Source organism: Mus caroli, unplaced genomic scaffold (assembly GCF_978045245.1).
Source record: "Mus caroli unplaced genomic scaffold, Mus_caroli_1 scaffold_13, whole genome shotgun sequence".
NCBI lineage: Eukaryota > Metazoa > Chordata > Mammalia > Rodentia > Muridae > Mus > Mus caroli.
The window spans coordinates 7,133,690-7,205,258 of record NW_028227268.1 but is presented as its reverse complement, the minus strand read 5'-3'; the positions used below and the strand labels follow the sequence as shown (position 1 = coordinate 7,205,258).

Genomic DNA, 71,569 nt, shown 5'->3' with positions numbered 1-71,569 from the left:
TCTAACATGGTATTTGCAACCATCCATAACTCCAGTTCCAGGGGATCCAATAACCTTTTTCTAGATTCTATAGGTACCAAGCACACACATGGTATGTACACTTACATACATACAGGTAGAACACCCATACATATATAATAAACCAAAAGAATAAAATCCTTTTTGTGAATGGTCTCAGCTTATGGCTTCTTAAGAGTGTGAATACTCCTTTCTGCTGGCTGCTTGCTGTCGAAATGGGCAAGTTCACAAAACCGGGGAAAGTGGTGCCGGTCCTGGCTAGATGTTACTCAGGATGCAAAGCTGTCATCATGAGGAACATTGATGATGGACACACATCAGATGGTACTTATAGACATGCCCTGGTGACTAGAATTGACCACTAAAAGTGACAGCTGCCATGGGCAAAAAGAAGATCGCCAAGAGAACCAAGATCAAGTCCTTTGTGAAAGTTTACAGCTACAATCAGCCCATACCCACGAGGGACTCTGTGAATATCCTCTCAGATGAAACTTGTCAACAAGGGTGCCTTCAGAGGCTCAGCTGTGAAACACAAGGCCTGGGGAGGCCAAGGTCAAATTTGAGGACCAATAAAAGACAGGGAAGAACAAATGTTTTTTCCAAAAGCTTCACTTTTAGGTGTGTTTTTGTTTCCATTGTTAAAAAACTAAAAAAAACAAAACAGACCCCCCCAAACCAAAAAACCCATCCCCACCAAACCCCACAAAACAACAAACAAACAAAACTTCCCAAAACTAACCAACCAAACAATCAAAGAGTGTGAATGTGAGCAGGTGATCCTGGAGGTACAGACAGAGTGTGTAGATGTACGGACTGTGTGTAGATGTGCAGCCTTTGAGTATACTAGTGAGCATTGCTCTGCATGTGTGCAAGACATGGCAGAGCTCACTCCTGGCCTGCTTGGTGTCTAGGAAAGCCCGGCGTTGAGGTTTAGAGTGCAGGCAGCTAACTGGGGGCCTGGATCTCAGACGCAAGCCCAGTGGTACAGGCACCCGCAATTGTCCCTCGTTTTACCATTTTGCAGTTGCAAACTCACATTTAGCTAGTGTCCCTTCAGTGACCTGTCCACACCCTTTGCATGGGTGTGGCAGCTGCTCTAAGCCTGTAAGTCCTCTCCCCAAGCCATGCCCTCTCCCCGGAGTGTATGTTCTGCTTGCTGCAAGGGCTGTAAAGATCTGCTTCCTTCTGAGGTATGGAAGGAGTGGGCTCAGGAGGGCTTTCTGTAGCTCCCTCAGTGGTACCAGCTCCTTCCCCTGAGCTCTTCTTTCTTGTGCTTCTTCCTGCATGTCTCACCTACAAGAGCATCTGGAATCTCCTTTAATGGTCACCTCCATTTCTCCTTTCCCTTCACGTCCCCAGGTCCTGACCCATGCCTGGCACAGTGTAGAGCCCAGGGTCCTTTTGCTGAATGAAGCTACAGAGCCACCCCACATTTCCCTGAAGGTGGCAGCTCTCCTTAAACCTGGGACAGAGCCCTCTATTGCCACTCTACACCTGCAGTCCCAAGCCCCCCAGGCCCTAGCTGAACATACCTGGAAAACTGAGAAGAAACAGAGCTGGGGACAGCCACATGGTCCTGCCTTCCCACTTTGCTGCACCCCTTGATGAACAGCCAGCAGCAAATCCAAATCTTAGCGGGATACCCAAAGCCCTGGAGATCTCAGCTGACTCGCTCTGTTTGTCCAGGTTGCCTCTGAGTGTCTTACTCATAAGCTTCCTTTTATAGTGTGGGTGTTTCCTGCTGTCAGTTACTCAGCACAAGAGGCATCAGTTAATGCCAGAGCTGGGTCACTCAGTAGGAACGAGGAGGCCAGGGAACTGTGCAGGGCAAGCAGAGGCAAAGGAGGGAAGTCCATAGACCAGTGGTGGGGAAGTCTGGACAATCTGGTCTTGGGTTAAGGGGTAGAGCACTCTGGATATTAGATCCAGAAAGGTTCTATGCTATAATGATGGACCCAGCAGCTGAGAGTCTCAGCTCAAGTGTTAGTGGGCTGTGCTCAGCACACCTGGCATTGGACATTTAATTCCCAGTAGATGATGTTCCTTGGGTAACTTTAGGAGATATGGCACTGCTGGAAGAAGTATGTCACATTGAGGTTTCAAAGCCTCCTGGCATTCCCAGTCCCCTCTCTCTGCACCCTACTTGCGCTCTCACCTGTTCTGTGTCTGCTGCCTGCCTGCTGTCAGGATTCCCTACCATGATCGAATCTAATCCCTTGGAAACAGAAGCCCAAATCAATCATCTCTTCTATAAATTGCCTTGATATGGCAGTTTTGTTCATTTTTCCAAAAATATTTTTATTGATGATTTGGGAATTTCACATCATAAACCCTGACCAAGCTTACTTCCCAGTCTTCTCAAGTCTGCCCCTCACTCTTGTGACCTTTCCTGCAAAATGAAGGAAGAGGAGGGGGATAAAGAGGAGGAGGAGAAGAAAGAAGAAGAAGAGGAAGCAGAGGAGAAAGAAGAAGGAGGAGGAGGAGGAGGAGGAGAAGGAGGAGGAGGAGGAGGAGGAGGGGGAGGAGGGGGAGGAGGAGAGGAAGAGACAGACAGAAAGTAAGTAAGAAAACAGCTTACACTCATTGGAACATGGTCACACTCCCAGTGGCCATCCCCTTAAAGAAAATGGAGTCCTTCCCTGTTTGTACCCCAGCTGAAGCCATCAATTGTGAGAACTACATTTCCACATCCTCATCACAGTTTTTAAGACTTCTTTTCAATGCCATTCTGTCTAGGCTGTTACTTTTTTGAGGGGTGTGGTAGAGGTAGGAGTTGTCACAGAATCTTTCTACATCACACTTTCTCAATTATGAGTCTTCAGCCATTGATACCACTGAAAGAGTAGCTTTCTTGCCCTTCACAGTCAATGGAAGCAGGGATCATGGACTTCCACATGGCTTCTGGCAATGGCATGGACCACAGGCATCCACACAGTCTCCAGTGGCAGTACAGACCACAGACATCAACATAACCCTCTGCCACAGCATTGGGTATGGACACCATCATAGCCCTGCCAGCAGCACAGGCCAAGGGCATCAACGTGGCCACAGGTATCAGCATGGCCCACCAATATCAACATGTCCTCAGGTAACAGCACAGACCATGGACCACAGACATCAACACAACCACCAGCTATAGCAGGACCATGGATCTAGACCTGGCCCTCAGCAGTGGCAGACCCATGGATACTGTTGGGTTTCAGACCTGGGACATAGTCAGCTGAGGCGCATAGTTAATATACCAGAGTGGACCTGGCCCCCAAGTTCTCCTAGCATCCCTCAATCTCTGCCTGTTACAGGGCATGGGTGGCATGCCCCACCTTCTCTGTGAGCTTTTCATCCCAGGGGCTGGACTTCCTCTCCCCAGGAACTCTTCCCTATACAATCCAGACATTTTGGTCTCCCTCCTCTCCCTCTCTCTTCATTTCCTCTCTCCCTGTGTGCACACGCTCTTTCTCTCTACCCCCCCCCCCCCCGTCCCTCTGTCTCCCTTCCCATGGTGACTTTCTTGGGACCAGTGAACCTGCCTGAGAGCTGCACCCAACAAGCCTGCCTTTATTCTTTGATTTGGCTCATTTCATCGGTGGAGAATAACATCATCTGGTGCAGAGAAGTTGAGCTCCAGCCCCACCTGAAAATGGGGGACTGAGATTCTTCCCCTCATCTTTCTCTTCATCTGATGAGATCAATTCTGGACTCTGTGAGCAACCACCTTCCAGCAGCCTTGGAGCACTGGGTTCTCCTTCCAGGTCTCCAGACCCCCGGGATCCCCTGCCAAGGGCAAGCCAGAACAGAGTCTTTGGATTCAAAGATGTTTGACCTGAGGCTTCCTCATCCTGCCACACACACACACACACACACACACACACACACACACACACACACTTATGACCCCAGACTTATGTTCAGAGCACTGCATAGTTGAGCCTTTGGGTTCCAGGGAAGGCAGGGAAAATGGACACCTTTGTGGCTAAACCTCGACTGCCAGACACACCACCAGGCTTTATCTAAATTGGGTTTGTCTCAGACCTTGAACAGACTTCAGCCTAAACTCCACACATCCAGGCCTTTTTTTTTTTTTTTTTTTTTTAAGAAATCAGTCTTTTGTACCCCCTTCAAGAGTGGCTGGGTATATATGTCTTCAGATGCCGCCTATCCCCACCCCCATCACGTCCATGCAGTGGTAGCAGCAATGGTGGCAGTGACAGAACAGCCTTGGTCCTTTAAATCGCCTGTCACACCCACTTAACTACATCAGAGCCAGCAGGGTGGGGGACAATATATAAAACACATGGCTGGTCACCATCTTCACTATGGGATAAGTAAAGCGGACTCATAACTTCACCACCATCTTGATTAAGGGCAGCCATGTGACTGGCAGCCATCTTTGTTTTGGGAACGTCATCATCATCATCATCATCACCATCTTTTGTTTGTTTGTTTGTTTTTGTTTTTTGAGACAGGGCTTCTCTGTATAGCCCTGGCTGTTCTGGATCTCACTGTGTAGACCAGGCTGGCCTTGAACTCAGAAATCCACCTGCCTCTGCCTCCTGAGTGCTGGGATTAAGGGTATGCGCCATCACACCTGGCCATCACCACCATCTTAACTAAGGGCTGCCAAAAGCACTCAGTGCCTTGCTGACAGCCATATCTAACTTCTCTGTTTAAGCTTTAGCTCTTTGGATAAACTAAACCAACAGAAAACTACAATGGCCTATAATGGTGAAATATTTGTAGTATCAGCAAAATTGCCAGTCTCTCTATGAACCGCATCTATGATTAACATTTTTGTTTTAATTAATAGAGGGGTGGCCTTATCTAACCTCTTGTATATGTCTTCAAGGTTAAGCCCAGGACGAATAGCTAGAAACAAGCCAAGTTTGTCTATTCAGCTATATTTTACAAAGATAGATGGTACTTGGGACTTCAGAGACCTGCTGAATATGGAATTTGATATGCTTTAACTTACCTTGACAGATAGAGATTTCCAAATCCTAATAGTGACTCTCCCAAGGTCTCCACAGAAGATAAATGGGGCACCAGTGACTCCACCTGTATTGTGGTAATGCTAACCACTGGGCATAACTGCCCCCAATGCCTCACCGAGTGCCAGAACTCTGCCCAAATTGTGGACAGGCAAGACACTGGAAAACTGAATGCCTTACTTTGCCTAGACAAAGATAGGACAACCTCCCCAAGTTCCTGGTTCACAGAAAAGTCTATTTAGACCTGGCAACTGAAAACTGATGCTTGCCTGGGGCCTGTGTCCTCAACTAAGTCACCAACACAAGAGCCTAATAGGGTGGTCATCTGGGTAATGGGTAAGTACCTGTCACTCTCATTGATACATAGGTCATTTAGATTATCCTTCTCATGTCTCTGATGGGTTTGAAGATGAGACTAATTGAAGAATCAACTTTTTACCATTTTCTTTCTTTCTTTTTTTTTTTAAAGATTTATTTATTTGTTTATAATATGTAAGTACACTGAAGCTGTCTTCAGACACCCCAGAAGAAGGAATCAGATCTCGTTACGAATGGTTGTGAGCCACCATGTGGTTTCTGGGATTTAAACTCAGGACCTTTGGAAGAGTGTCCCGCGCTATTGTCTCGCCAGCAAGAATGCACACGGAACACCAGGATCCTTCTGCAGCAAAGCGTTTATTGCATCTTGAAGAGGAAGATGCAGAGCCCCAAAAGGGGGCTGCTTAAAAACATCCTAGCACGGCGCGTCCAAGCCTGGATGGTCGCTTACCCATGATCTCATTGGCATGCCCCGGGGTGGGCAAAGACTTGGTGCGAACACACTCTTGCACATGCGCACATAGCTTATTTCCTAAAAAGAGGTCGAGATGGCACAGCAGAAGCCAGCGCCATCTTGTGATGGCAAATGTTATTGTGGTTCTCCACATCTCCCCCTTTTAGTTTTACTAAAACGAGGCTGGTCTAGGCCTGTGCAATTATGTCCATCTGCTGTGGCTCCTGCTTTAGGTCGTTCCTCTAATGATAGGCCTTACCCGTCGTAGGGTAACCCTATCACCACCGGGCCCCGTGTCTTAGGTTGGTCTGTGCATGAGGAAAGTTGCCCGTCTCTGGATACCGCAGTACTGTGTGACAGTAACTGCTAAATGACCTAGGGTGAACTCTACAAAAGAGGCCAGCCAAAAATGAATTAGTGGGGGAATCATGATCACCCTATCGCGTGCAATGAGGAAACCTCAGCGATGTGCAAGGGCTGATCAAGGATCGTTGAGTCTCTCTCATCCCAGTGCAATGGATCCACAAATCCGTGGAGTGCAAGAGCAGAGAACTCAGATGCCGACTAATTCTTGAGCATAGATAACCAAATTTCAGGGGAGGCCCCTTGTTCAATGGCCACAAGTGCTTGAGTGATAACGACCTTGTCACGTTTCTGTTGAGATCTGAGCTTGCAGACCAACCATAGCATGAACACTAATCCACAGCACAGGGCTGCACCAAACAGACCCACCCTCGCCCATTCTTTGAAGTGAGAAAAAGCTGAAGAAATCCAGGAAAAGAGTCCCTCCATCAGCGACAGGTCCACTCGTGTTGAGTTGATAGCCAACACTGCTGCCCTCAAAGACTCGAGAGTCTCATCAAATCCTTCTGACCAGTTTCCTGCAAGATACAATGACAATTGCCTAGACAAATTAGCTGCTCGGGTAAAATTTTCATACTGTACGCTGGTAATGCAGAGTGCCCCCAGCTTTTTTTCACATCCCAGTTGGGCAAGTTGAAAAAGAATATCCAATCTTTCCTCTACCAGATCGAGGCGTTGGTTAACAACCATTAATCTGCCCTTCAACTGGGCACTAGCAGAAGTGTGAAGATTAACAACATCTGCCATCATGGTTGATAATTGATTTAGGGCTATGTCTGTTTGGACTGTGTTTGCCATGGCAATCCCAGCAGCTGTTGCTGCAATTGCACTAATGGAGATCGCCACCACAATGGCTGCAGTTATACCGAAGTCTCTCTTCCGCCTGAACAAGGACAGGGTAGAGGGGGTCTCCACGGGGACAGGAACCCACCTCGGGACTCTGGCAACCATGGCACGACTAGCCCATCTTGAATTCCAGCACTGTGACATCCAACAGGAATTATTGGAACAATCTTTAAATGAATCATTTGAAAGAATAAGCAAAAAGGGGGGATAAACACAGACTGGAGTTTAATAATTCCGATTTACAATGGTTCTATTGAATCCAACAAATATTTCAGTGGTATTTATGAATGATTGGCTGGACCCATCCTGTTTTAGCATGGTGCCAGTGGTGATACCAGTAAAAGATGCCTTTCTGGCCGTACCACCCTGGATAAAGGCCAAGGTGTTAAGATCTGTACAACTACCATTAATTCCACAAAGTAACCACTTACGGAAAGGATTCGTTCTACGGTCCTGTAGGAAGAGTCCCTGCTTCATAGCCAGTTCTTCCCCTGGATCTAGCATCATATTGGGGGAAAAGGAGAAGGTTCTATCCTGATCTGCCCAGCGAGTAATGGAGGATTGACAATCAGACCAGGGCGGGATAATTTCCTCATCATCCTCCCCACCGCAATGGGGGAATATTCTAGGTTGACGAGGATGCTCCCTGTCTGTAAAATTAGGTGAAAGGAAGGTACCATTAATCCAGATTGCTTCTTGCAAAAAAGTGTAATTATAATTTGTCCTATTTCCCCCTACACTCTCCTGTTGAATCTTCACCCAGCCTACACGTTTTCCATTAAACCACCCCAAGGCTCGGCTCATGAGCTGAATGCAGTCTCCTTTCTGGTCAAATTGAAAGCAAAGGGAACCCTGTTCAGGTAGAGAACGATTCTCTCCAAACGGTGCCCAGGTAGGATCATATGGTAGGTATGGCAGATCCAAACTTTTATTGGTTGTAAAAAATTTGGGGAAAACAACTGCATCATGACAGACAGGCATGGGCTTTGGGAAGGCAGACAAAATTGCCCATCTGTACTCTCCCAATATACTAGGAACCCAAATCCAAAGAGGCAGCACAAGGGCTAAAGGTAGTTTCCAAGGGATCCATCCGGGAGTCATTTTCAGGTGCCAGAATCCTTTGTGTCAGTCGTTCTGGTAGCCAGAATGGGTTGTCTTTCTCTTGCGGGAAAACACAAACAGCTCCCCTGGATCTTATTAAAATAGGATCCGGGCCTTTCCAGAGACCAGTCAAAACGTCTTTCTATTTTACCATCTCATTTGGCCTATCAGGCTCTGAACAGTGACGTTCGGCCGCAGTATGGCCTTGGGCATCAAGATTTAAAAAATTAAGGGTGAAGAGTGCCATGGAAACAGCTACTCTTGGTACTGAGGGTAGAGCCTCCTCGAATCCCCCTTTTGTTTAATTAAATAAGATTTGAGAGTGTGATGGGCACGTTCTACAATGCCCTGCCCTTGAGGATTATACGGGAGACCAGTCAGATGAGTCACATCCATCTGGCGGCAGAACTATTGAAATTTTTGAGAAGTATAAACTGGTCCATTGTCTGTCTTGAGGAGTTTGGGTTTACCCCAAGCACTCCACACCTCGAGGCAATGTTGAATTACATGCGAGGCCTTTTCTCCTGTTAGAGGTGTAGCAAACATGATGCCAGAGCATGTATCAATAGAAACATGTAGATACTGAAGTCTTCCAAAGGAAGGGATATGAGTAACATCCATTTGCCAGACCTGCAGCGGTCGGATTTCCTGTGGGTTAACTCCCACATGGGGTACAGGCAAAAATTGGCAACAATTTTGGCATTGAGTAACTATCTCACTAGCTTCTTTTCTAGTCAGAGCAAATTGGCGGCGTAAAGTTTCAGCCGTCACATGAAAGCGCTTATGAAATTCTTTTGCAGCTTCTGCCTGGGAAGACAGAGCAACAGTCATAACCTTAGTGGCTTTGTCCGCCAAATCATTTCCCAGAGACATAGGGCCAGGGAGGCCCGAATGTGCCCTGACATGAGTAATATAAACAGGGAACCGTCTATTTAATAAGGCAAATTGTATTTGTTGAAAAATGTTGGCAACTCCATTGGAGGATTTTATTATCCCAGCTGTCTCAAGGAGATTAACTGCATTAACTACATAAGAAGAATCAGACACAATATTAAGCGGCCCTGGGAAGGCCTCAAGAACCTCCAGTAAAACTAAATATTCCACAACTTGAGGTGAGGTTTCATTATATTGCTTAGATACTAACTTACCATTAGCCACATAAGCACCTATACCAGTTTTTGATCCATCAGTATACACCACAATCCCATCTATGAGTGGATCCTTAGCTGTTACTTGTGGAAACACTATAGCCTGACTCAGGGCAAACTGTAAGATTGGATGCTTTGGATAATGATTGTCAATCTGTCCTGAAAAGGAGGTGACTAAAATTGCCCAATCATTAGAAGTAGCTGCCAAGGTCTGAACTTGTGCAGCAGTATAAGGCACAATCAAGAAATTAGGGTTTTGTCCAAAATGAGTAATAGCTGCTTTTATTCCTTGAAGCGCAAGCTGTGCAACTGCATTAGGATACCAATCTATTATTTTGGCAGAGGATGCATTTGGATGTACCCATAATAAAGGTCCATTTTGCCACAAAACTGCTGTTGGTAATTGGGCTGTCTTAAAGACACATAAATCAAAAGGCTGTGACTCATCAATGCGTTGTAACTGAGCCTTTTGCAAAGCATTTTCTACTGCCTGTAAAGCTCAATTGGCAGCAGGAGTAAGGGCCCTAGGGGAGGAGATATGAGAGTCCCCTTCCAATATATCAAATAAAGGTTTTAACTCTGCAGATGAAAATTTCAAAAATGGTCTTAGCCAATTTATATCCCCTAACAGCTTTTGAAAATCATTTAGGGTATGTAAATGATCTCTGCAAATCTCTAATTTCTGAGGAACTATTTTTTCAGGATAAATGATTGATCCCAAAAATAAGCCAATTTCTGCAATCTGAACCTTTTCTGCAGCAACTTGTAATCCCCACTGCCCCAATGTTTTAATTAAAATTGGATATGAAATCTGTAGTATTGTTAAATCTTTATGGCACATGAGGACATCGTCAACTTGAGATAAGGTAAAGTTAGCACTGACTCCATAATTATGTACAGACTCGGCAAGTTCCTTTATCTGAATGTACTCCACGGGCACATGTACGCGTCCCCCTTCAGCACCCTCAAAGACCGGAAATGCCTGATGTAGTTTTTTCTGTTCCTTTCTAGAGAGGAAAGAATCAGAATAGAAATTCTCCACATAAGGTGGAGGAGCACTAGGACCAGAAAGCCGAGAGGTGGCCTGCCCTGTGCCCCCAGTAACTTTTAGTTTTTTCTCATATCTCTTCACTCGCCTTTCATCTGAATGGTATCTTTCTTCCTCATAGCGGGCTGCTTCTTCCTCTAAATCCTCCTCCTCTGAGGGACTGAGTCCAGTATCTGAATCTGAGCTATCAAGTCCCAGAGCCTCAAGTTCTTTTACTGGGTAAAGGCTCTTTCCTTTTGGTGGTTTCTCCTTTTATTTCATTTTCTCTCCCAGGGCGTCTTTTCCCCTATCTCTTGCTTCCTCGGATCCAAGGTCCGAGGAAGGGCCTTTTTTCTTAGGTGTACCCTTTTTCTTCATAGCTCCTACTCTCTCACCCCGCTCTGTTTCTGACATGCTGTCCTGAACCTCCTCCAACACTCCCTGTCCTGCCTTCACTGATGGGCGGCATCTCTCATCCTCTAGGCATGATTTTATGAGTTTCCAAAGCAGCATAGTCCCTGCCTTCAATTTCCCATGCTGTTGTTCTCTGACCAAATCCCCTCTTAACTTTTCCCATGAAGCAAGTGTCAGGGATCTGGAGCACGCGTACCATGGCGCTATGCGATCCACCTCCCTAACAAAGCAATCTAGAGTTTTTGCCGATACTTTCAAGTCGCATTGTTTTAAGAGAGACTGTAGCGCTGTGACTATTGATTGTGAAGCCCCCATACTGCTCCTTTATCTACAGGAGGAACTTATGTATCAGGAAAGCACCGTGGCTTATCTACATTCGTCTGACTGTGCCTGGCGGCGGTCGATAATTAACAATGCCACCGTTGAAAACAATATGAAATCAAAAGGAAAAGGATGAGCACCACAAGAACGATCACAAAGGCTTCAATTGCTCCCTCTAGTGGAAGAGAAAGGTCAAGACTGAACATGCCTCTCAGAGCTTACCTCGTCCTGCAGTTCTGAATCCTCTCTGCGAGTGGAGGGTCCCCTCAGCGCTGGCAATGGTGAGGCGTTCCTGGGTTTTTGGCGCCAAATGTCCCGCGCTATTGTCTTACCAGCAAGAACGCACACGGAACACCAGGATCCTTCTGCAGCAAAGCGTTTACTGCATCTTGAAGAGGAAGATGCAGAGCCCCAAAAGGGGGCTGCTTAAAAACACCCTAGCACGGCGCGTCCACACCTGGTTGGTCGCTTACCCATGATCTCATTGTCACGCCTCGGGGTGGGCAAAGACTTGGCGCAAACACACTCTTGCACATGCGCACACAGCTTATTTCCTGAAAAGAGGTCGAGCTGGCACAACGGAAGCCAGCACCATCTTGTGATGGCGAATGTTATTGTGGCTCTCCACAGAAGAGCAGTCAGAGCTCTTAAGCACTGAGGCATCTCACCAGCCCGCCATTTTCTTTATCTAAAGGAACTCACTTACTTTACAGTGATTGCTCCCTGTAATCAACCCCCTGTGTCCTCTGGTGAATAATTGGATGGGAAGGAGTGTGAAGTTTATGAAAAATCTGAGGGTATAGAAGCTTACGTGTGGGGGGTCTAAGAAAGTGTTTGGGTACTTAAAAAACGTAAATAGTGATAAGAAAATGATTAAACGTATATAAAAGGAACAAAAGGTGCTTCAGCTTTCTTCTCCCTGTCATCATCACCGGCCCCCAAAGGCACTGCCTTTGCGCCTGTGCCTGCTGTGTGCTGTCTGAAACATGGCAGCAAAGAATCCAGACTTGTCTTTCTCTGCTCAGTTTGCAATCTTTCTCGACAATATCGCCATCCCACTTTTAAAAGGCATCTTCCCATAAGACTTGCCTTTTTTTTCTTAGTCACTCCAGAGCTATTTTGGACTCTGCAGACTCCTTTTCTGCTGCTGCTTCATGGGTCTCCCAGGCTCCTCGGGGTTTCTGCGGTGCCAGCCATCATTGTTTTCTGTTGGGACAGTGTTTTATCACAGCAATAGAACACTAATACACCCCATGAAGATGAAAGAATTGGAAAGAAACCGATTTTTATTATAATTGAAATTCATACATATAAAGATGAAAAGAAAATTGTAAAATTTTAGAACATTGTTTTACACACACACACACCCCTAAATAAACACGTGAATAAACAAAGATCTACTTACCTGCAATGAATAACTTCAACTCTATTAAATGTATTAATCTATTAATCTATTAAAAGATAGCATTTAGGGCTCGAGTGATGGCTTCCTGGGTAAGAATTACTGTGAAAGCATGAGGCCTGGTCTGAGTGTGGATGCCTGATCCATAAAAGGTAGGCCAGACAATGTGCACGTGCACACACACATGCACACACACATACACACATACACACATGCACACACACATACACACATACGCACATGCACACACATATACAAACATGCATACACTCACATATACACATGCACACACACCATGCACATACACAGCACACACATATAACCCACCTCACACACACATACATAAACCACATATACACATACACACACATGCACACACACATACACACATGTACACACACATACGAACATGCATACACACACACATATACGCATGCACACATACCATACACATACACAGCACACACATATAACCCACCTCACACATACACACACACACACACACACACACACACACACACACACACACACATAAACCACATATACACATACACACTCCACATATACACACACACAACCACACATAAAATACCATTTAATAATAATCTTTTCCCTTTTTGTGTGGAACTGGGATCAAACCCAGGACTTTACACACAGTAGACAAGCAAACTACCATTGAGCCACATCTCCAGTCTAAGGACACCATTTAAAATACAAATACGGAGCTGGAGGGATGGTTCAGTGGTTAAGGGCACTTGCTGTTCTTCCAGAAGGCCCAAGTTCTAGTCCCATCACCCGCTGAGGTACACACAATTCAACTCTGTAGTTCTAGGGATTTCTGAAGCTCTGATTTCACACAGATGCACAATTAAAAACTAATAAAATGCAGGCTTAAGAGAGACAGCTCCATTCTCAGGTGCTCCAACATACCCAGGATCAGAGGATCAGAGGTGAGGCGGACACAACATCTGTCCCCAACACCGGGAATAACTGGGACCAGCTGGACCCAGGCACACAGGAACTCCACCAGACCAGTGGCCGGGTTCCTTCTGGTCTTTCTGGGCTGCTGCCCTGAGCAGACCTTGGGTGCAAACTCTTCAGCCAGCCCCACAACACCCAGAGGCAGCTCCACTCCCAGGCACTCTAACACGCCCAGGATTAGAGGATCCCAGCATCTCAGGAGCTTGGTCACACCAGGATCTCAAAGTCCCAAAGGCAGCTTGACTCCCAGGAGCTCAGACACACCTAGGATCTCAGGATCTCAGGATCCCAGAATCACTGGATCACAGAGACAGCTTGACTTGGAGGAGTTCTGACACAACCAGGATCACAGGAAGGACAGGCTCTAGTCAGACATAGCCAGGGCAGGTAGCACTAGAGATAACCAGATGGCGGGAGGCAAGTGTAAGAACATAAGCAACAGAAACCAAGGTTACTTGGCATCATCAGAACCCAATTCTCCCACCATAGCAAGTCCTGGATACACCATCACACCGGAAAAGCAAGATTCAGATCTAAAATCCCTTCTCATGATGATGATAGAGGACTTTAAGAAGGACATAAATAACTCCCTTAAAGAAATACAGGAGAACACAGGTAAACAGCTAGAAGCCCTTAAACAGGAAACACAAAAATCCCTTAAAGAGTTACAGGAAAACACAATCAAACAGGCGAAGGAAAGGAACAAAACCATCCAGGATCTAAAAATGGGAATAGAAACAATAAAGAAATCACAAAGGGAGACAACCCCAGAGTTAGAAAATCTAGAAAATAGATCAGGAGTTATAGATGCAAGCATCACCAACAGAATACAAGAGATAGAAGAGAGAATCTCAGGTGCAGAAGATACTATAGAAAATATTGACATAACAGTGAAAGAAAACACAAAAAGCAAAAAGCTCCTAACACAAAACATCCAGGAAATCCAGGGCACAATGAGAAGACCAAACCTAAGGATAATAGGTATAGAAGAGAGTGAAGATTCCCAACTTAAAGCGCCAGTAAATATCTTCAACAAAATTATAAAAGATAATATAGATAATATAATATAAAGATATATAGATAATATAATAATATATAGAAGATAGAACTTCCCTAAACTAAAGAAAGAGATGCCCATGACATACAAGAAGCCTACAGAATTCCAAATAGACTTGACCAGAAAAGAAATTCCTGCTGTCACATAATAATCAAAACACCAAATGCACTAAACCATGAAAGAATTTTAAAAGCAGTAAGGGAAAAAGGTCAAGTAGCATATATAGGCAGACTTATCAGAACAACACCAGACTTCTCACCAGAGGCTATGAAAGCTAGAAGATCCTGGTTTGATGTTATACAGACCCTAGAGAACACAAATGCCAGCCCAGGCTGCTATACCCAGCAAAACTCTCAATCATCATTGACAGAGAAAACAAGATATTCCATGACAAAACCAAATTTACACAACATCTTTCCACAAATCCAGCCCTACAAAGGATAATAGATGGAAAACACCAAAACAAGGAGTGAAATTACACCCTAGAAGAAGCAAGAAAGAAATCTTTCAACAAACCCACACAAACATAATTTCACCTCTAACAAGAAAATTAACAGGAAGTAACAATCACTTCTCCTTAATATCTCTTAATATGAAAATTAATATTACCAACATATCCTAATCAATTGAAATTCAAAAATATGAGGAATTAGAAATTTGTCAGCTGTCATCCTGAGGTCTCTCTAATTTGGTAATGGGAGAAATAGGTTCAATATGGTACAATCCATATACACTTTCTGCTTATTTGTATGTGACAGGGTCTTGCTGTGTGCCACATAATGGTCTTGAAATCATGCTTCTCCTATCTCAGCCTCTCTATTAGTAGGATTATTTACTTGGTGTGTTTACACTACACTGTGGTTTTCAGAACAGCTTACATATTTCAAAATTATTTATACAGCCAAAAGAAATGTAGACAATAAATTTGGGAGGTGGCTTGTAAGAGAACAGAAAAGAGTGAGACTGAAGGTTTTGCTAATATTTATAATTATCGTATTGATTTTGAAGAGTAGGACTTTATAAGTTACTCTTATTCTGAGATGAATGCTTTTCAAAATCATCACAGCCAAGGAACCAGAATCTTACTCTCACCTAATGTCTGTGCCATCCTCTGAGCAGAACCATTGAACATTGAAACAGTTGATGAATGACTTCTTGGTAGACCATCTTCATACATACAGCATTTCTTAAATGAATGTAACCTGCTGCCTGTGGGTTGAGAGTGACGACAATCACTCAAGTCAAATAGCATAGACTGTAGCAGGAAATCTGCATCCAAAATTGGTGCCTACAATTCATTCCTCGGTGCAGCATAACTGTCAACTCATAGTTTATCTACTATGGAGGTAAAATCCTTTGGCGATCTGAGGAACATTCAAGTACAGCCTTATTACAATGAACTCCAATGTCCAAAAACTGTTCTTATTTTGTGTTTGTACCACAGTAAGAACCAAGACTTAGAGCTCTACTAAAAACAAAGCAAACAAACAAAAAGACTTTATTGATGTTCACTAAAAAAACTAATAGTGATATATTATTTTAAAATATTGTATAGTTAATATATTTGGAGTTCTTTAAAACTTATATTGAGAAAAATGTATGTATTTTCAGTATTGCTGTAGACAAACATCTACATAAGACTGTTCAATTGATTATTGTTTTATATCAAACAACTTTTATAATACTCATTTTTATTGTTACAATATTTTATAAATTTTAAATAATATGATAAAAAATGAAAGATATTGCAGGTTTTGATGGGGGGTGCTCTCCAGGAGGAGTTGGGGTACAAAAGAGAAAGAAGAATGTGATGTGAGTCTATTTACTCAAAATATGTTTTTAAATGTTAACAAATTCAGATAAATTGAAATTATGTATCTTTTCTCATCATAATGCAATAAAACTTAAATCAAACAGAAAAAAATCTAAGTTAAATAGAAAAAAATGCAGGCTTAAGCTATAAATACATAATTAAATAAATATAAGGGGTTAGAGAGGTGGCTTATGAGTAAGAGTCACCTCTGACCTTCATGGACAACTGCATTCACATATGCATACCCACACACAGTCATACATATATACAGATAATTGAAAATAAAAGTCAGGAACTGGAGAGACAGGTCAGTGACAGAGTGCATACTGCTCTGTCAGAGGACCCAAGTGTGGTTCCAAACCCACAAGTGATGCTCACAACCACCTGTGACTTCAGCTCTGGGAGATCCATCACCCTATTCCGTTATCCAGGGGCACTTCACACACAAGTGCATGTATTTCTGTCACACACACACACACACACACACACACACACACACACACACACACGCGCGCGCGCGCGCGCGCGCGCGCGCGCGCGCGCGTGTGTGTGTGTGTGTGTGTGTGTGTGTGTGTATTGTGTGATGTGTTTGTGAGTGTGGAGATTCGGCACAGCTTGCACACGGGAGTCAGATGACAACTTCTGGGTGTTGTTTCTCTGCTTCCACCTAAGTCCTGGGCACAGACCTCAGGAGACCAGGATTTCACAGCCAAGGTGACCCATCTCACCAACCCTTAGAAGATGATTTCAAAGTTCCCGAATAGTTGGGTTACAGTCCATGCTCATAGATAAGGAAGTTACCCTAAGGATGCATTCGATTCTCTGTGCTGCCTGGCTTTTATGTCCACTTGGTCATAAAGTTAGAGTCATCTGAGGGAAGGAAACCTCAGTTGAGAAACATCTCCATGCCAGCAGAGTGGTACAGACCTTTGACACCAGCACTAGGGAGGCAGAGGCAAGTGGATCTCTGTGAGTTCTAGGACAGTCCCTAGGGACTACATAGAGACTCTATCAAAACAAACAAACAAACAAACAAACAAACAAACAAAGCAACCCCCCCCCAAACAATAACAAATAGAACTCCTCTATTAGATGGAACTGTAAAGAGCATTTTCTTAATTAGTGATTGATGGGGGAGGGACCAGCCCATTTCAGATTTGGGCTGGTGGTTCTGGGTTTTGTAAGCAAGCCACAAAGAACGAGCCAGTAAGTGACAGCCCTCCATGGCCTCTGCATCAGCTCCTGCCTTTGGGTTCTTGACCTGTCTGACTTACTGTTTTGACTCCTTTGATGCTGAGCTGAGATGTGGAAGGAGACAACCAAGTAAACCTTTTCTTTCCAGAGCTGCTTTTGGTCGTGGGGTCTCCTCACAGCCACAGAAATCCCGACTGACATATGTGCTCACACTCAAAGCCCCAGTGTGCACTTTTCAGAAAACTTCTCTATCTTTTTTAAAAAGCATTATGTTAATTTTTATATATGATTTTTTTCTGTCAGTCTACGCACAATATAAGTGCAGTGCTTACAGAGGCTAAAGTGAGGTGTTGATCCCTGACCTGGGTTGTGAGACACCTGGGGTGGGTGCTGAGATCTGAACTCAGCAGCTCTGCCTGATCAGCCACTGCTCTCCATTGAACCATCCTCTCTACAGCCCATACTTGATTTTCCTTTTAGGAACTTGATTGGCTCATCCTAAGATGTAAGCAGCAGAGGACCTGGCCAGTGCTGATGGACACTTACTGATAGCAGAGAAGAGAGCCGTGCACCAAGACCTGAGAGTACAGCTCTAGCTAGAAGACCGAAGTGCACCAGTGTGAACCATGCTGGCTCAGTGGGTGATGATGCTGCACAAGCCTGGTGCCCTGAATTCAGTGCTCAGAACTCACGTGAAGGTGGAAGGAGAGAACTGATTCCACGAAGGTCTGCACCGACTGTGGCATGCAAGCACACACATACACAAGTCACAACTATACTCAATAATGATAAAAAATGAAATGTAAGGAGTTAAACATAAAAGTGTTTACAATACAGGAAAACAATTTAATTTTTACGGTGTCACTTTCTCTTATTCCTGTTGCTATTATTAGTCTCCTCCTCTTCGTCTTCTTAGGTTGTTTGTGGTTATTTGAAGATATTTTTTATATTCATGTGCCTGAGTGTTTGTGTCTCCATGCATGCGATTGCACCTGGCAGTGCTCAGACAGAGCAGAGGAGGAAGTTGGATCCCCTAGAATGGAGTCAGAGACCACTGTGAGCTGCTGTGTGGTGCAAACCTGGATGAGCATCTTGTAACTGCTGAGCCTGCTCTCCAGATCCTACCTGATATTTGAGGCAGAGTCGAATGTAGTCTAAGATGACCTGGAATTTACTATGTAGCTGAGGATGAAACTCCAGATTCTCCTGCCTCTACCTCTCGTATGCTGGGATTGTGAGCATGTGCTTGTCTTGGTATAATTTCTTAGTTGAAAGGCAAAGGCATAAGTCACAAGAGAAATATTGACTAATTTGCTACAGTAAAATTAAAAGCCATTTATCAAAAGATATATCTCCTTTTGTATGACTATATGTTATCTCTATCTGTATCTATGGCTATAACTATTTGTATCTATCTGATTATATATATATATATATATATATATATATATATATATATATATATATATATATATATCAGTGGAAGTATTCAGTCAAGAGGGCTTGCTGTACAAGCTTGAGGGTCTGAGGTATCTCAGCAGAACTCACATAAGAAGCTGGTCTTGGTGATGTGTGTAATCCCAGCTTGTGTTTTATTTCATAACAAATGCAGTGTGGGGGAGGGGGAAGAGGAGGAGGAGGATGAGGGAAGGAGGGAGAAGAGAAGGAAAAAGAGGCTCTAAAGTGTTCAACCAAAGAAGAAAAAACGATGTTCCGGGGCACTTATATAGCCAATCAGAGGGCAGCACAACAGGATCCAGGTTAGAATGTCAACATATCAGTTGTGTGAATCTCAGAGACACAATGTTAAATGATAAAGGAGACTTAGAAATGAAGCATGTCACTGGGCATGGTAGCACAAGCCTATAATTCCAGAACTGGGGAGGCAGAGGCAGGAGGATCAGGGATTGGAAACTCTCCTTGGCTATATAGTGAGACACTGTTAATGAAATAAAAAGGAAGGAAGGAAGGAAGGAAGGAAGGAAGGAAGGAAGGAAGGAAGGAAGGAAGGAAGGAAGGGAGAAAAGGAAGAAACAGATAGGCAGACTGGAAGGCAGGCAGATAGGAGGGTACAGTGGCAGAATGCTTGCTCTATGTGCCAGGCTTTGGGGTTACTCTAGAACAGTGTTGGAAAAAAGTAACACTGGTGCTGGTGTGGTGGTGGAGGTGAATTTCTATGAGTTCAAATCCAATCTGGTCTATATAGTGAATTCTGGACCAGGCTTCCACAGTAAGACCCTATGTAGGAAAAAAAAGTATAACTCTGTTTATATAACAATCAGACATAGGAAAGCTAAGCAATACACCCTTGGCCAGCCCATGAGCATGCATGTAGCAAATCCTTAAGATAAGCAGATATAAAATCCTAGGTTCAAGTTGTCACTAAGGTGGCTGGGAGGCAGAAATTGTGCCATCAGACAGGGAGATCATCAGTATTGCCCATGATTTATAACTGAATCTGGAGGACACATTGTCATGAGTATTTCTCATGGAGAGTGTACATATTTATTGGACAAGCTGTCAAATTGTCTTCTAAAGTGTAGCTGCCTGTGGCTACACCAACTGGGTGCTTAAAGGGGAGGCTGGGGCTGAATGGAGAAAAGACAGTGAGAGAAATAGGAGACCAAGACAAAGATACTGATCAAGGCCCAAAGTTTACTTAAGAGTCTGAGCTGATAGAGGGGGAAGGCCCATCTCCCACCAAGCCAGGTTCTTAGTGCTTTGTCACCAGGCTGTCAGCACTTGGTTGCCATGCTGTTGTTTATTCAGGAATGTCTCAGGAAGTCAGGTTCAGGCTCTCAGCGGGTAGCAGCATCTTGGAGAAAAGCACAGAGGTGGCAGAACAATAGACCTATGTAGGTTGGAAGACTCCACGCTAGGTGGTCTCCTTTCACAATGGCAGAACAGGTCTGTGCCAGCCTGCTCAAGACTGGGGAAGGCTATAATTCCTCTTTAAATATATAATAAAAATAGGATGGACTGGGGCATAAAATTTACTTATGCTCTATGGTCCTATCTGGGCAGTATGGTGGCTGGTGGCCGGGCCTGTCTTGGGACTTCGGTCTCAATGGACTTATTCTTATCCGTCCTGGAGAACATGTGCAGCTTGTTTGTGTGTGTGTTTTTTTTTTTTTTTTTTTTTTTACACAAACACTGCTATATGGTGTTATGATGAACAAACCACGGCACATGCCTCTGTCTTAGATTGAAATAAGGCAGAGACCCAGTGGCCCATTGGCTGCCAGCCCTCATAGCACACCGTTTTTCCCAATCAGACCAAAGCCACAATATGTACTGAATGCATCTCTTCAATTGATGAATTTCTGCCACCTGTTTTGCTGAAGGCGAGCCTGCACTGAGGTAATTGACCTGCTTAGAATATAAAGCTGAAAGTTGAAAAGCAATAGGATTAAGGTTGGCTGTAGGGAACTCCAGGTACTCTATTCAGTTGCAAATTAGCAATGATCAATCCCAAGCTCTGGCCTCCTGCTGTGGGGGAGGTGGCATTGGGAATCAACAGAAAAACTGTTAATTCTCAGGAAAAAGGGGAGGCTGTGCTCCAAATTAACACTTCTGGCTAGATAAAGATTTTTAGCCATCATCAAAATTGGAATCATACTTACTAGAAGTTTCAGGATCTGTGTCCACTTGACAAACCAATCTTTTTCTTTTAATTAATTACATTAATTAATTATATGTAAGTACACTGTAGCTATCTTCAGACACTCCAGAAGAGGGCATCAGATTTCTTTTCGGATGGTTGTGAGCCACCATGTGGTTGCTGGGATTTGAACTCGGTACCTTCGGAAGAGCAGTCGGTGCTCTGAACAACTGAGCCATCTTGCCAGCCCCTTGACAAACCAATCTTTCACGCAGCCATCATACTCCATTTTCTTTTTGTGAAAAAAAAACAAAACAAAAACAAAAACAGAAAACCACAAACAGAACCTCTTCCCCATATTAAAACAGGGTCTGGACCTTTCCCCATATTAGTTAGGGGGTCCTGCCATTTAACCATGGCATATGAACTGGAAGTAACTGGATGCCAGTGGTGATCTGCTGCAGACTGACCTTTAAGGTCAGTTTGCAAAAAAATTTAAAACAAATAAGACAAAATCGAGATATGCTTTTGGTGATCTTGGGGAGGGGGGTATAATTGCTCCTGGTTCTTTGTTTGTGTTTGTTTTTGTTTTTCAAGACAGGGTTTCTCTGCAAAGCCCTGGCTGTCCTGGAACTCACTTTGTAGACCAGGCTGGCCTCGAACTCAGAAATCTGCCTGCCTCTGCCTCCCGAGTGCTGGGATTAAAGGTGTGTGCCACCACGCCTGGCCCCTGTTTTTTTTTTTTTTTTTGGTTTTTCGAGACAGGGTTTCTCTGTGTAGCCCTGGCTGTCCTGGCACTCACTTTGTAGACCAGGCTGGCCTCAAACTCAGAAATCCGCCTGCCTCTGCCTCCCAAGTGCTGGGATTAAAGGCGTGCCTTTAATCCCTGTTTTGTTTTTAAAAGCCATTTTTTCAGAGTGCGATGGATGAGCATGTTCAACAATTCCTTGTCCCACTGAGTTATAAGGGATTCCAGTTTTATGTTCAATACCAAGTTCCTTACAAAATGAAATGAAATTGTTGCCAGTATAGGATGGCCCGTTATCTGTCTTAATGACTTTAGGCAATCCCATAGCATTAAAGGCTTGTAAACAATGATCAATTGCATTTCTAGACGCTTCTTCCATATGTAGAGAAGTAAAAAGAAATCCTGAACAAGTGTCAATATAAACATGTATATATTTCAAATTTTCAAATTCTGCATAATGAATAATATCCATTTGCCAATATGATTAGGCATAAGGCCTCGTGGAGTAACCCCTATATGCGGAACTAGAGATAATGTAATACATTTAGGGCATTGTTTTACAATCATTCTTGCCTGCTCCTTAGTGATCTTGTGTCAGAGCCTTAAGGTATGGCTAGAGAAATGAAATTTATCATGATCACAGCTAGCCAATGCAACAGGGTCTGAAACTAAGGCTTCTCCTATTAGAGCTCTGTCAATTCAATCATTGCCTGCAGCTAAAGGTCCAGGAAGACCAGAATGAGCTTGTATATGACCAATATAAAATGGATTTTTTTCAAGCAAGAATGATGTTTTGCAATTGTGAAAACAGAGATCCTGCCAGCGTATTAAAATTAAATGTACCACAAGTTTCCATAAAAGAAATTGACTGTGCAACATATAAACTATCAGAAAGATATTAAAAGCATCATTCACAGACTGAAAAGCATTCAGTACCTCTGTCAGCTGTGCTGAGCTGAGAGCCCAGGAGTCTCTATGACTACCTGCTGATTATTCATAAGATATTCAGCTCACCCTTCAAGGAGCCGTCAGTAAAAATCAAAAGAGCATTAAACAAAGGCTGTAAAGATGTCATATTAGGAAATATCACCTTATGTACATTTAAAAATTTTTATTAACCTATCTTGAGGGTAATGATTATCTATAGTTCCTATAAATCCTATTTGAGCAAGCAACCAATCTGTACTGTGCTGCTTCAGCCAAGTATCTTGATCTACATTAAGAGGCTGAACAATGATATCTGGCTCTTTGCCAAAATAAGTTAGCACCTGCTTCCTTCCAAGTATAATCATCTGGGCTACTGCTACATAATATGGCAGGATATTACGTTTAGGAGATATCCTCAAATGTATCCACATTAGAGGAGCTCTTTGCCACAACAATCCTGTAGGCGTATGAGTCGTATTAAAAATTAACAGATGTAAAGACAAAGAGTAATCTTTATAAGTGACAAATTATTCTTCAATAGCTCTTACTACTTGTTGTAAAGCCAGCAATCCTTCTGAGGTTAAAGATCTGAAGGAGGTAGAATCAGGACTCCCTTTAAGAATATCAAATAAAAGTTTCAATTCCCCTGTAGTAAGCTTTAAATAGGAGCAAAGCCAATTTATATCACCTAACAGTTTTTGAAAATCATTTAAAGTTTTTAAGCTGTCCCTGTGAATAATTATTTTCTGGGGAAAAACAGCTTGATCTGTAAGTCTAAAAACCAAATAATTATAAGGATCCTGAGTCTGTACCTTCTCAGGAGCTATTTGCAGTCCTTTATAAGCTAAGGCCTGTTGTACATCTCTATAACATAAAAGTGAGTCCTGAGGATCTTTTCCCAGTAATAAGACATCATCCATGTAATGAACGATGTATATCATTGGTCATTATTGTCTTACAGGCTGAATGGCTTGCGCCACAACCTTTTGACATAACGTAGGACTATTTGCCATGCTCTGGGGGAAAACTGACCATTGATATCTTTTCATAGGTTCCTTACAATTAATAAGAAGAAACACTGAAAGCAAATGTATCACAATCCTCAGGGTGCAAAGGAATAGTAAAGAAACAATGTTTCAAACCTACCACAATTTTATAATATCCTTTAGGAATGGCTACTGGAGATGGAAGCACAGGTTGTAAAGCTCCCATGGGTCCCATGGTTTCATTAACCTTTCTTAGATCTTGTAACAATCTCCATTTACCAGACTTTTTTTCTTGATAACAAATATTGGAGTATTCCAAGGAGACTGAGATTCTATTAAATGCCCCTGCCTCTAATTGCTCCTGCACTAGCGAAGAGGCAGCTTCTATCTTTTCTTTAGGTAAAGACCATTGATCAACCCACACTGGAATATTATTAAGCCATTGAATTTTATCAGTATTGGATGCAGGCAAGATAGTGGCTATTGCGGAAAATACCCCAAGCCTCTTGTGTTAGAGTGAGGCTTAGGACCTTCAAAAGTCTTAATACCTGTCCTTTCTTTCCTAGCCCCCAACCAGGCAAAAATCCTTGTCTTAGCATCTGCTTGGTCACTGCCTCATTAGGACTGCACATTATAAGGCCCATCTGTGACAAAAGATCTCTTCCCCAGAGGGTAGCAGGCAAATTTGACATAATATACGGCTGAATTTGTTCTGAATTGCCCTCCTCATCTCTCCAGGTTATCAATTTAGAGCTTTGTCTTGGGTTATTGGCATAACCAATTCCTTGAAGGTGAGTAAGTGTATCAGACAAAGGCCAAGTTGAAGGCCAATCTTGTCCTCTAATAATTGTTACATCAGCTCCAGTATTTATTAGTCCTTCAAAGCTTTTCCCTTCAATTATCAATTTAAGATTAGGTCTCTGACTAGTGATTGGTTGAACCCAGTACACATCAGAGGAACCAAAGCCACTCTGTCCTCTCTCATTCTTAACAAATCTGGATGGTAGCAGATGCAAGGGAACTAAGATAAATTGAGCAATTCTTTGATTAGCAGTACAGTTATAATACCATGAGGGGAAGCATCAAGAATTTTAATTTCTCCCTCATAACCATTATCTATAACACCTGGATACATCTGCAGTCCTTTTACAATAGAACTGCTTCGTTCTAAAAGAAATCCCCAAGTTTCTGCAGGTAAAGGTCCAAAAACTCCTGTAGGCAGAGTTTGAACTCCCATTTTTGGGGTTAATACTTCATGGGTGGTGGAACTGAGGTCCAATCCTGCACTTCCTGGGGTTGCCCTGATAAGTTCAAAAACAGATTTCCTTGGCTGGGCAGCAGCTTCATAGCCCCATAAGCTGCTTGCTGTGGGTGTCTCGGGGCCTGAGGCTGGCCCCTCTTCTTGTTTCCTGACACAGAATGGCCCTGAATATCTGTCTTAGATTTACAGTCTCTGGCCCAGTGGTTACCCTTCTTGCATCGAGAATGAACTCCTGGAGCATAACCTGATTGCCCGTTCTTGGCACCTCTATTCCTAGGACAATCATTTTTAAAATGGCCCAAACTTCCACACTTAAAACATGGTTTATTCCCTTGTTTCTGTGCAAGCATTGCTTGCACAGTGGTTCCTTGCAAAGCAATGGCCAAGGCCAAGCCCTGATTATATGAAGGCCCAATCTCTGCACAAAGACAGATATACCCCACTAAGTCTGTCTGTCCTTTGTGTGGCCGAATAGTGGCTTGACATGCAGCGTTAGCATTCTCATAAGCCAATTGCGAAACAAAAGGATTTCCCGTTTGAGAATCTCCAGGAATTCTACTGGCTGCTTTCAATAGCCTATCCACAAAGTCCTGGAAAAGCTCACCAGGGCCCTGCCAAATACTGGCTACATTTCCATTGACATCTCCTACAGTCAGTAACAGATTCCAAGCATGGTGGACAGCCATTGCAACCTGCGCTTACACTCCAACAGGAAACCCAATCTGATTATCATTGCCTTCATATTGATCTTCTCCTAAAAGCATGTCAGTATCCCAATCTGGGTTTCCTGTCTGAGCACTCAAAGTGGCAGTTCTCTTACTGGCTTCTCGTCATTCAGAACTCCAAAGTAAGAAATCTCCTCCTGACAAAGTAGCCTTACATAGAGTCTTCCAATCTCCAGGGGTTAAATTTGACTCCATCACAGTATCCAATGATACTTGTGTAAAAGGAGCTGTAGGGCCATACTGTGCCATAGCTGTTTTTAACTCCTTTATCACCTTGAACTCCAAAGTCTGATATTGTCTGACTCTATTGTTCTGCTGGTCAATTATCTCAACTACAGGGAAAGCTAGCATATCAGATGTAGCCAGTCCTTTGCCACAAGCCTGACTCATAGCTCTCTCTAGTGGCGATTGGTACATCTCAGAATAGCTCTTCTACCCTGTATTTGTCACCTATTTTAGCTCCTGTAGCTCATTAGTCAATTTCTGCAACTTAATTTCAAACTATAATTTACTTTGTTGCATGTCCATTTGAGTAGCATCTCCTTTGGTAGAGGCTATAGCTGGATCAGAAGGTACTCAAAAGGCCACCTCCTCATCATATTTGGTGGCTCCTTGTTCAGAATGAGCTTCTTCATCTAGTGTTAGCTCACCATTAGTATCTCTATAACTTTCTAATTTAGGGTTGAGAAGGCCCTTTCTGAGAAAGTTCTCTTTAGCAGGTGTTCTTCCTGAGATTCTTCAAGCTCTCCCTGGGCACTGTCTGACACCTGTGAGGTCTCTTCATCAATAGCATCTTTTATGTGTGCCCAGAGGCAGAAGGTGAAGTTATCTGCCTGGGTGTTTCTCAGAGCTTCTCCAATTCTCTCTCCCAGGTTCTCTTATCTAAAGTTCTTTCTCCTCTGAACCATGGGCAGCAAGAATCTATCTGACCTGAAAAATCCTCTAACAATTGTTCTTCAAACCCTACTCCTCTCACCTGAAGCAGCTTTTGAAGGCTGGGGACAAATGCCTGTTTAGAAATTTCTGATCCCATTTTCTACTGTCAACCCCTAAGTGGAATCAGCGCTGGGTCAATGCTGTCCCAACTTAGCCTGTATCCTTTCACACCTACAGCAACAATTTCAAAAAGATGAAGTTTAAACCCAGTGCTAGCATGAATACAAAATGTTGCTTACTCTGCCGGATACCATCTTCTTACTTTTCTCTCTTCTTGTGGAGCTCCACCAAGACAGTGTTCCCTCAGTCGATCCTTCTGAATTCAGGTCCCTGTTCAGGCACCAACTGTATTTGCCTGCAACTACAGGAACTGGGTGCCTGAAGGGGAGGCTGGGGCTGAATGAAGAAAAGCCAGCGAGAGAAATACAAAGACCAAGACAAAGATACTGATCAAGGCCCAAAGTTTACTTAAGAGTCTGAGCTGATAGAGGGGGAAGGCCCATCCCCTACCACGCCAGGTTCTTGATGTTTTGTCTCCAGGTTATCAGCACTTGGTTGCCAGGCTGTTGCTTATTCAGGAATGTCTCAAGAAGTCAGGTTCAGGCTCTCAGTGGGTAGCAGCATCTTGGAGAAAAGTGCTGAGGTGGCAGAACAATAGACCTATGTAGGTTGGAAGACTCCACCCTAGGTGGTCTCCTTCACAGTGGAGGTCTGAACAGGTCTGAACCAGCATGCTCAAGGCTGGGGGAGGCTACACTAAAGATCTACATCTATACCTTTAATTGGTGCTATCTTTGGCCTTGGTTGGAGCTGCTTCCTTCTTCTGTGGTGTACATGACCATCAAGCCTAAAACACCTTCATCCCAACCCATGGCAGGGAGGGAGAAGAAAAATTTCCACAGCCAGATTTTGAGGAGGAGAGTGCCCTGAATTCTGTTTTCTGTGTGTGGCATTGTCTCTTGATCAAGAGTTCACGGCAGCTTTGTTTACCTGCACAAGACCAAGTCTGCAAGATCAGCTAGTGTTCCATCAGGCTGCACAGTTACCCGAGAGTTACAGAAAGAATAAAAGAAATGACCGGGGTGGGGGGAGGGGAGGAGACTTGAAGGGGAACAGGGAACACATGACTAAGGGGGTGGGAGGGTGGGGTCGAGGTGGATATGATACAGTGATGTTGTACACAAGTGTGAACTTACCAAGGAATAAGGAAAGGTATCCAATTAAAAATCTACTTAATTTTATTTAAAGAGATTTATTTATTTATTTATTTATTTATTTATTTATTTATTTATTTATTTATGTGAGTGTTTCATCTGAATGTACACCTGCATGCCAGAAGAGGGCATCAGGTCTTTTTACAGATGGTTGTGAGCCACCGTGGGGTTACTGGGAATTGAATATAGGACTTTTGGATGAGCAGCTGGTACCATTGAGCCATTTCTCTAGCCCGAAATTACTTAAATATATAGGTGTTTATTGGGTAAATTCTCTATGTGTTTAATACAGCACAAAGAATCTTCTAAAAGTCTCAGAGCATTCTCAAAAATACACATTTCCTGGCTCTTCTCGGCCACTAGAGGAGCTGTGTCTAGGGACATGGCCTTGATGTCAACAGACTTCACTGGTTCTCATAACAGGGCCAAGAGCTGCTTCCCCCAGAGGACCTCTGAGGCCTGTTCACCCAGAGTACTGCACCAAGCATGCTCAGGAACAGGGGCAACTTCAGAGACACCAGGATCCAGAAGTGGGGGCTGCTCAGAAGAGACCTGTAAGGGACAGAGTCACAGTAAGCTCACTTCCCAGAAGGTGACAATAATGCCCTGTGCTATGTGACTGCTTCTTAACCAGGTCTGTGTCCACAGAGATCTATGCAAGGACAAGAAGAAGGACGACCAGTGTGATTAATACAGAGCCAAAGAAGTAGTCTTGAACTGAGGGCCTGACCTGCTGTCTTGAGACTAAGCCCATGGGCCTCTCCCCCTATGGTCTATAACAGTGCAGGAATTTCCTCCCCAACCCATACTCAATTCTCTTCTAACTACTCAATTCTCTCCTCCCATCTCTTTTGGTGGCATTTATTTATTTATTTATTAAATTACTTACTTTTTAAAAAAATATATTATGTAGCCTTAGCTGGCCTGGAACTCATTATGTAGACCAAGATGGCCTTAAACTCATAGAGATCCATCTGCCTTTGCCTCCCAAATACTGGGTGGCTTGTGTCATCACTCCTAGTGGCTTAATTATTTTACATAGTTAATTGTGTGTGTGTGTTTACTCATGTGTGTGTATGCAGGTACACATGCATATGCATGAATGTGGGCATCAGAGGAATGACCTTGGTCATTCCTCAAGAGTCACCCCTTTGTGTTTGTTCTGAGACATGCCTTGCTATGCAGCACTGGCTAGAATGGAATTCACTATGTAATCCAGGTTGGCCCTAAACTCCTAGAGCTTGCCCTGCCTCTGCCTCCCAAGTGCTGAGATTCAAGGTGTGAGCCACACAACTGGCCTATCTATCTCATCTATCTTGTTTGTGACACAATCTCTCACTAGCCTGCAGCTTGCCAAGTATGCTGGCTAGTCAGTGAGTCACAGGCATTCTCCTGTCTCTTCCTCAGCAGCTCTGGTATTTCAAGTAGGTGCTGCCCTGCTGACTTTTCATGTAGGTGATGTGACTCAAACTCAGATGTACTTCACCAGCAGACCCATCTCCACAGAGCCATTTGTCTAGGCCCTGGATGTGTTAAGGTAGAAACCGCTTGGCAGCAAGCTAGGTCACTCAGCAGGTCAGTATCTGAGTGTCATTTCTGTGTATCGCAACTGGCACTCACAAGACCCTCTCAGGTCAGCCCGAGATTGGGAAATCCATATAGGAGGGAGATACAAACAGTTCCACCTGTGCTCTCTCACTATGACCCCTGCTCCCCATCCAAAGGTGTCAGGGATGTCAGTTCCTCACCGAAGCTCAGGGCTGGGAGCAGGAATTGTGTCGTCTGTGGTCACGTTGGGCTGAGTGTGCACTGGTGAGGATGTGGGGGACGCCGGAATGTTCATACCGTTCCCAGGGCTGGAACCTTTGACTGGATCAAAGGATGTAAACACAAGACAATTCCCATGACCTCCACTCCATGCCTTACCCTCTAAAGCCTCTGTCACTCTGCTTCACACAGGTCCCTAGGGGCATGTGAATGGCTGCCTGACAGCAGATCAGCCACATGGACAACCAGGTGAGGCCAGGGATTATCTTCCCAGCCCATATCATGGTGAGCAGTCTGGGTGGCATTTGCAAACATGAACCCAGTTTTCTTAGAGAGGACAGCTTAAGTGTCCCAAGTGTCTTAAGTGACAAGACCTTAGTGAGTAACAGGTCCCATCCAGCCTCAGCCACACCTTTTGCCTCCTTGTCCACCATCTTTCTGGGGACAAACAGGGTAGTGGGACTCCATGTCTGCCTGGCCCATTCATTCCTAGTGTCAGCCAGACAGTCTTCTCTGAGGAATGAGGATATGAAAAGTTCTAGAAAGGCAGATGTGTGTAGGCCCCTGGGGAGAATGGCCTTTACTGGAGAGTAGTGATGTCAGTGGGATCGAAGTTCCCAATCTTCAGTACAATCCCACAGAGGAGGTTTCAGTGAAACATATAAAGGGAAAATCAAAGTGGAGGACCAGGCACCTGAAGCTGGGTATGGTGATAAATGCTAGCAATTCCAATGCTGGGGAGGCACAGACAGGAAGATCAGGCATTCAAGATGTATCCTAAGTACACAGTTAGATAGTGGTTAACCTGGGCTACACAAGATCCTCTCTTCAAATAATGATGATGGTAATGGTGATGAAGAAGGAGAAGGAGAAGAAGAAGGAAGAAGAGGAATTATAAAAAGGAAGGGGAGAAGGAGGAGGAGGAGAGAGAGGAAGAAGAGGAGAAGGAAGAGAAAGAGGAGGAGGAGGAGGAGGAGGAAGAAAAGAAAAAGAAAAACTTGGATTAACAAAGAGGATGGGCCCTTTCCTTCAGTCCCTGTCACTGCCTCAATCCTTAAACTGATGCACCAATTTGGTTTCTGTGAAAATGGGAGGCTCCATTAGAGGAGAATCAACTACAAACTTGGAGAATATTGGAGAGCAAAGTAGCTGAAAGCCTGTCTTCTGTCCTGTTTGACCCTCAGCCCAAAGAAGAGGAACCTTGGAGGGATTCTCTGAGTTTCTTCCAGCAGTTAATGGTTCCTTGGAGAGGGGACATAGGGGATCTTGGAGGGGGTAAGTGGGTTCCTTGGGGCACTGAGAAACTCCATAGACTGCCTAGGCTCCTCCTTGTGTCTCTGGTGGTCCCTCAGAAGTCCCAGAACCAGTGATGAAGCTGGTACCCAGAAGGGAAATGTGTACTCTGACCCAGGTCAGAGCCACCTTTGAGAGAGGGGAGCTGATGAGCTAGGGTATCATTCATCTATGGAGAATGGAGACAGGGCCAGAGACCTGGGAAAGTGTACTTGAGTCTTAACAGGACAGGAAGTCACAAAGAGCCAGTGATGTGATTCAGAGTCTGTTTCTAGAAAGTTTCAGGCCTGAACCTGTCCCATGGTGCACAGAGAATCCCCACCAGTGGCTGATGAGATAGCTCAGGGGGGAAAGGCCCTGCTTACCAAGCCTGATGACTTGAGTTTGACCTACAAGGTGGAAACAGAGAACTGACCCCCAGAAGTTCTCTGTTCACTCACACACACCAAGGGAAGTCCCCTAGAAACAAATACATGAACAAGCAAACAAATAAATAAAATAATAAAGTCGTTTCTAAGGACACAGGTCCCCACTGTGCCTGTGTGCGCACACACATGTACTGGTGTACATATAGTATCACACGTACCACACATGCTCTCACAGAGGCACGTGTGCACTCACACTCCCTGTCCTGAATCTCTCACTAGCCAAGTTCAGCATGATGACGTTCCTGGCTTCCTTCTTCCATAAGGGAATGGTAGGCCTGGACTCAGGCTGCCCTGGCAGGAGGGAGGCTTACCTGGGACCACGAACAACTCAACCTTGAAGGAATTACCGATCCATAAGTAGGCATCATAAAAAAATCTTATATCCACCGCACACTTGTAGGTGCCTGCATCCTCCAGGGTGAGGTTCTCCAAGGTCACTGTGAAGGTGAGGTTGTCTGGATGGTCCCTGATGGTCACTCGGCCATTCCTAGCTTCTTCTGAGCCACTGGTCTTGACAATATCTTTACACACTAAATTAGGTTTCAATCTGCACCAGATTTTGTTTTTAGTTTTTAATTTCTCCTCATACTGACAGGATACACTGAGCGACTCCCCCACAGTGCCTGTGACATTGCTGGGACCACGCACGGGGAAATGGCCTGGAAAACACAAATCTCAATTCTGCACCCTGACAGCTGGGTAGTAGGAAGTCTTCCCTTGGGTCAGGTCTTAGAAAACCCTCTAGTCTTGAGGAAACCATGAGAAAGGAGACAGGCTTTGTCAGATTAGGAGTCAGGACTGAGGTCATAGAGAGATTATAAAATAAATAGATTATATGGTTATGTAGCAATGACTATCACAGGTGACCCTCTCAGTTGTCCTGAATCTGCCTCAGGTGTGGTAGACATGACTGTATTGTGCAAAGAAACCTGGTAGCCCCTGGGGAGCAGATGCTCCCAGTCCTGGATACCACCCAACCCCACCCTTCCTGCTTCTCTCTAGACCCCTCTGCCTGTGTTGGCTTCTCTCTCTTTCCCTCTCTCGCACCTCCCATAGAATTTCTTCTTTAAAGTACACTCAATACACCTACCTCCGTGCGTATCTGAAACCAGGGAGAGTAGCAGAGCTGAAGGCAGCCACAATCTTATTTCTCTGGGGTTCATTTCTTCAGCTTAGCTGTCTCTTGCACCCACACCAGGGCCAAGAGAGGAGAAGGAGATGTCTCCTTCTAGACAGTAGAATGCCCTCTTGCCTAGTTCTCCTTTCTGTCCTCTGCTTCCTGGTCCCTGGGTCTCACTGAGGCTCCAGATGAACAGGTGCAGGAAGGGTTCTGTTGATGTTCCAGGCCTCAGAGGCTTTGGTTCCTACCACACCCAACAAGTGGGGAAACCCACGACTGGGGACTGATGATGCCATCTGTCCCCTAGCCTTTACCCAAGAGCTTCAACCCTCCTGCCAGTGGCCTGGGGAGCATTTCCGTTTCTGGTCAGGTTGACCACCCTCTGTGAGAAGCCCCTTCCTGGGTGGATTGGAAAGGTGCCATTCTGTTGCTCTAACTGTGTGACCATAGAGCAATCACTTCCTTCCAAATATCAGATTATAGGGCACTCTTACTCCTTGGGGTGTCTAGGACCATTTCCGAGTTCACACTGCTGGTCAAGGTCATGCTGTGACCCGATCCCTTAATTAGAATTTGTCTGGGTGCTGTGTCCCCACAAAGAGTTCAGACCTGTAGGTCACAGCTTTCTCTAATCTTGTCTTATTCTGTTTGGTTTGTTATTTTTCTGTGGCAGAATTGCTATCCTAGGATGGCCTCTATGTAGGTAAGGAGGACCTTGAACTGTTCCTCCTACCTCCAACTCCTGAGTCCAGCAGTTTATGGTGTTTGTCACCACAGCCCATCCATGCTGTGCTCAGGATTGAACCCAGGGAGGGCTCTGCGCATGCTAGACAAGCTCTCTGCCAACTAAGATGCATTCACAGCCCTGATTATTTGAGACAGTATCTCACACTGCAGCCCAACCTGGGCTCAAATGCAGTATTTAGCTGAAGCTAACCTTGAACTCAGAGAAATCTCCCATCCCTTGAGTGCCAGACCTAGATGGGAACCACCATGCATGACAGCTCTCTCTTCTTGTGTCTCTGGGCTCCATATCTAGACATGGATATGATTTGGGATAGGTGCTGTGTGGCAGAATGGAAGAATGATCTCAGATCTCTCCTTTCTGATGACTCAGTTTCCAAGTGCTGGCCATCCACTTCCCTTTCATGTTGGGGAAGAAGGGAAAAGGGGAGTCTGAGAGCCTGGTGAGCCACCTGACCGTAGAGGTACCGACACCCCTCTGATCTACAGCCATATCCGCAGGCTGTGGTGACATTTTGAGGGGACCTTTACACTTAAGGTTTGCTGGGTTTGGACTCTCCTGGGTTCATTCCTGAGCACAATCCTTATTCCACTCACTTCCAATCCCCATTGACACAGAATGCAGATGTTTTCCCTACTAACACAGAATGCAGATGTTCTCTCACTGTATTATTCTCTTGGCTCTCACTGATTGACCATCAGGGTATCTGCCTGCATTTTTCTATGTCCACTGTTTCTTTATGCTCTACAGAATATCAGATCAACAAGAGCTCAGAAACCACTTTTTGTATTCACTCAGGACTCTAAGGCATGGTCACTGCTTGCTCTCTGTGTCTAATCACTGGTCTATTGCTGTGAGGACACACCATGACCACAGCAGCTAGTATAAGAGAAAACATTTAACCAGGGCTGGCTTGCACTTTCAGAGGCTTGGTTCATTGTTATCATGGTCAGCATGGTGGCAAACATGGCAGGTATGGTCCTGGAGACAGCAGAATGACATCCTGATTTTCAGGCAGAGAAAGAAAGGCAGAGAGAGGTGAGAAAGAGAGAGAGATGACAGATGAGCGGGAGCAGAGAGAGAGACTGAGAGAGTCAGAGGAAGAGAATGATCAGTGCAGAGAGAGAATTGATCAATGATCAATTGTGTGAGCTTTTTGAAACCTCTAAGCCCACTCCCAGTAATACACTTCCTCCAAAAAGGGCCACAACTCCTCATCCTTCAAAACCTATCAAGCAGTCCCCCTCTCTGATGGCAAAGCTTTTGAATATATGAGCAGGGGTTAGGGGTGGTTGTGCTCTGATGGCAAAGCTTTTGAATATATGAGCAGGGGTTAGGGGTGATTGTGCTCTGATGGCAAAGCTTTTGAATATATGAGCAGGGGTTAGGGGTGGTTGTGCCAGTTTGTGGAGTCATTCTTATTTGAACCACCACAGTATCCAATAAGCCCCAGTGTGTCCTAATAGCATAAGTGGGTGGTAGATTCAGAATCAGCATGCCTATGCCTACAGGTATCTGCTAAATGGTGGGATTTTTAGAGGATTTGATGCTGGCAAATTCATCGTGGTGCCCTGGCAGCTGAAGCAGATGGGCATGAGGCTGGAGGCCCCCTTTGCACAAGCAGGTGAGATCTAGCTCTAGGAAGAGCAAAGCTGAACAAAAGGACCTAATGCATTGTTCTGGATTTGAAATTGTTTTCACATTTGAACCAGGTCAAAATGTCATGGGCCTGGGAAGAGTGTGTCAGGGCCCTACGAGGAAGGAGCATTGGTCAGAACTCACCCAAATGTCTCCATGCTTCCCCAGAGGAGACAGCCCGAGCACTAGGGTATCTGTGCCTAAGAAAGGGAATAGTTAGACATCAGGGAATTCTCAATACTGCTCTGAACCAAGGGGCACAGGAGCACTTCACCTCCTGTCCTGAGCTGTGGATAATGGAGACCAGAGAATGTGGGTGTCACATTCAGGACTGTTCTATTGATGACCTCTGACCTCTGGTATTTCCTCAGCACAGGACCTGACTCATAACACAGCACACAAATCATAACTAACTCAGCAATGAGATCAGTCCAAACACTCTGTTCCAGAAGCGAGGGACGTAGTAATGGGGAGTCACATTCCAGGTAGAGTCACAGAACCTCGTCCAAGTGGTAAATCATTGTACCCGAACAACACAATGCCACATTCCCTCTGGGCAGAACACTTCAGTGCAGACAAGGGACTGAGTGTTGGTGATAGTCCATAGCTGAATTGCCAAGTGAACCTCACGCTGATATTCAGTGGCTCTGCAAGGGGCTGTACTGGTTAGATAAGCCTTGGGCAGACAAGGAAAATGCATAATAAGTTATATAGAGTCACAAAGAGATTTATAAACACATGGTTGTAGCAGAAAGTCCTGTATGACATGAGCCATTTCCTGTGACCCTCTTATGGCCATGTATAAGCCCCAGTGCATTGAACCCCTTAGATTGGGTTTAGTATATAATCTTGCTATCTTGCTTGCTATTCTTATTGGCATTATTTCATTAGTAATTGTTGTGTTTCCACTCATTTTTAGAGTTCTTCTGAGACCAAGGTGGGGCATTCTAGAACTTCTTCTAAAAAATTTAAAGGGGGGAGGATGCCACACCCACTCCAGTGAAGACTGCGTGGCAGGCCCAAAAGCTTGGACACAGTCCTGAGGCAAAGTGTTTCACAGAAACTTAGCCTCCTGGAACCATGGCATTCCCATAGCACGAATGCTCCAAATTTGTCCCTGCAATAGTGTGGAGGGTCTTGCATGCTTCTTGCAGTATTTTACTGGATAGGAGCTAGAAATCCCAGGGAAAGCTTAGCAAAGTATACTGAGAATGCTCATTACAGACATGAATGGCAGCCTACATTACATAATAGTAGAAAGAAGGTGGGTTGTGGTCTTAGGAGGAACTGTAATATTATTCATGAAAGGGTTAGAAGTATGGAACTCCCCTGGTGCATGTTTTTCACTAGGCCCACAGGAATAGCATAGGTAGGTAATTACTAAGGGACCCCTTCTGGTGGGTTTAACAATAGACTAACACTTCATCAGACCTTTAACATGGCTCCTGTGAATAGCTGACTTTTGATAGGGCTGATCTTATCTCATTTGTAAACATTGCCTGGATCCTGCCATCTTTTTGTATGCATTTTTTGTTTTGTGTCAGATAATGTCAATGTACCTTGGCTGATGTGTCACCTACCTTCTTTGTTTTCCTTCTGTATTATATGTCTGGTGCTCGCTTTGAGAAATTACATTCAGATGCAACACTTTCTCTGGTGTCCATGTCTGTTTTGTCATCTGCCAACTCCTTGCTCACCTCTGCCGGTATCCTGGTTCCCAATGCGTGGAAAGACCAACTGAATCCAGTCCGTGGCACCCTGACTCTGTCCCAGATGCATAACCATTGATAAGGTATGCATGGGGTATGTACGGCTGTGCAAAGTGTGGAGTTCATAATTACATCTGATGTATTATGTATATATGCATCATGTCTGTAGCATGTGTGGCATGTGTCCTGTGCATAGATGTATGAGGTATGGTGTATATTAGTGTATAGTATATATGTATCTTTTGTGGTGTGTACACTATGTACTACTTATATGTGTTACATGTATGCTGCGAGTGGTGCATACATGTGTGTGACATGTTTAGCACATGTGAAGTATATTCATGTGTATATTTTATAGTACACACATGCCAATGACTCCCTTTGATCCTGAAGATGTTACAGTTGCAATGATATAAGTGCCTTAGTCAGCCATGCCTTTTCTGTGTAGCTATAAGTCAGTGATAGACCAGCCTGCTTCAAGTGAGTTCTGGGACTATGGCCCCACCCAGGGACTGGCCCTGCCTCTGGGAGCCTCTCTCTCCTGATAGAGTGCAGGACTGGAATTATTGTTGCTCCACATGCCTCTCTGGAAGGCAGAGAGGAGTGGGAAGGTGGGGAGGCATGGGTGATGATGCTCCCTGCATACACACACACACCATCTGTAACTGCCTGTGGACACAGGCTTGGAGTCATCAGTATTTTACCACAGTTGCTGCCAAAGCAAAGCCCCAACTCCAGACTTCCACAAGCACACAAATTTATTTCCTGCTCTCGAGAAGAATGAGTCAGCACACACCAACCACTTGGCCAGGCTGAAGATGCCTCCTGTCCACTGTAGGTCACAGGAAACCACATGATGGCTCTTACAGCCTCAGTGGAGGGGCAGAGGGACATGTGTCACATAAACTCACATCATCAAGGGGCGTGGGGAGTGTGTGTGTGTGTGTGTGTGTGTGTGTGTGTAAAGAACTTCGTTTTCTGCAGTAAACCACAGCTATGGTGGTTCAGTGAATCTGAGAGAGACCTTGGGGATTCCTGAAACAGCAGGAAGGTCAGACTGAACTCAGGTCTATTTATGGAAATGTGCCGGGACCATTTGCTTTGGGCAGCAAACAGCATGACCATCAAACTGGCTCCTGTAGAAAGCATGTCTACCAGACAGATCCTGGAGCTTTGGCCCACAGGAGTACGAGGGACAGTGGTGAGGGAGTGACAGAGTCTATGTGTGGTTGATGGGACATTGTCTGAGTTAGTTAAGGCACAGTCACCAACATCATAGATATTTCTCTTATTTCTTTACACTACCTGACATCATTCTAAAAAGAAAAAAAATTACTTGCATTTTTGTCACAGGTATTTGATTTTTGTTTGTTTTTAATTAAATTAATTAAAAATTTGATACTGTCTCTGTTCCCAAGCTTGTTTTCAACCTTTGATCCTCCTATCGCAGCCTCCCAAGTGCTAGGGTTATAGGTAAGTGCCGCTACATATAACTATTATTGTCATTTTTGACTCTCAGACAGGTTTTTCCTATGTAACTCTGCTAGACTTGAAACACTCTGTGGAGGTCAGGCTGGCCTTGAACTTGCAGCCAGCCTCCTGTCTCAACCTCCTGAATTAGGAGGGTTAGATACACATACTTCCATATTTAGTTGATTTGTTTGTTTTACAATAATTAATTTCTGGGGCAGTGAAGACAGATCAGTAGGTAAAATCCTTGTAAGTAGGAGGAACTGAGTTCAATCACCAGAATACAGTTAAAAAGAGTCAAGGCCTGGTGCGCATGCTGGAATCCCATGGCTGAGGAGGCAGAGACAGCTGTATTCCTGGGGCCCACTAGCCAGCCAACCAGGACAAGTCAGCCATGATGACCCTAAGTGGATGGTGCCTGAGGAACAACTCAACTTGAGGTTCTCCATCCTCAAGTGCTCATGTGCCCCACTCACGTGCATGTGCATCTCATATGTGTATGCACTCCACCCTATATGCACACTCACATACTTAATCACACTCACACATACACACACATGCACACATACACTAACTCATTCACAATACACACTCACAAATCACATACTTACCAATACACACACTCACACATACTTACACACACATATACAGACCCACACATACACGCACACTCACACTCTCACACATTCACATACACACACACTCAGACATACTCTCACATTCACATACACACTCACACATACATTCATGAACTCACATGCACAAACTCTCACAAATGCACAGACACACTCATACACATGCTCACTCACACACTCACATACATTCACATGCACTCATACTCACACACTCAAATATACACCCAAACACACTCTCTCACACACGTACACACTCACATACACACTCACCCACACATACTCTCACATTTATATACACACTTACACATACGCTCACACACTCACATGTGCACAAACACACACTCACTCACTCACTCACACATACACACACATATACACAGACCCACACATACACACATTCACACTCACTTTCACAAATATTTACACACATACATAATCTCACACACTTACATACACAGTCATTCACACACACATATTCATACACTCACACACATGCACACTTGGTCACAGATACACAAACATACATATATACTTACACACATATAAAGACTCACAAACTCATATGCTCTCTCACACTCACACATACTAAAACTAACATTTAAACACACACTCACACATACATACACACACTTACATATACGCACTCACAAATAGACTTATTCACACACTCACAACATATATACTCACACACACTCAAACACACACTCATATATACACACTCATAAATAATCACATACACACACTCACAGACATATACACAAATGCACAACCGTATATACTCCCTCACACATGTTTACATATACAGAGAATTTTCGGCTCTCTAGAAAACTTCACCACTACTACATCATTTTCCCACTAAGTGTCTAAGAGTAACACAGAGTAGCAAGTACAGATCTGAGGAGGAATCTTTTGTATAAACAACAGAAACAGAAAAGTCAGCTTTTAGAAAGACGCAAATAAGGAAATCTGTATGAAAGTGCTGGTCTTGACAGGAAGGATGGGGTCTTAGAGATTTGGGGAACAAAGAAGGAAAATGGCAGAAAGGAAAATTATTTTGCCTCTTCCCCATCTTCCTCTTCCTCTCCTCCTCTTCCTCTCTTCTTTATCATCTTCTTCCTAGTCTTCTTGAGACTAGCTATGTATCCTTGGCTGACCTGAACCACAATGGGTAACCTATCCATTCTCAAACTTGGGGAGATCTTCCTGTGTTTCCCTTCCAAGTTCAGGATCACCATGCTAGGCCCTTCTGCATTCTTCAGTTTTGAGAATGAGAGTGTTGAGGAGCACAGAGTGTCTGAGAGGAGAGAAGACAAAGAAGGAGGCCATGAGGGTCAAGTACAGGCTAGTAGTGTAAAATGACCCTGAGCTTCTGGCTGCTGGCATCTGCTCAGTTTGGAATATGAAGAGGCACAAACCAAGCTAGAGAGCTGTCACATCTCTTTGCTGAGATTACGGCTGCCTGGAAGGAGACACAGGAAATCAGGATTTGGAACTGGGCAAAGCAGGTGTTTATCCTGATGCTCTGGGAAGGAGTTTGGTGCAGCTGTTCCCCTCTTCCCAGAGTGAGCAGGGGACAAAGCTGGAAGCAGAGAGAGTGTCCACTAACCCAAGGTTCTCTTATAGTAGGGCTCACATTTTGTGTGGTATTAGTGCCTTCTCACAATAGCTATAGTAAATGAGACTATTCATTTGACCTTCAGAGATTGGAAAAATTAGCAACTTATTTTTGTGTCCAGCAAAAGTCTGATGAGGTCGAGATTCTACAAAGTCAGGGCTCCAAGTTTCTGCTGTCTTCCTGTTCTGTGAACTCGCATGAACTGACTTTGCCTGCCCATCTAAGATGGTCATTACTTCAAGAGTCAGAGAGAGGTAGGAAGTGGACGGCAAGCGCTTTTCCCATGAGTGGGGCCATTCACACTCACCCACACGTATCAGGCCACAGAAACAAACAGAGCCACAGAAACACATGCAGTTGCTGTGGGGAAAGAGGAAACTGAGAAGACAATGGTCTGCTCATGCCTCTTGCCTAGCTCTACCCTGCAGTGAGAAGCAAGAAGTCCGAAGATGAAGAACCTTCAGATGCCAGAAAACGAAGTTTGTAGACACACCAAGTGCTGATCACTGCAACTCCACGAGTAAAGAAGTGTCTGGGAGGTGCCTAATAGGGCTTTTCCAGACATATAGCACCTCCTTGTGTCTCCTCAGGATCTTCTGCTGTGATCAGAGCCTCTCCAAGGAGCAGGAGGGAGGAAGGTCCTTCTCAGGGAGAGGAGGAGGTGCCAGGAGCTGACACCTCCTCTGGGCTCAATGGCAGACTGGATAAACAGAGTGGAAAAAGGGAGGAACATAAGACCAGTGTTTATCCTGCTTTTTACTTGTGGAAACAATGTGAGCAGCCACCTCACATCCCACCTCCCTGCCTTTCCACCATGGTTGGCTAAATGCCTTCAAACCTTGGTCCTTAAGCTGCCTTTGTCTCAATATTTATCACAGTGATGAGAAAAAAAAAACAGCTGACACAAGGGCTCTGGAAAAAGGAAGGAAAGTTGGTGCATGTTTTTAATCTCAAGACTGAGGAGGCAGAGGCAGGTGGATCTCTGTGAGTTTGATGCCAGTCTGATCTACAGAGCAAGTTCCAGGAAGGCCAAGGTACAAAAAGAAACCCTGTCTTGAAAAAAAAAAGTAAAACACTATGAATAACAGCAAAATTCCACAAAACCAAATTAAAAAAAAAAGAAATAGAGAAAAAGAAAATTTATTAACAGAGGAACAGGGCATCAGTGTACTGACAGGTAACAGAGAGGCTGGTGTGTACTGATAAGTTTTGTCAACTTGATGCAAACTAGAGAACCCTGGAAGAAGCAACTTTTACTGAGAATTTACCACAAGGAGATAGTCATGGTGGGCACGGTCATAAGGCTATTTTGTTGATTGTTAATTGATGGATAGATGAGATGCCATCCCTGGGCTTGTGGTCCTGGGTTGTCTAAGACGGCAGGCTGAGCAAGTCAGTGAGCAGCGCCCTCCATGGCCTCTGCTTCAGTTCCTGCCTCCAGCTTCCTGTTGAGCTCCTGCACACTTCCTGCAAAATGGACTGTGCCCTGGAAGTACCCGCCAAACAAGGCCTTTCCCCCCAGCAAGGTGGTTTTGGTCAGTGTTTTATCACAGCATCAAAAAACAGACTAGGACAGACTGATGGACTGGTGAATGGTCCAGACAGACCAGCTTATCTCACCCCTTGATTAAAACACAGATGGCTTCTCCCTATTTGTGAAGGACTCAGACTCTTTACCTCAGGATCCAGCTTCAGCCTGCATCTCGGTCCCTCCCCCCAGGATCCTCTTTACTGCTAACCTTGTTTAGCCTCAAAAATGCAAGCACCAACTTCTGATTGTATGGTCTTTTTTGAATTTCATTTTGATTTTAGTTTTCCAAGACAAGAGTGTGAGGCAGTGCATGGTGCCACCAGACAGAAGAACTGGTAAGGTTGTAGCAGTTCAAAATCCTGATAAATCCCATAATTGAGAATGGCAGGAGTTCAAACTAGCTTCAGAGCAGTTTCCTGTCGTGGAGCAGGAGATCATGACACCCCACTAAGAGGACCTTAACATCCAGTCATGTAGCATGAAAACCTAGAGTCTCTATGATAATGAGGAATGTAGATAGGCCCAGAGTGTTTTGCCAATGAGCTTCCCTTCCTATAAAAGGTATTTAATATCGGGTTCACCCTGAGTAAGACACATGTAATCACATCTACCAGTTAAAACAGTTTGGATAAGCAAAGACCATCTCCTTCATCAAAGACTGCCGAGGGGAGAGGCTTTCATCTTCCAGGGCCACACCACAGTCTCTTGTAGAAACTTCTCCATACTCCTGACACTCACTCAGAGCTACGCAGGATCCCAGCCCTCTATGTCCCAGGCTCAGCACGGGGCCCATGGACTTCCAAGTCCTTTTGGTCCCCAATGGCATCTGAGTACACAGGAGAATGGGAGCCCCTGTTCTCAACTCCTCCTGGTTCCTATTGGCATCTGGGTGCACAGGAGTTTGAGAACCACAGCATCTGTCCCAGCCTCTGCCTTTTCTCACCCAAAGAAACATGGGTTGTGTCCCCTATCATAGACTGTTTTTAAATTTCCCTGAGCTTTGTGAGGCCCGGCACCTCATCAACAAGGAAGAAACGCAGCCTACAGTCTGGTGTTTCACCACCCTTTTGTGGCACATCGGTGTGTTCCCACACCCCAGCAGTGAGGTAGAAATGCAGACTGACAGCAGAGGTCTTACTATGTAGTTCTGGCTATCCAGGAACTTGCTCTATAGACCAGGCTGACCTCAGACTCATAGAGATCCACCTGCCTCTGCCCTGAGTGCGGGGTTAAAGATGTGCACCTCCACTGCCTGCCTCATTTCCTGGTTGTTAAAGAGATTCTTCCCCAGATACTCTACAGCACTTTGCCCCCTCAAGGTCCCAAATGAAAGGCCATGTCCCTAGTGCTGACTTCTAGGATCACCCTACATCACTCTTTTCCTGATTTGAAAGTTCCATTGGGTTTATTGTAATTCGCTAGTATTTTATGTCCTTGTGACAGAACATAAACTTCATTATGGAACACATTCTACCCAATGTTTATACCAGGGCTTGGCACTCAGTAGGCCTTTAATGAATATTTGTTGAATTATGTAGAGATTTCATATACTTCTGAGTGGGGTTGGAGAGAATGGTTAATCTGGCCTATGTCTCTTTCACTACCAACTCCTATGACCAATTTGGATATATGATGGAGAATATCAGCTCCATCAAAAACCATTCCAGGGCCATGAGAACTGTCTCTGTTGTTCTGTGGTTGTTCTTCCAGAGGACCTGGGTTCAATTCCCTGCACCTACATTGGGTCTCACAGCTGTCTTACCTCAACTGCTGGGGAAACCGATGCCTTCTTCTTCTCACTGTGGGGCACTAGGCATGCAAATGCTACACAGACATGCATACAGACACAAGACATATACACATGAAATAAGTAAAATAAAATTATAGATAAAAAATAGGTTCTGTCCTTGCAGAGGACCTGAGGTCAGTTCTTAGCATCCACCCCAGGTGGCATGTAACCTAGAATTGTCACCCATTGTTGGACAACATGGACACCTGCATTCTTATGCACATACCCACATACAGGTACACATGACTTTAAAATATGATGATGATGACGATGACAGCAACAACAACAATAATACATCTTTTTGGAAAACACTCCAGGAACTTGAGAGATGGTGCAGAAGTTAAGGTCCCTGATGCTCTTCCTTAAGACCAGATTTGATTCCCAACATTTATAGAGCAGCTCACAAGCATCTATACCTCCCTTTCAATGGCTTCTTCGGGCCTCTGTGATCACCAGCCTCACATACAGGGCACAGGAAACAGGCAGGGTACGCACCCAAATATGAAAAATAAAACATTTTAATTACAAAAACCAGCTCATCCCATGGTCCCCGGGGAGTCTCATGGCTGCAGTCTTGGGCGTCCAGAGATGCTCAGGTCCAGGTCAGCTGCAGAATCTCTGCTTCTCTTCTTCTCTTCCTCCTCTAGAATCTCAGCTTCCTTCCCTCACTTCTCCCTCCAGAATCTCAGCTTCATTTCTCCCTATCCCTCCAGAATTTCGGATTCTAACCTTTCCTCCCCCAACACTTGACACTGCCTGTTCAGTTGGCATCTTTCTGAGCCCCAACCCACTTTATCTTAGGCTCGAAATTGGGAAGAAGCTGAAGAACTTAACAAAATGCAGAGGGAGGACCTACAATGATAAGTCATTGGCAAGATGACTCCTTGAGTAGACAGAAGCCTAACACCTTCCTTTCTACCCTGGAACTCAAGTGATAGTTGAAGAAGACAACTGACAATAAAATTGTTCTCTGATTTCCATACCTCTACCAAGGCATGTGCACACACACATTTGTAAGTGTGTGTGCACACCATAACACACACACACACAGATAACTTGTTTTGAGGACAAGACTCTGAGGACCGTCAGGTAGGACGCAGACTATCTTTGCTGGGTCTGGGGATACTGCTCTGTGTAGATGCAGGAGCCCATGCGATTAGATCTGCTGGCTACGACAAAATCTTCTTTTCTGCCTCCCAGGTCAGTGGGACCATGGCCTTGGATACCTGAAAGTAAAAGGCTTAGGTGGGGGTCAGAGAAAGTCTATTCTAGATTGCAGGGAGAAGAAACATACCCAGGATGGGTTGGGGTTGATGACCAGGACTTGTCTCACAGGAAATCTCAAGTGTCCGGAATGATGGTGGCATTGGCTTTTTTTTGGTCCTTACCAAGATTTTTTGAGTGCAAATGATGATAAGATAATTTGTACATATTGTGGTGATTGTGCTAAATTGTTATGTTGGAGCTTTGGATGCTGTCCTCAGAATAGATGATGACAGAGCAGACCCATCAACCTGCTGTGTAGAGGACAGAACCAAGCTTGTACAGATGTGGGACAGAGGGGCTATGCTAGACTTGGTCTCAAAGACTTTGGCTATTATTCTCAACTTGCTTCTAGTTGTCCCTGATGTTGGTGGCCAAGGAGAAGGATTCCTAAACTGTATTCTTTTCTTCATGATCTGTTTGGTGTGAGAGCAGGTGTGTCTGATGGAGATAGGAGTGTGTCTGTCTTACAATTTAGCTCAGGGATGTTCATCCCAGAAGATATAGAAAAAGACCTAGCTTCATACCATAAGGAAATGACAGGCAGTTCTGGGAATATCCACTGCCAGGGCAGATTTTCATGGGCTCCAGCCTGGGACAATGGCAGCACGAGGGGTGGAAGAACACAGTGCCCACTGGCCATCTAAGAATAGCAAAGCCACGTCATGATGAAGGTTGCCAACAAGGCAGTGAGATGAGTAATGAGAAAAAGAGAAGCTGTGCAGGCAAGGAATCTATTTAGAGCAGAAAAGGCGGGCCTACACCCCAGGCTGTTTGCAGAAGGGAGAGTAAATATAACATGTGTGTGTTTGTGTGTGTGCATATGTGTGTGCATATGTGAGTGTGTGTATGTGTGTGTGTAAGTGAGCTGTGCTGTGCTGTGCTGTGCTGTGCTGTGCTGTGCTGTGCTGTGCTGTGCTGTGCTGTGCTGTGCTGACAGAACCAGCCCCGGAATGAAGGAGGATGGGCCATACAGAGAAAAAAATGCTTCGCTCTTTAAATTTTTATTTTATTATTTTAAAATTCATATATAACTTCACAGGAATATATAATGAATTTTAGACATTTTCACTGATATTATAATACCTTGTATCTCTTATTGTCCCTATGTCTTTTCTTCTGTCCTTCCTTGCTTTTTTATTTCCTTCTTTTCTTTTTCTTTTTTAATCCAAGACATGGTTTCTCTGTGTAGCCTTGTTTGTTTTTCTAGACTTCTCTGTGTAGTCCTAGAACTCATTCTGTAAAGCAGGCTGACCTAAAACTCAGAAATCCACCTGCTTCTGCCTCCCGAGTGTTGGGATTAAAGGCATGTGCTACCAATGCCTGACCTACAGGCTCTAATGAGCCCCTCGCCTGATTATATGTTGTGTGTGTGTGTGTGTGTGTGTATCCAACCATGATTGTTGGTCTGAACATGAGTGGGAATGTGGCCAACTGACTGGCAGGTATACCCCTGAAACAAATGGAAACCATCCTCTTAACAGGAGGCAGGCTCACTGGAGTCCAACACATGTCATCAAGGAGAAGATGCTAACCTGGGGACTCTTCTCACACAAAGTGGGAGAACACCCATGTTAGGTGTGAATTTGGCTGTGGGTGTGAGAGCCCCACTCATAGAGAAGACTGTTTTGTGGTACAGAACTCAGGATGTCTGAGGCTGGCAGGCTGAGACAACTCATTTCCCCTGAGCATTTACGTTTGAGTCCATTGCCCTTCTCTATGTACTTTAATTGGGTCTGTCTCATTTTGGAGCATGTATGTGGAGAGTGATAACTACTTAGACATTCAATAATTCTGTCTTAGTAAAAGGGAGAGATTGGAAGGGCCCGTTGCAGAGACCATTCCTGGAAGGGTCGTAGGGTGATGTGGGTTCGTGACTCCTGAGAGACCAGATACTTCCTGCAGTTTACCTCCCCATTTGGTTTCACTGAGCAATCTAGATTTCAGGGACCAAGACTTATCTACTACTTGGAGACCTGAGCAGATAGTACAAAGCTTAGGTCAACTACTCCATCTGGGTTTGCAATGGGCTTATTCACTGGGCTGTGTTGACAAAAAAGAAAGCAGGGTGTGTCCTGCCCATAAGGGACAGATATCCAGTGTGACAGTGGCAAACTTTATGCTTCTTGGTGAGGCCAAATTACCTAGATATTTGGTCAATCAACTGGCTGGTGGCCCACAGTCTTATATTGGCATGTTTCCTCTATGCACTGGGACACTAGGAAGAAATGTGATGTTTTCTTGTATTTTCTTCTTTGGAAGTCATCAGTGGAAGATAGCCCCAGATAGGAATTGCAGGATGTTCTGAGAGAGGGGGCCGTGAATGGGTTCCAGAACTCAGCTGTCCCTGCTATAGGAGTGGGATTAGTCTGAGTCTGGTTGTGCAGCACATCAGAGCCATGGTACTGCTTGTACCATGTTGTTCCTTACTAGATTGAGTCTTTAACAGACTGGGGAGATGGATCGGCAGGTAAATTGCCTACCTTCCTTGCAGGTATAAGTACATGAGTTCAATTCCTACAACCTAAGGTGTTTGTTTGTTTGTTTGTTTTTAAGCTAGGGCAGTTGTGTATGCTTGCAATCACAGGATGGAGGGTAGAGGCAGGGAGATCCCTGGAGTTCCCTGGCCAGCTGTCTGACCTACCACACAAAGGTGCAGGTCAATTAGAAACCCTGTCTCAGATACTAAGGGAATGATTCCAGTAGATGTCTCCCACATACACATCTGCCCCAGGCAAGGTGCATACACACACTCACACACACACACAAACCAAAGACAGAGACAACAGAGACACAGAGATTATTTTCCATCTCCTGGGAAGTGTTTCTGTCTATCCTAGGCAACAGGACTATGGGTCTTCACCAGGTCAATTTCACCTCCCCCAAAGCATCTCTGAGGTCTGGTCACCCAGAGGACTGCACTGAGCATGCTCAGGAACACGGGTAACTCCACAAAGACCATCAGCAGGACGTAGATGTTGCTCAGCAGGGACCTGCAGGAAACAAAGGAGGCAGGGAGTAAGCAACCACATGGCATAGAGGGCTCAGCCTTCCTGGTGCCCATATCCTTGCCTTCAAGGGCCAGATAAAGTGAAGCCTGAGAAGCTACTAGGTCTGCCTCCCTGCAAGTGCATGACTGGTCATGCTGCCTGCAGGATAAGCTCTCTAGCACTGGAAAGCTTTACCTGATATCCCTCCACCAGGCTAAAGGCTTCACAGCCTCCTGGCCTTTGACTTTGGCCTCTGCTATGTTCTTCACCAGGATGACCCCACCTACCTCATCAGCGCCCCTGTGTTAGGGGACTTGAGGCTCACTCCATCTAGAAATGGGTGATAGCTGCTGTACTCTGTCAGTGGATTGACACTGCTGTTGCAGTTCTTTGTGTTCCTTTGTTTACCCTGAGGCACCATGAGGACCTGACAATATTACACACCATTCTCCACCTCTCTACCATGCTCTATTCCCTGCCCAGGTTCCCATCTTCCTCCTTGGGCCATCCTTGGCTTCTCCTTTGGTAAAACAAGAGGCCATCCTCAGCTCATGGGAAGGAAGCTCTGTGAGTCACAAGCTACCCCAACATGTTCCTGGAGACACAGGAGGTGCCACCTGGCAGACCATCCAGTGTCCCGAAATATTTCCAAGGATTGAGGTCTCTCCATGTTTCACATTCTCCTGGACTCTATATTTCTGCAACCTGGAACCTCTGTCACTTGATAACTAACTTTCCATCCACTTACAAACAAGCAATAAAAACACTTCCAATGCCCTAGCAGAGAAAGAATTTAAAAAAAAAATCAATGAGAGAGTCTATGAGGTGGGAGGCTTTGAGACATGTTTGTATAACTTGATATTCAGGGAGCAGAAAGAACACAGTAGAAAGGACAGGGGACTGGATGAGACCTGAGGGACAATTGTGAGGGAGAAATAGAGAAGTGGCCTATGCCTTAGTTAGCTTGTGGTTTATCTGTGTCCCTGACCTGGAGACTTGACCCCAACAGGCCATGATGAAATTAGGCCAAGGTAGCTCTACAGTGCTGGGAATTCCTCTGGAACCTTCAAGAGTGACAAGGATCATCCAGGCCCACCACAGTCTCCAATTTCCTACTCCTCCTCTGCACTGCGGAGACCCCCCCCCCATTGTCTCTTGGCATAGTTGGATAGGGACAAGGAGATTTAATTATAGGCTGAAACCTGAAGCTGATGGGAGAGGGATCTCTTCCATCTCAGAGGAGACCCTACTGTGGCCCTCTGTCATGCCCTCTGAGGGGACATACAGGGGAGACACAAAAGCTGTGTTCAGTCTGTCCTATCACTAAGGTGAAGGCTTTACCTTCCTGCAGCTGAGGCTTAGAAGGGGAGCGTTGGTGTACTAAAAGGTGAAAGGACTGGGGGGCCCACCTCAGGCTTGGACATGAGAATCTGCCAGCCCTAGTGTTTCTACAGGATAGGTACTGAGGTTAGCAAATAAATTTAAAATATGGACACATCAATTTGGTATTCAGATAAATGAATATAGCCATGTTAAACAACACTTGGAATATACTTGTCAAGATATAATTAGTTTTCCTGAATCCCAGGATTCCTGGGCACTTATCTTCTATCAGGAGGCCCTCCTGAGGAGAGACCTCAGGGTCAGTCCAGTGGGAAGGAGCTGCCAGGGTGCAGCTTTGTTTACCTGATGTGGGAGCTGTTCTGAGTCACTTGTTCCTTGCCAGTGTTCTCGACGGTTGTTGGTGTGGCTGTCAGATTTGTGGCTACGGTGGTCATAGTTGAACTTTCTGGGGCTAAAGATACAAGAGATCATGGTTTAGTCCTCCTGTGCATAGTACAGCTCTAGTATGGTGTTAAGTTCTTTCCACTAGGAATTAAGGGGCTCGGTTCCCAACCACCATTAAAAACTTCCTTCCTTCCTTCCTTCCTTCCTTCCTTCCTTCCTTCCTTCCTTCCTTCCTTCCTTCCTTCCTTCCTTCCTTCCTTCCTTCCTTCTTTCCTTCTTTCCTTTATTTATTTTTGGAGACAAAGTTTCTCTGTGTAGTCCCATATCATTTGGGACTCACTCTGTAGGCCAGGCTGGCCTCAAACTCAGAGATCTCTCTACCTCTGCCTCCCTAGTCCTGGGATTAAAAGTGTGTGCCACCAGGCCTAACACTTGAATTCTTTCCTAAGGAAAGATGATGTGTGGAGAAAAGAAAGAACTTCCCATTAAAACTTGCTTCCTGTGCCGGGCAGTGGTGGCGCACACCTTTGATTCCAGCACTTGGGAAGCAGAGGCAGGTGGATTTCTGAGTTTGAGGCCAGCCTTGTTTACAGAGTGAGTTCCAGGACAGCCAGGGCTTACAAAGAGAAACCCTGTCTCAAAAAACAAACAAAAAACAAACAAACAAAAACAAAACAAAACAAACAAACAAACAAGCAAACAAACAAAAACCTTGCTTCTTTCAGAGCATATTCATTACTGCCTGGTGTGCCATATTCAGAAATACTGAAAGAGTTCTCTGGAAGAGCTCTTAATCACTGAGCCATCTCCCCAGCTCCAATTTTGTCTTTTTCTTTGTTGTAGTTGTTTAAAGCAACTGATAAACCTCATCCTTGTTACTCAATCTTGCCCAGGATTAAAGGTTCTGCAGCTTCCTTTCTGTTATGTTAAAGGGGGCAGCGGGGTCTCAGGAAGAGACTTTAGCTCAGTGGCAAAGTGCTTGGCTAGCACACATGGGATTCTGAGTCCAATTCCCTGATCTGTAGAACTGAGAATATCTAAGACAGGCATACAAGAAGACAAAGGTTCCCCACCTCACCCTCTTTCTTGGAGAAAACAGGACAAATAGAGTATATTCAATCTATCTTTTCTAGTAAGACTTTTGCAAGGGTCGATGATTAGGCCTCACCCCTATCAGGATTTTCTGGAATTTTTTTTCTTACCTGGGTTAATGTTCACATTAACTATAAACATAGAGTCAAGTTCAGCTGTGACAATTCCACACCAGTAAATGCCAGCATCACTCATCCTCAGATCCTCCATGGTCACCGTGAAGATGAAGGCTGTCTGGTCATCCCTGATGGACACACGGTTCTCCTTCACGAACAGCTCTGATTTATCAGTTTCAATGAGAATCTCACATGATCTCAAACCATCTCTTCGGCACCAATACTTCTTGTAATCCTTCCAGCCTGAAGTATATTGGCACTGCACTGTCAAGGAGCCCTGCTCCTGACCACTCACCTCCTCTGGACCTGTGACTGAATCCTGAGCAGTGCAGCTTCCTAGAAAACAAAAACATATGGACCACTGATCTCCTCCTCCAAGGGCAGAATTCTACGGTGCCAAGTAGAGTTCGTGAGGTGAATAACAAACAACCAGTGATGGGCTTCCCATTTCCCAAGACAGGTCAGCATTGTTATCCTATTGGTTGAAGCCTCAAAAGAAAAGAAAAATAAGAAAGAAAGAAAGAAAGAAAGAAAGAAAGAAAGAAAGAAAGAAAGAAAGGAAAGAGAAAAGGAAAAAGAAAAAGAAAATCAAAACCAAAAAATGCTGAAGAACCCAGTTACAGCTCTCAGAAGATAAAATGGTGACAATGACAATCATAGCTGGAGTGGAGGAGTGTCAGAAGTCCGTGTCTGAGGGATTGATCCTATCTTCATTTCAGTATCCATGATTCTCTGGAGGTTCGTCTGTAGAAGCCACTTCCCATGGCCACACAGAAGCCATTTTTAGTAGTTTGAGCAGTCTCTGGAAGGAATGCCTTGTAGGCTGACCAAAATGACACCAAACAGTCTGACCTCCCTGTGGTGCAGAGCCCACAGCACGCAGACCCTGTGCTGTCCTTCAGATCCATGGAATCTGAGTCCCATAGCTCCTGGAAAGGTCTGAGGATGCAGCACTGTTGGTGAGGTTCTTACACAGCATGCACAAGCAACAAATACCAAATACCTGCTTAATGATAAAGGAGGCTCTGGAGAGATGGTTCAGTGGTTAGGACCACAGGCTGCTCTTCCAGAGGTCCTGAATTCACTCCCTAGGAGACACATGGTGGCTTACAGCTATCTATAGTGAGATCTGATGCCCTCTTCTGCTGTTAATGAAGACAGAGAACTCACTTATGTAAAATACATAAGTAAAATTCTTTAAGGAAAACCATAGGTGGTGGAGAGATTGCTCAGTGGTTAAGAGCACTGACTGCTCTTCCAGAGGTCCTGAGTTCAATTCCCAGCAACCACATGGTGGCTCACAACCATCTGTTATGCGATCTGATGCCCTTATCTGGTGTGTCAGAAAATGTAGAGTGTGATAAAGATGCCCAGTGTCAATCTGTGGCCTCTACCTGTATGTGTGCACCCATGTGTGTACCTGAGAGCACATGCACATGTGCATGCATGCCCGCGGGCACACACACACACATACACACAACCATTTATACATTTATGACAGAGACACATTGTTTTTTCTCAAAAGAACAAAAGTCATCCTCAAAAAGTAGAAAACAGAATAGGGGTTATAAGTCTGGGAAGGGTATTAGGGAACACAGAAGAAGGCTTACTGTGTAGAGGGAGAGTTGTTAGGACACAGGGCTGTCTGTCATTCGAAGAGAATGATAACTTATAATGTTATATGAGACAGATGAAAAATAGGGCTGACAACTGAATATTTCAAAAACCTCATAGACGAGATTATAAGGAAATGACAAGTGGCTTTGATAATAGCACAACTACCTTGATCTGACCGTTACTTCCTGTACATACATGTGCAAAAGCCATATTGTACTCCATCAGGCTTTTTCCTTTTTAAAACAGAGTCTCATAATGGGGACCAGCCTGGGCTTGAGCCCACAAGGATTCACCCACCTCTGCTGTCTGAGTGCTGGCATTAAAGGCGATCACCACCATGTCCAGCCCCTGTAAGAATTCATTACTGTGTCAGCTAAAGCTCACATCGGAACGGGAGATGGAGCTGCATGCTAGAAATCCCAGCACTCAGAGGATAGAGTCCGGAGGATCACAAGTTCAGGGGCATCCTAGACTGCATGTGCCAAACATGAAACTGAAAATACATTTTGTAAGAATTAGTTCATCCACTCACGCATCGGCTTTTGTGGAGCAGCTAGGGTGGAGAAACAGCCTCTTAAAGGTTTGCCTTTTCTTTTTGTTTTTTAAATTGCTTTTGGTTTTGGTTTTACTGCATTATCCACAGCATCCACAAGATGCCCAAAAACTTGCCTTTTATTTTAGGGGTAAGCAGCTGGTGAATGGATCAGCCAGGTTCCCTAACCCAGAGCAGACAGTCTGGGTCGCCCTCACCACTGACATGGAAGTGTCTAAAGCCCCTGCTACTTACCTGGGAGGAAGAGGAAGAGCAGAGAAGGGAACTGCCACATGGTCTTGTCTCCTCTCCTGTCCTTGTTGATGACAGACGACAGCACCCTGTGAGGACTTGCAGCTCAGCTTGAGTTTCCTTTAGGTCTCTCTCGTTCACGTCTCTCAGTAACTCCCTTGACAAAATTTCTCAATTTTGCATACAGGAAGTAGATGATGTCAGTCTTTGAGACAACCAAGTCACTGCATATGAGGGACAGCCAGGTGAACAGGGAACCTCCTCTAATGAGTAGATGCAATGGGACACATGAACTTGAAAGACAGATGTGAATCAGGAGGAGAGATGCAGACACACAGGTCGGCAGAGACAGACACAAAGGATGGGATACAGCAAAGCCCTCACCTAGGAAGTAACTGAGCTGCAGGGGATCATGGGAGAGGAGAGCAACCAAAGGCATGGTGACTGTAGTAGCAAGGGTGTACAAGGCAGCCCAGGCTAAGCCCATGGCAGTAGCCTAGGCTAAGCCCTGGGTGGCAGAGGGCATTACTGAAGGTTCAGCCTGGGGCAGCAGGAATTTATCTAGCTATGGACTTCACAGCAGGGATTTCTGTGGCAAAGGGGCACCTGCCACAATGGCTACTAGGGCCACAGGCATTGGCTCAGTGAAGGAGGGAGAGTGTGGGTTTTAAGCAAAGTCTCATGGAGCCCAAGCTGGCCTTGAGCTTCTCATTTTCCTTTTTCCCACATCAAAGTGCTAGCGTTACGGACATTCCCCAGCATGCTCTGTTTTATGAGACTCTGAAGCCTGATACCAAGGTTTCATGAATGCTGAGCAAGCATTCTACCCACTGACCTGAATCCACAAGCCCTGGTTCTGTTTCTATAAGACAGAGTTTTGCTGTGCTACCCAAACTACCTTCAAGATCTCGCCCTCCAGTGTCAGCCTCCCAAGTTGTGGGAATCTGCAGTTGGTTTAAATCCAGAGGACCAATTGCAAGTGTAGATATGTAGATATAGGTACACTGTATCTCTGGTATCAAATTTTTATGGGAGAAATTTTACAAACACATACATATGCACATACACACACATATAAATGTGCATACAGGAGAATCTATGAACACATGAATGCACACACACATATGCACACATGCACACAAATGCATGCATGCACTCATGCACGTGCACATATGTGTGTCCACACACAGAGCCACACACGTGCACATACACACACGCATGTTGTACACATGTCCGTGAACACACACACCACATATACACAACACACATATACACACAGACCACACACATATACAGAGAAACAACACACACATACACAATACACACTACATACACCATACAAATATACACAGCACACATATAAACACAAATACACATACACACATATAACCCACCACACACACAACCTACCTCATACACACACCCATACATACACATATAACTCACCTCACCCACACATACACATAACCCATTTCACATACACACACACACACATACACACACCACAAAAATACACACATATACATACATTACCTAACACACACATACAACCCAACACACACACACACACACACACACACACACACACACACACCACCTAAGCCACCAACACAAAATATCATTTAATAATAAAATCTTCCTTTTTTGTGTGGACTGAGATCAAATCCAGTGTTTTAGTCAGAGTAGACAAGCATGCTACCATTGAGCCACACCTCCAGATGTATTATGTATTAAGTTATAAACATGTAATTAAATAAATTTAAGGAGCTAGAGAGGTGGCTTATGGATAAGAGCCACCTCTGATCTTCACAGACAACTGCATCCACGTGCGTATACACACACACAGTCATACACACATATAGATAATTAACCATAAAGTCAGGGACTGGAGAAACAGCTCAGTGACAGAGTGCATACTGCTCTGTCAGAGGACCAAGTGTGGTTCCAAACCCACGAGTGATGGCTCACAACCACCTGTGACTTCAGCTCTGGGAGATCCATCACCCTATTCCGTTATCCAGGGGCATTTCACATACAAGTACATGTGTTTCTGTGTCACAGCAACACACACACACAATTATAATAAAACAAATCTTTTAAACATCTCAAATTAAAAATATAATTCATTCAAAACAAATTTAAGAAACACATAAACAGGTTCTAAAGAGGAAATAATTTATTAAGGAACTTTTTATTGTTTGCTTTAAGTTTTCTTTCTTGGGACCATGTATGCTGTGTGATGTGTTTGTGAGTGTGGGGTGCAGTACAGATTGCACATGGGAGTTGGAGGACAACTTCTGGGAGTTGGTCCTCTGCTTCCACCGTAAGTCCTGGACACTGACCTCAGGAGACCAGGCTTCAAAGTGAAGCTGACCCATCTCTCCAAACCTTACAAGATATTTTCACAGTTTCCAAATAATTGGGGTTATAGTTCATGTTCATAGATAAGGAAGTTATCTGTGATGGTTTGTATAAGCTTGGACCAGACAGTGCACTGTAAGAAGGTTTGGCCCTGTTGGAGTAGGTGTGTCACTGTGAGTGTGGGAAACATGACACTCATTTTAGCTCATGAGAAGCCAGTATTCTGTTAGCAGCCTTCAGATGAAGATGTAGAACCCTCAGCTCCTCCTGTACCATGCCTGCCTGGATGCTGCCATGCTCCCACATTGATGGTAATGGACCGAACCTCTCAATCTGTAAGCCAGCTCCAAAGAAATGTTGTCCTTGTAAGAGTTGCCTTGGCCATGGTGTCTGTTCACAGCCGGAAAACGCTAACTCAAACATTATCCTAGCAATACATTTGATGCTCTGTGCTGCCTGGGTTTTATGCCCACTTGGCCAAAGCTAGAGTCATCTGAGGGAAGGAAATCTCAGTTGAGAAACATTTCCATGTCAGCAGAGTGGTACAGATCTTTGATGTCAGCACTAAGGAGGCAGAGGCCGGTGGATCTTGGTGAGTTCTAGGACAGCTACCAGGACTACATGGAGAGACTCTTAAAAAAAAAAAAAGCAAACCTACAACAAACAAACAACTAAATCTCCTCCATCAGATAGAAACGCAAAGGGCATTTCCTTAGTGATTTTTGGGGGAGGGACCAGCACATTTCAGGTCTGAGCTGGTGCTCCTGGGTTCTATAAGACAACAGCCTAATCAAGCCAGAACAGCAGAAGAGTAAGCGACAGCCCCCCATGGCCTCTGCATCAGATCCTGCCCCCGGGTCCCTGCCCTGTCAGACTTCCAGTATTGAATGCTTTGGATGCTGACCTGAGATGTGGATGGAACAACCAAGTAAACCTTTTCCTCCCAGAGCTGCTTTTGGTCGTGGTGTCTCCTCACAACCACAGAAACACCGACTGACACATGTGCTCAACTCAAAGCCCCAGCGTGCACTTTTCAGAGAACCTCTCTTTCTTTTTTAAAAGTTTAATTTTATTCTTCATGTGTGAGTGTATTGTCTGTCTGTCTGTCTGTGCACCATATAAATGCAGTGCTTACAGAGGCTGAAGGGGAGTTGATCCCTTGACTTGGGTTGTGCGACATCCGGGGTGGGTGCTGAGATCTGAACTCAGCAGCTCTGCCTGATCAGCCACTGCTCTCCATTGAACCATCCTCTCTACAGCCCATACTTGATTTTCCTTTTAGGAACTGATTGGCTCGTCCTAAGATGTGAGCAGCAGAGGACCTAGCCAGTGCTGATGGACACTTACTGATACCTAAGAAGAGAGCCGTGCACCAAGACCCGAGAGTACAGCTCTAGCTAGCAGACCGCAGTGCACCAGTGTGAACCATGCTGGATCAGTGGTTGATGATGCTCCACAGGATGGGTGGCCTGAATTCAGTGCTCAAAACTCACGTGAATGTGGAAGGAGAGAACGGATTCCACGAAGGTCTGCATGAACTGTGGCATGCAAGCACACACACACTTCATAACTATACTCAATAATCATTAAAAATAAAATGCGAGGAGTTGAAAACAAAAATGTTTACAATAGAGGAAAACAATTTAATGTTTAGGGTCTCATTTCTCTTATTCCTGCTGTTATTACTAGTCTCCTCTTCCTCTTCATCTTAGGTTGCTTATTTTCTTTGAAAATATCCCTGTTCATTTTTATGTGCCTGAGTGTTTGTGTCTCCATGCATGATATTGCACCTGGCAGAGCTCAGACAGAGCAGAAGAGGAAGTTGGATCCCCTAGAAATGGAGTCAGAGACCACTGTGAGCTGCTGTGTGGTGCAAACCTGGATGAGCAGCTTGTAACTGCTGAGCCTGCTCTCCAGCTCCTAACTGATATTTGAGGCCGAGTTGTATGTAGTCTAAGATGACCTGGAATTTACTATGTAGCTGAGGATGAAACTCCAGATTCTCCTGCCTCTACCTCTCATATGCTGGGATTGTGATCATGTGCTTGTCTTGGTATAATAATGTCTTAATTGAAAGCCAAAGGCATAAGTCACAGGAGAAATACTGACTCATTTGCTACAGTACAATTAAAAGCCATTTATCAAAAGATATATCTCCTTCTGTATGTCTCGATCTATATGTCTATCTCTATCTGTATCTATGGCTATAACTATTTGTATCTATCTGATTATATATAAATAAGGTGGTGGAAGTAGTTCAGTGAAGAGGGCTTGCTGTACAAGCTTGAGGGTCTGAGGCAGATCAGCTGAACTCACATAAAAAGCAGGCCGTGGTGATATGTGTAATCCCAGCCTGTGTTTTACTTTATAACAAAAGCAGGCTAGGGGAGGGTGGAAGAGGAGAAAGAGGGACGGAGGGAGAAGAGAAGGGAAAAGAGGCTCTAAAGTGTTTAACCGCAGTATAAAAAAACCCGATGTCATAGGGCACTTACATAACCAACCAGAGGGCAGCACAGCAGGATGCAGGTTAGAACGTCAACAAATCAGCTGTGTGAATCTCAGAGACACAATGTTATATGATGAAGTCATGAGGCTTAGAAATGAAGCATGTTACCGGGCATGGTAGAACATGCCTATAATCCCAGAACCAGGGAGACAGAGGCAGGAGGATTGGGGTTGGAAACTAGCCTGGGCTATATAGTAAGAGACTCTGTTAACCAAAGAAAAAGGAAGAAAAGAGGGAAGGAAGGAAGGAAGGAAGGAAGGAAGGAAGGAAGGAGGGAGGGAGGGAGGGAGGGAGGGAGGGAGGGAGGGAGGGAGGGAGGGAGGGAGGGAGGGAGGGAGAAAAGGAAGAAACAGGTAGACTGGAAGGCAGGCAGATAGGAGGGTACAGTGGGGTGCACCTGTGTGGCAGAATGCTTGTTGTATGTGCCAGGCTTTGGGGTTACTCTAGAACAGTGTTGGAAAAAAGTAACACTGGGTCTGGTATGGTGGTGGAAATGAATTTCTATAAGTTCAAATCCAATCTGGTCTATATAGTGAATTCTGGACCAGGCTTCCACAGTAAGACCCTATATAGAAAAAAATTATAACTCTGTTTATATAAAAATCAGACACAGGGAAGCTAAGCAATACACCCTTGGCCAGCCCATGAGCATGCATGTGGCAAAGACTTAAACTTAACAGGTATGAAATGCTAGGTTCAGGTTGTCATCAAGGTGGCTGGGAAGCAGGGATGTGCCATCAGACAGAGAGATCATCAGTATAGCCCACCTTCTATGACTGAATCTGGAGGGCACAGTGTCATGAGTATTTCTTATGGAATGTGTACATATTTACCGGATAAGCTGTCAAATTGCCTTCTCAATATTTACCTCTATACCTTTAATTGGCACTACCCTCCATTGGAAATGCTTCCTTCTGCTGTGGTGTAAGTGACCATCCAGTACTTGGCCCTATATAACACCCTCATCCCACCCTAAGGCAGGGAGGGAGAAGAAAGAATTCCAGAGCCAGAGTTAGAGGAGGAGAGTGCCCTGAATGCTGTGTTCTGTGTGTGGCCTTGTCTCTCAATCATGAGCTCACAGCAGCTGTGGTTACCTGCACAAGCCCAAGTCAGCAAAATCAGTTAGCTAATTATGTATATGGGTGTTCCATCTGAATGGACACCTGCATGCCAGAAGAGGGCATCAGAGCTCTTTACAGATGGTTGTGAGCCACCTTGTGGTTACTGGGAATCTAACTCAGGACCTCTAAAAGAGTAGCCAGTACTCTTAACCTTTGAGCCATCTATCTAGACTGAAGTCATTTAAATATATAGGTATTTATTTGGTAAATTCATTTATGTGTTTGATACACCACAAAGAATCTTCTAAAAGTCTCAGAGCATTCTCAAGAAATATGTATTTACTGGCTGTCCTCAGCCACCGGAGGATCTGTGTCCAGGGACAGGACCTCGATGTCAACAGACTTCATTGGTTCTCATAACAGGGCCGAGGGCTGCTTCTCCCAGACCACCTCTGAGGCCTGTTCACCCAGAGGACGGCACCAAGCATGCTCAGGAACAGGGGCAACTCCAGAGACACCAGGACCCAGAAGTGGGGGCTGCTCAGAAGAGACCTGTAAGGGACAGAGTCACAGTAAGCTCACTTCCCAGAAGGTGACAATAATGCCCTGTGCTATGTGGCTGTCTCTTACCCAGGTCTGTGTCCACAAAGATCTGTTCCAGGACAAGGACAAGGACTGCCGGAATGACCAGTGTGATTAATAGAGAGCCCAAGAAGTAGCCGTGAACTGTGGGTCTGACCTGCTGTCTTCAGACCAAACCCACGGGCCTCTCCCCCTATACCCTCTAACCAGGCAGGAACAACCTTCCCAACCCACACCAAACTCTGTTCTAACTAGACCTCTCCCATGTTCTCCTGGGCGGCATTAATTAATTAATTAATTAATTAATTACTTTATGTTATGTAGCCCTATCTGTCCTGGAACTCATTATATAGACCCAGATGTCCTTGAACTCATAGAGATCCATCTGCCTTTGCCTCCCAAATACTCGGTGGCTTGTGCCACCACACCCAGTGGCTTAATTATTTTACATAGTTAATTGTGTGTATGTGTGTTTCCTCATGTGTGTGTATGCAGGTGCACATGCGTGTTCATGAATGTGGAGATCAGAGGGTAACCTTGGTCATTTCTCAAGAGTCACCACTTTGTGTTTGTTCTGAGACAAGTCTTGCTATGCAGGGCTGGCTAGTATGGAACTTGCTATGTAGTCCAGGGTGGTCCCAAACTCCTAGAGCTTAACCTGCCTCTGCCTCCCAAGTGCTGGGATTCAAGGTGTGAGTCACCACACCTGGCCCATCTATCTTGTTTGTGACACAATCTCTCACTAGCCTGCAGCTTGCCAAGTAGGATGGCTAGTCAGCGAGTCACAGGCATCCTCCTGTCTCTATCTCAGCAGCTCTGGTATTTCAAGTTGGTCCTACTATGTTGAAGGCACATTCTGGGAAGGACTGAGCCATGCTTGACAGGATGTCACCAGCCCTTTTCATTCTGCTCTCCTCTTCTGACTCCCTGGGTTCCTCCTCAGCCTGAACTCTCCCTACCTTCAGCGTAGGCAGGCCCAGCGTGGTCAGTGACCTAGGGCCTCCTTACCTGGACTACAACCCAGGGTACAAGAAGTTCTAGCCAGCCAGGTATGACATGAACATGTGGCCATGATACCTACTTGAGCTGCTGTGAGGAGAAGGCTCACATTCAAGTCAGGAACCAAGGTGCCTTACCCCAACCTCACACTTCTGGTAGCCCTGCCCTTCTCTTAATGGGACAACAAGGCTGAGGTGGACACCTCCAGGTCAGGAACCAGGGCACCTCACCTCAAGCCCTGGGGATCATGATGCTCATGGCGGCCCTCTGTGATGGATCCTTGGAGGGGACCCTTGGTAGACAGACTGGTGGACACCACAGGTGTCTCTAGTGTTGGTCCTGGAGATGAAATTATAGATCAGAACTAGTTAGTCTGCCTGTATCTAAGGGCTTCCTCCTTCCTTCCTCCCTCCTTCCCTCCCTTTTACCCTCCCTTCCTCTCTTCCTCATTCCCTTCCTTCCTCATTTCCTTCCTCCCTTCCTCTTTTTCTTTCCTCTCTTCCATTCTTCCTCCCTCCTCTCTTTCTCTCTCCCTTTCTTCTTCTTCCTTCTCTTCCTTCCTCCCTCCCTCCTTCCCTCCCTTCCTACTTTCCTCCTTCCCTTCTTTCCTCCTTTTCCTTTCCTTCCTTTCTTCCTCCCTCCTTCCCTCCATCCTTCTTTTTCTCTCTCCCTTTCTCCTTTCTTCCTCCCTCCTTCCCTCCATCCTTCTTTTTCTCTCTCCCTTTCTCCCTCCCCTCCCCATTTCTTCCTCCTTTCCTTCATTCCTTCCTTTTCTTTCTTTTACTTTTTGAGACAGGGTCTTGATATGGAGTTTATAGCCCTGGCTGTCCTGAACTTGTGATCTTCCTGCCTCCACCTCCTGAGTGCTAAGATCTCAGACATACACCACCCTGATCAGCAGCCGATGGGTTGGTTTTGGGCTGATTTCCCACCAAAGGAAGGATCGTGTGTGTGTGTGTGTGTGTGTGTGTGTGTGTGTGTGTGTGTGGATCCTCCTAAATCAGCTGATCACTTGCACACATGACAGAGCTGCCACCCCAACCGTCCTGAGGCGAAACCACACACCAGGTCTGCTTCCCCTTCAGCCTCAGTCATAGGCTGTCAGAGACAGCTAACTGCAAAGCTGGCATGTCACCAGTGAAAGCTCCCTCTGAACAAACCACTGTCACCATCTGTCCCCTACTGACCTCTGCTCAGCCCCCAGAACACCCATGAACTGGTTTCCATGGCTCACTCCCACAGGATACAGATCTCTGTCCACTGGCCACACTCTGCTCTCTCTGCCCCGTGTCCCCTGACAGACCAGCACCTTCCCCCTTACAAGAAGCAGTTACTCCAGGATGCCCCCCTGGCTGTTGCTCTGTCCCTATCTGCCCCTCATCACACATAATGTGCTCCCAGGCTCTGAGCTGATTCCTCCTCCAGAAATTCCTGCCGCTTTCAGCTGTCCTGATGCTATAGTGCTCATTATGGGGACTTACCTGGGTCCTCACTTGGAACCACAGACAACTCAATCATGAAAAACTTATGGAAAAATGGTAATTCCACCACACACAGGTAGGTGTCTGCATCCTCCAGGGTGAGGCTCTCAAAGGTCACTGTGAAGGTGAGGTTGTCTGGATGGTCCCTGATGGTCAGTCGGCCATTCCTAGCTTCTTCTGAGCTGCTGGTCTTGACAATATCTTTGCACAGTCCCTTCAGTGACACTCTGCACCAGAATTTGTTCTTAGTCTTGAATTTCTCCTCATATTGACACGACACACTGAGCGATTCCCCCACAGTGCCTGTGACAGTACTGGGGCCATGCAGTGGGACACAGCCTGAAAATACAAACCTCAATTCTGCACACTGACAGCTGGATGGGAGTAAGTCCTCCCTTTGGTCAGTTCTTAAAAACCCTCTGGTCTCGAGGAAACAGTGAGAAAGGAGACAGGCTTTGTAAGAGCAGGAGTCAGGACTGAGGTCATAGATTATAAAATAAATAGAGATTCTGTGGTTATGGCACTGACTGTCACAGGTGACCCTCCCAGTTGTCCTGAATCTGTCTCAGGTGGTAGACATGACTGTATTGTGCACAGAAACCTGGCAGCACCTGGGGACAGATGCTGATGGTCCTGGGCCCCACCCAATTCCAGCCCTACCCTCCTGATTCTCTCTAGACCCTTCTGCTTGTGCTGGCCTCTCCCTCTCCCTCTCCATTCTCCCCACTCCTCTCTTCCCATCCCCCTCCTGCTCCCCTCCCATGGCCCTGTCAGACTTACAGCAGGAGTTCCCCTTTCAAAGCTTACACCCAACACATCTGCCCCATGCTCACCTGGGACCTGAGAGAGGAGCAGAGCTGAAGGTAGCCACAATCTTATTACTCTGGGAATCATTTCTTCAGCTCAGCTGTCACCTGTGCCCACATCAGGGCCCAGATTGGAGAAGGATCTGTCTCATTCTAGACAGTAGAATGTCCTCTTGCCTAGTTCTCCTTTCTGTCCTCTGCTTCCTGGTCCCTGGTTCTCACGCGAGGCTCCAGATGAACAGTAGCAGGAAGGGCTCTGTTGATGTTCCAGGCCTCAGAGGCTTTGGTTCCTACCAGACAGAAGAAGTGGGGACAACCACGGCTGTGGAATGAGGGTGCCATCTGTCACCTATCCCTTACCCAAGGGCTTCCCTGCTCCTGCCAGAGCCCCGGGGAGCATTTCCATTTCCAGTCAGGTTATCCACCCTCTGTGACACACCACTTCCTGAGTGGATTGCAAAGCTGTCCTTTTGTTGCTCTAGCTCTGTGACCACAGAGGAACCATCTCCTTCTAAAATTCAGATTATAGGGCACTATTGGTCCATGGCGTCCCTAGAACTGTTTCTGGGTTTATACTGCTGGTCAAGGTCATGCTGTGGCCTTATCCCTTAGTCAGAGTTTATCTGGGTGCTGTGTCCTCCAAAAGGGTACAGAGCTGTAGGTCACAGCTTTCTTTTCTTCTGTCTTATTCTGTTTGGGTTGCTGTTTGTCTGTGGCAGCATCTCTAGCCCAGGATGGCCTCTATAACCAAGGAGGACCTTGCACTGATCCTCTTACCTCCAACTCCTGAGTCCAGCAGTTTAAGGTGTTTGTCACCACAGCCCATCCATGCTGTTCTCAGGATTGAACCCAGGGCTCTAAGCATGCCAGACGAGCTCTCTGCCAACTAAGATGCATCCACAGCCCTGATTATTTGAGACAGTATCTCACACTGCAGCCCAACCTGGGCTCGAATGCAGTATTTAGATGAAGCTAACCTTCAACTCAGAGAAATCTCCCATCCCTTGAATGCCAGACCTAGATGGGAGCCACCATGCATGGCAGCTCTGTCTTCTTGTGTCTTTGGGCACCATATCTAGACATGGGCATGATTTGGGGTAGGTGTTGTGTGGCAGAATGGAAGAATGACCTCAGACCTCTCCTTTCTGATGACTCAGTTTCCCAGTGCTGGCCATCCACTTCCCTTTCATGTTGGGGAAGAAGGGAAAGGGGGGAGTCTGAGAGCCTGGTGAGCCACCTGACCATAGAGGTACCTCCACCCCTCTGATCTACAGCCATATCTGCAGGCTTGGTGATATTTTGGGGAGACCTTTACACTTAAGGTTTGCTGGGTTTGGACTCTCCTGGGTTCAATCCTGAGCACAATCCTTATTACACTCACTTCCAATCCCCATTGACCCAGAATGTACATGTTCTCCCTACTAACACAGAATGCAGATGTTCTCTCACTCTGTCATTTTCTTGCCTCTCACTGATTGACCATCAGGGTATCTGCCTGCATTTTTCTATGTCCACTGTTTCTTTATGCTCTACAGAATACCAGATCAACAAGAGCTCAGAAACCACTTTTTGTATTCACTGCAGGACTCTAAGGCATGATCACCACTTGCTATCTGTGTCTAATCACTGGTCTATTGCTGTGAGGACACACCATGACCACAGCAGCTAGTATAAGAGAAAACATTTAACCAGGGCTGGCTTGCACTTTCAGAGGCTTGGTTCATTGTTATCATGGTCAGCATGGTGGCAAACATGGCAGGTATGGTCCTGGAGACAGCAGAGTGACATCCTGATTTTCAGGCAGAGAGAGAAAGGCAGAGAGAGGTGAGAAAGAGAGGAGAGATGACAGATGAGCGGGAGGAGAGAGAGACTGAGAAAGTCAGAGGGAGAGAATGATCAGTGCAGAGAGAGAATTGATAAATGATCAATTGTGTGAGCTTTTTGAAACCTCTAAGCCCACTCCCAGTAATACACTTCCTCCAAAAAGGGCCACAACTCCTCATCCTTCAAAACCTATCAAGCAGTCCCCCTCTCTGATGGCAAAGCTTTTGAATATATGAGCAGGGGTTAGGGGTGGTTGTGCTCTGATGGCAAAGCTTTTGAATATATGAGCAGGGGTTAGGGGTGGTTGTGCTCTGATGGCAAAGCTTTTGAATATATGAGCAGGGGTTAGGGGTGGTTGTGCTCTGATGGCAAAGCTTTTGAATATATGAGCAGGGGTTAGGGGTGGTTGTGCCAGTTTGTGGAGTCATTCTTATTTGAACCACCACAGTATCCAATAAGCCCCAGTGTGTCCTAATAGCATAAGTGGGTGGTAGATTCAGAATCAGCATGCCTATGCCTACAGGTATCTGCTAAATGGTGGGATTTTTAGAGGATTTGATGCTGGCAAATTCATCGTGGTGCCCTGGCAGCTGAAGCAGATGGGCATGAGGCTGGAGGCCCCCTTTGCACAAGCAGGTGAGATCTAGCTCCAGGAAGAGCAAAGCTGAACAAAAGGACCTAATGCATTGTTCTGGATTTGAAATTGTTTTCACATTTGAACCAGGTCAAAATGTCATGGGCCTGGGAAGAGTGTGTCAGGGCCCTACGAGGAAGGAGCATTGGTCAGAACTCACCCAAATGTCTCCATGCTTCCCCAGAGGAGACAGCCCGAGCACTAGGGTATCTGTGCCTAAGAAAGGGAATAGTCAGACATCAGGGAATTCTCAATACTGCTCTGAACCAAGGGGCACAGGAGCACTTCACCTCCTGTCCTGAGCTGTGGATAATGGAGACCAGAGAATGTGGGTGTCACATTCAGGACTGTTCTATTGATGACCTCTGACCTCTGGTATTTCCTCAGCACAGGACCTGACTCATAACACAGCACACAAATCATAACTAACTCAGCAATGAGATCAGTCCAAACACTCTGTTCCAGAAGCGAGGGACGTAGTAATGGGGAGTCACATTCCAGGTAGAGTCACAGAACCTCATCCAAGTGGTAAATCATTGTACCCGAACAACACAATGCCACATTCCCTCTGGGCTGAACACTTCAGTGCAGACAAGGGACTGAGTGTTGGTGATAGTCCATAGCTGAATTGCCAAGTGAACCTCACGCTGATATTCAGTGGCTCTGCAAGGGGCTGTACTGGTTAGATAAGCCTTGGGCAGACAAGGAAAATGCATAATAAGTTATATAGAGTCACAAAGAGATTTATAAACACATGGTTGTAGCAGAAAGTCCTGTATGACATGAGCCATTTCCTGTGACCCTCTTATGGCCATGTATAAGCCCCAGTGCATTGAACCCCTTAGATTGGGTTTAGTATATAATCTTGCTATCTTGCTTGCTATTCTTATTGGCATTATTTCATTAGTAATTGTTGTGTTTCCACTCATTTTTAGAGTTCTTCTGAGACCAAGGTGGGGCATTCTAGAACTTCTTCTAAAAAATTTAAAGGGGGGAGGATGCCACACCCACTCCAGTGAAGACTGCGTGGCAGGCCCAAAAGCTTGGACACAGTCCTGAGGCAAAAGTGTTTCACAGAAACTTAGCCTCCTGGAACCATGGCATTCCCATAGCACGAATGCTCCAAATTTGTCCCTGCAATAGTGTGGAGGGTCTTGCATGCTTCTTGCAGTATTTTACTGGATAGGAGCTAGAAATCTCAGGGAAAGCTTAGGAAAGTATACTTAGAATGCTCATTACAGACATGAATGGCAGCCTACATTGCATAATAGTAGAAAGAAGGTGGGTTGTGGTCTTAGGAAGAACTGTAATATTATTCATGAAAGGGTTAGAAGTATGGAACTCCCCTGGTGCATGTTTTTCACTAGGCCCACAGGAATAGCATAGGTAGATATTTACTAAGGGACCCCTTCTGGTGGGTTTAACAATAGACTAGCATTTCATCAGACCTTTTACGTGGCTCCTGTGAATAGCTGACTTTTGATAGGGCTGATCTTATATCAATTGTAAACATTGCCTGGATCCTGCCAGTCTTTTTGTATGCATTTTTTGTTTTGTGTCAGATAATGTCAATGTACCTTGGCTGATGTGTCACCTACCTTCTTTGTTTTCCTTCTGTATTATAAGTCTGGTGCTCGCTTTGAGAAATTACATTCAGATGCAGCACTTTCTCTGGTGTCCATGTCTGTTTTTGCTGCAGACCCTGTGGGCCCCTTTGTCTTCGTGGAACGGGTCTCTAGTCACCGGTGGGCAAAGCGTGGGACGAATTGACAGACAGATGCGCACAGGAGAGGTTGTGTAGAATCTGAATGTAATTTGTCAAATCGAGCATCAAACTTTTTATACAGAAGACAATAAGGAAGTTGGGTGACACACTCAAGGTACAAAGAGGTTACCAGATTCTTAGATAAAACAGAGGAATGCAAACACAGAAGGTCTGACAGGAACCACCTGGCATAGAATTCATTGTTAACAACTGGGATCAACAAGGGCTCCACCTAAGATTCACTTAATCTTAGAAGCCAGGGTCAAGGGCTTCATGCCCTTGCCATAGTTCCTATTTAGTCTATTGTATAGTCCTCCTTCCCCCTAGGCCATTGTAAATACGTGTGTATGGGTGTAACTCAGCTATCTATAGTTCTAAGTATCTACTCTGGTTTCTCCTTAGGTCTGAAACTTCCTTCTTTCTAGGTGATGATAAATTCCTGTGTAGGGCAGTGACCTGGCTTTTACTCAAAGTGATAGTGTAGTACCAGAGGCAATTCTGAATGTCACTGGATAGCAACATTCTTACTGAATTTCCAAGCCCTTGGTCTTGCTCAAGGACTTTCTAGGACTGTTGGAACACTGGCGAAGGCTTTAGCTATGTCAGAATTCAATCTTAAAAGGCACTTATAATAGGATAATACTAAAAGAGAGTACGTGGATCCATACACTAGACTAACGTGGGAATGGAAAATTAATGTATGGGTTAGAGAGAACGCCAGAGTCCAGGAGTGAGTTTCCATGATAGTGATGTTTCTAGTACTGATTTTAAGGAGAATATATTGTTTAAAATTGAGTCTTGCTTTCCAAAAGTTATAGATATATTCTAATATTGCAACGGAAACTTAAAATTTATGGTTAAAATTGTCAGTGTCCCATTGACTGCAGTTTGCAATTTGATCGAAAGCTTAAGATTTTAAACTCACCCATATATTGTTAATTAAGATTATTACAAGAGTAGTCATCTTATGATAGCACTAATGCTGCTCACTTTGGCCATTCAGCCATACAAAGCAAGGCAGAGTTAACTAGATATATTCATCTTTGTGCAGAAATTAGATGCTCACACAATCAGTTTGGCTATGGTTGTGGCCTTGCAGGACCATAAAAGGTTATAAAAAATGTTTAAGGTATAAGGCATCTTAAGAAAGATTGTCCAAAATCAGAGGCATGGACAGACAGTTGAATTGTTCCCCTGGAATCTGTCCTCATTGTAGGAGGGCCAAGATGCTCAGATTGGAAAATATATATATTTGGGTTGATACAAAGCTTAGAGCAGCCTCAGGGAAGCTTGTGCAATGTTTCTTGTGTTTTGCAGACTACGCCTAGGGAAGTTCTTGAAACTTCACCCCTCCCTGCCTTCAGGGGGATTTCTTTTTAGCTAAACAACAATTTTTTTCAGATCTACCCAGGTGTTGTTCATAATAAAGTCTAAATTCAAGATTTATAAAAGGTCAATCAATTTCTAGAACAAGATAGCTTGCCTACTTCATATAAATTTATTATAGATTTGAAAGATTATTTTTTCCTTTACATCCTGTTAATTGTAAAGAGTTAGCTTCTAATGAACTGGTGACCTTTAAAGGGTTTTGCCCCTAGTTATGGCTAATATAGTCTTACATTATGTAAGAAAATTTCATTGTCCAGGCTTCAATACAAGAAGCTAAGACTTTGAATCTTTCAGTGTATATTGTTTCCTCGGTGGAAAATATTTTATTAGCTAATGCCTCTAAAGGGAAGTTTAAAGTTCTGGGGAGTAATTGTTGCTTCATAAGATTCAGAGGCAATATCTTTTTTAATATTTAGGATTTTAGTTATACTAGACAATTGTGGTACAAATTTGCTTCAAAATTTTATTTTCAAAAGCTTCCAGGAGATGTTAATTGGCTAAGACCTCACCTTAAACTCACCACAGGAGAACCTAAGCCTTTGTTAGGTACTATCAAGTGAGATTCCAATTAACTGGTGAGAACCAAAAAGGCTTTAACAGAAAGTAGAGGAAACTTCTGTAATCTATTGGTATCGATTGTAATTGGTGCTAATCAAATATTAGCTACATATTCTAGTTATTGTTATTAAATGTGTCCACAGCTATTCTTTGGCAAGAAAAAACATTATGTGAAAATCATCCTTCTTCTTCACCTCAAAGTTTTAACATCCTATTACAAGGCTGCTGTGGTGCTAATTAAGAATTAAGAATTCCTTGTTCCAACAGCAATTGGTTATTGCAGAATATTGATATTTGACCTATTGCATACTATCATTTTAAATAAAATTGATACTCATCCTAAAAATAAGTTAATTGCCTATATGCATGCTTTTGTATCTTCTATAAATTCATGCATGCATGCATTCCATTTACTGTATTTAAAAACAACCCTTCTATGGGAGAAAAGTATATGTGAATTGGATCACATGTTTATTCTTTTGAGTTTCCGCCTGATTCAGCACAGATAATTAAATTATGTGCTGTAGATGGTGTTTTAAAATGTTGAAGATTGCCTGGAAAAAACCTCTTAAGGCAATGCCACGCTAGATTTCTATCCCAGGTAGATTATGGATCTTATACAAAAATAATTGGCCATATAATCTCATTCTTTACATCAACAAAATAATAATGGCTTGAGATAATAATTTGGTATTTAAAATAAATAAATAAATAAATAAATAAATAAATAAATAAATGTGCATGTCATATTGTAAAGATTTTCTCTCAGTATCCTCAGTTTCTACCTGTTCCACACATTGGTGTTAATTCTCGAGGACTTATACTAAATCAATTATTACAAATGGATACTCATTTTTTATTTTAGAAAAATGAAAAATGCATATCTGACTATTGACACCTTTTTAGTCTTTCTAATTACAACTGTTTTAACAAGAAAAATAACTAACCATTGCATACACTAGCAAGCGTTGGCTGAAAGGACCCTGATATAGCTGTCTCTTGTGAGACTAGGCCGGGGCCTAGCAAACACATAAGTGGATGCTCACAGTCAGCTATTGGATGGAGCACAGGGCTCCCAATGGAGGAGCTAGAAAAAGTATCCAAGGAGCTAAAGAGATCTGCAACCCTGTAGGTGCAACAACATTATGAACTAACCAGTACCCTGGAGAGCTCTTGACTCTAGCTGCATATGTATCAAAAGACGGCCTAGTTGGACATCACTGTAAAGAGAGGCCCATTGGACATGCAAACTTTATATGCCCCAGTACAGGGTAACGCCAGGGCCAAAAAATGGGAATGGGTGGGTAGGGAAGTTGGGGGAAGGGTATGGGGGACTTTTGGGATAGCATTGGTAAGCATTTGAGATGTTTTGTCAACAATTTAATGTTACCCATGTTACTGAGATTCTTATAATTCTCAAGGGAACAGTACTGTGGAACTTTAAATCTATATCTTCAAAAAAAATTTTTTTTAAATTTAGATGCCAAAAATCACGCTGAGTGTCTATGGCACCCTACAATCAGGCATACTCATGAGATGAAGGGATCCACTTATTGGCACATGGCATGATCCTGTTCAGATACTTAATATTGGGGAAAGGGGCAGTGTTTATGTTTTTTCCACAGAATGCTGCAAGAGCATGTTAGCTTCCAATGTAACAGGCTGACCTTTGAGTAGGAACTGACAGTGCCCTGACAGTGGTGACAAGAAAGCTGTATTGAGCGTACAGAGGAGAAATTGGAGAGAACACACACAAGCAAAACAAAGAAACTCTTCCTATCTCCGCCATGGGCTACAGCAAGGAGAGGCAACTTGGTGTCGTCTTGGAGACAACTGAAAAAGCTGACTCGTGAGGTGGAGGGACTGCTACAAGATTTCATCGGAGACACTGTTTTTGGCCATTCAGACCAACTCCCCTATAGCTATAAAAATTGTGTACCTTACCTGTATGCTATATTGTTAGATAATTTTAAGAGTTAAGATCGCCAATCTTGGCAAGTCTTTTCATATTCATTGTAATTCTTGTCAGTTAACTAATTGTGTAGATTCAAAATTAGATAAGGAATCTGCTGTTATGATTTTGCTTAAGAGACCTGGGTATGTTTTACTGCCTGTAGATGTGGAGAGCCGTGCGTGCCGTGAGCAATCGCCATTATAAGATGGCACTGGCCTCTGCTGTGCCTAACTAGTAAACAAGCCTTGTACGCAGGTGCGAGAGTGAACTCACTCCTAGTCACTGCCTATCTCGGGGCATAGTAGTGGGGTGATGGGCGAGCAACAAATCAGGAGCTGACACGCCACATCAGGTGTTGAAACGCTATGGCTGAGGGCTATATAAGCGACTCCATTTTCTGGGGTCAGGGTCTTCCCTCCTGAAGAAGCAATAAGGCTTTTGCCGCAGAAGATTCTGGTTGTCCCGAGTGTGTTCTTGCC

At 44.7% G+C, this 71,569-nt stretch overlaps 4 protein-coding genes and 1 pseudogene across 4 annotated transcripts in view; 1 reads left to right on the top strand and 4 right to left on the bottom strand.

The window, feature by feature from the left end:
• The window catches only part of Cd300lb (CD300 molecule like family member b), a 9,413-nt gene extending 7,823 nt beyond the window's left edge, over positions 1-1,590 (bottom strand). The window contains exon 1 of the mRNA XM_021178277.2: positions 1,551-1,590. Coding sequence (XP_021033936.2) covers positions 1,551-1,590 — 40 coding nt within the window. The remainder of the gene's footprint in view (positions 1-1,550) is intronic.
• LOC147001372 (large ribosomal subunit protein eL27 pseudogene) lies at positions 234-636 on the top strand (annotated as a pseudogene).
• Positions 1,591-28,112: 26,522 nt separating the features above from the next.
• Positions 28,113-32,491, bottom strand: LOC110306095 (CMRF35-like molecule 6). Its single transcript, XM_029484143.2, has 4 exons — positions 32,419-32,491; positions 31,640-31,987; positions 29,589-29,709; positions 28,113-28,392 (listed from the first exon to the last, which is right to left on the bottom strand). The coding sequence occupies exons 1-4, from the start codon at positions 32,489-32,491 to the stop codon at positions 28,245-28,247; spliced, it is 690 nt and encodes a 229-aa protein (XP_029340003.1). The 3' UTR covers positions 28,113-28,244.
• A 15,152-nt stretch (positions 32,492-47,643) lies between these two features.
• LOC110305324 (CMRF35-like molecule 5) lies at positions 47,644-53,277 on the bottom strand. Its single transcript, XM_085829215.1, has 4 exons — positions 53,174-53,277; positions 50,764-51,105; positions 49,520-49,628; positions 47,644-47,836 (listed from the first exon to the last, which is right to left on the bottom strand). The coding sequence occupies exons 1-4, from the start codon at positions 53,211-53,213 to the stop codon at positions 47,680-47,682; spliced, it is 648 nt and encodes a 215-aa protein (XP_085685341.1). The 5' UTR covers positions 53,214-53,277; the 3' UTR covers positions 47,644-47,679.
• Positions 53,278-59,415: 6,138 nt separating this feature from the next.
• On the bottom strand, positions 59,416-63,242 carry LOC147001371 (CMRF-35-like molecule 4). Its single transcript, XM_085829214.1, has 4 exons — positions 62,994-63,242; positions 62,161-62,499; positions 60,910-61,018; positions 59,416-59,650 (listed from the first exon to the last, which is right to left on the bottom strand). The coding sequence occupies exons 1-4, from the start codon at positions 63,052-63,054 to the stop codon at positions 59,503-59,505; spliced, it is 657 nt and encodes a 218-aa protein (XP_085685340.1). The 5' UTR covers positions 63,055-63,242; the 3' UTR covers positions 59,416-59,502.
• Positions 63,243-71,569: the final 8,327 nt, after the last annotated feature.

Coding starts and splice junctions, on each gene's coding strand:
- LOC110306095 (XM_029484143.2), bottom strand. CDS start 32,491: ATGAACCCCAGAGAAATAAGATTGTGGCTGCCTTCAGCTCTGCTACTC. Junction 29,710..31,639: donor TGAGTTGTTCGTGGTCCCAG/GTAAGCCTCCCT, acceptor CCTTTGATCCAG/TCAAAGGTTCCAGCCCTGGG. Junction 28,393..29,588: donor GCTCCCAGCCCTGAGCTTCG/GTGAGGAACTGA, acceptor TGTCCCTTACAG/GTCTCTTCTGAGCAGCCCCC.
- LOC147001371 (XM_085829214.1), bottom strand. CDS start 63,054: ATGATTCCCAGAGTAATAAGATTGTGGCTACCTTCAGCTCTGCTCCTC. Junction 62,500..62,993: donor GCTCCTCTCTCAGGTCCCAG/GTGAGCATGGGG, acceptor TTGTATTTTCAG/GCTGTGTCCCACTGCATGGC. Junction 61,019..62,160: donor GGTTCCAAGTGAGGACCCAG/GTAAGTCCCCAT, acceptor TTTCATCTCCAG/GACCAACACTAGAGACACCT.
- LOC110305324 (XM_085829215.1), bottom strand. CDS start 53,213: ATGTGGCAGTTCCCTTCTCTGCTCTTCCTCTTCCTCCCAG. Junction 49,629..50,763: donor TAATGTGAACATTAACCCAG/GTAAGAAAAAAA, acceptor TTGTATCTTTAG/CCCCAGAAAGTTCAACTATG. Junction 47,837..49,519: donor CAGAACAGCTCCCACATCAG/GTAAACAAAGCT, acceptor TGTTTCCTGCAG/GTCCCTGCTGAGCAACATCT.